The sequence below is a fragment of the Lotus japonicus genome, chromosome 2 (genome assembly GCF_012489685.1).
Source record: "Lotus japonicus ecotype B-129 chromosome 2, LjGifu_v1.2".
NCBI classification, from domain to species: domain Eukaryota; kingdom Viridiplantae; phylum Streptophyta; class Magnoliopsida; order Fabales; family Fabaceae; genus Lotus; species Lotus japonicus.
In genome coordinates, this window is record NC_080042.1 from 52469156 (window position 1) to 52539558 (window position 70403).

Below are 70403 nucleotides of genomic sequence, written 5' to 3' on the forward strand. Positions count from 1 at the left end.
TACAATCGGATCGTCCAAATGCGGCTTTACTCCAAAGAAGTCATCGGATGAAAATGTAATGTCTGGGTGTGAAAAGCCGAAAGGAACCTCCGTGACTGCGTTCACCGCCCTGGCATGGCGCTTTCGAGCTGCACTAGTGACTCCTCCTCCTCCAAACCCTCCAGCAATCGTATTCACTCATTTAGGTATCAAAGCATTACCGCCCTGTGTTCTAATAGGTTTTCCTGCCGCTATCAGCTTTCTCACCTCGCGCTGCAACGTGCGGCATTCCTCCATGACGTGGCCTATGGCCTGGTGATAAGCGCACCATTCACCTCCGGGTTTGCCGCTCATCTGCGTCGCTCGCGGTTCCCGGAGACTCTCTGCTTCGTACAATTTGTCCAAGCACGCCAGCTTTCCTTTTGGAGACGAATTCCTCTACTCTTCGAGGACTTCCAATAGCTTTTTCTTTGCATTGTCCAAGGCTCCGCTGCTGCATTCGCCCTTTGGACCTCCGTGTCCTGCTGCTTTAGGCGACTATGGACGTCACGAATCAGCCACCTCCAATCTTTGCGAGCATCCACCGGCTGAGATGATGGCGGCCCTTCTCCTGAAGGTTCCATCAAGGAGACTGAGGACTCTACTTCTTCACCGCGCCGCCTTCCATACGCGCGGCGCGAATCACGCACGTGTTTTATCCTTCTTTTGCTTCGCCGACCTTGCTCTTCCATCAAGTGTCGCTAGCGAATCAATAATTTAACCGAAAATCAAGAAACCAAAAAGGAATTGCACGGAAAATCGAACTTCTCTCAGCCAAATCACAATCCACGTAGTCCGGGAATCGAAATCTACCGATCCCCACAGACGGCGCCAAATGTTCCATCCATGAACATTAAGATGAGGTATAGTACCTAGAGTGTAAAGAACGTGATGTGAGATTCCTAGAGAGAATGAGAGTGTAACCGCTTTAGAGAGAGAAAGTAACTGAATTTCAATCTTGCTATTTCTCAAATGAGCTCAGAGTCCTTTACAATTGGTATTCATCCCCTATTTATAGATGTGGAGTTCGGCTTGGCGCATTTAACCCTTCCTAATGGGCCGGTTGGGCCTCCTCCCTAGAGGCCCAAGTCCCTGGTCCGCTCTTCTCCCTAAGCTGGCGGTCTTGGGCGAGGGACCCTGGAGTCTCGCCCAGTCCACATATAGCCAGCCCAGCGGCTGAGATAAAAAGAAAACAAGATTTGGGGAAAAAATCTCTGCTTGAATATACAATTTGTTTCTCTCATCATCAGGACATCACGAGCAAAGAGAGAATGGAGAGAAAGGGTGGTAGTTAATGAGTTGGTGGTGGTGAAGAGCCGCAGATAGAGGCGATGATGACAGAAACAGGAACGTGCAGCTACCGGTGTGAGATCTGAAAGAGAGTTGTGCGCAAAAAGTGAATCCACAAAACAGGGGAATGAACGTGATGATGGAAAGTCGTGAAAAGGGAGAGGTAGAATAAGTTACTTTTAAGTAAAAAGCTCATATTTCTAACTTATTTTATAAAAGAACTTTTCTTTATTTTACACTATAAAAAATAAGTTACTTAAACTTTTAGATCTTTTTTAAAATTATGTTTGGCCCAACTTTAACTTAAAATTAACTTAAAAGTAAAAAAGAAGTTGGACCAAACACTACCTAAGAATGTAAGAACAATCATAATAAAGATGTAGATATTTAAAGAGCACAAATTCAAACACTCAATTTTAGTGTTTTGTAAGCATACACTTCATTAACTAATATAAAGATTTTGAAAAACATAGAAGTTAATAAGCCAAAAGCTTTAAGTAATTTTGCATATGTGAGGTATAACTGAATTTTGTTTTTGAAGATGTATACTCGTGTTGCATAAAGGGTAATGCTTTTGTGTTTTAGATATGTAACAATACATAAATATGTAATTATTGTTTAAATTATTAAAAATACACTTAAGTTATAGAAAAAATGAATTATTATTATTTTTTAACTCCTACAAATTTTCAATTTACATATAAAATGTTCTTCCCTGTGAGATCTCGTAACTCTAATTTGTTAGCACTAATAAATTTAGGTCATAATTTTATAGTACATATGTATTAATATTTTTTATTCCTCGTACTTTTCTTACTATCCAATTATTATAGTTATAAACATATATAAATATACACTCTTAAAATTTTGAAAACAATACTAAAATTAATTATATTAAATTTTTCTATTAAAATAATATCAATTAATTAGTTTAGAATATAATGATTGTATAAAAAAGTATAATGATACTTTTTATATAAAATAAAATCTCACGTAGGTAGCATTATAGTAGTTTAAAATTAAAACATATCAATTGAAAATTATATGCAAATACAAACAATAACCGCTTTTAGGTTTCAGAAAGATAAGCAGTAGAAAATTGTATGCATCTCCAGAACAAATATTTCTAGTGTTTTTACGGTAAAATTTGCTCTTGTGTTTGAGGCATGAATCAATACCTTGGTTTATTTCTAGCTTTTTGCCCCGTAGGAGCTTTTTCTGTTAATTTTACATGAATTTTCATGTAACATGTTCATCCCCGTGGGAACTCTTAACCCTATAGTTTAACTTAAACAAAAATACACTATATATGTATTAATGTTTTCTAATCTCCGCACGACACATTTTAATCATCAAATTATCATGCTTTTATATTTATTTCTTTTTAAAACTTTCAAAAAGTTATGAAAAAAGTAATGACATCATATTGATTTTTTATTTACCACTCATAGGAATTAGATTTCGACCTACAAGTTCAAACAATCACTTTTTATCTATGTGTTGCACGAAGAACTTTCTCTTGTGCTTAAGACATGTTCAATACATTACTTTAGCAATATTTTCAGATACTAAAGGACATACTTAATGAGATATATAATGCTACATAATGTGTTTCTCTAATTTGATTTCCTTCTATTTATAACTCATCTCGTCCTAGTACTAAGTAACTACTATAATAACATCTAACTAACTTAGCAGTCCCTGATTAATTTCCCCTTCTGTTACATCTTACATGAGTTTGAAAATTTAAGTAAACACACTTCTCTTAGGTGATAAATGGAAACAATATAGAAACAACCGTAGTCCGCAGTTAATGAGAAAATCTGCCGAATTCACCTAGCAACCATCAAATCTCTGCGTGTCCATGGTAGCTCTGTGGACCCTCAACACCAGATCAGCTCCCCTTCCAGGAATTAATATTTAATAAAAATTAGACAAATTAAGAAAAAATCAAGAAATAAACAACCTAAATCCTAATCAAATCTAAAATTTAAAAAGGTATTAATTAAATATAGATAAAAACTATCAAAATCTAGCAAATCACAATAAAACTTATAAAATCATAAATTAAATAAAAATCCAAAAATTCAATAAAGACACCATAAAAATTAATTAATAACCTCAAAATAAATAAAAAATAAAATAAAAGACCCAAGATATAATCAAGAAATAAACAACTTAAATCCTAATCAAATCTAAAATTTAAAAAGATACTAACTAAAGATAGATAAAAACTACCAAAATCTAGCAAATCACAATAAAAACTCATAAAATCCTGAATTAAATAAAAATCCGAAAATTCAATAAAAATACGATAAAAACTAATTAATACTCTCAAAATAAAATAAAATAGCCAAGAAATAATCAAGAAATAAACAACTTAAATCCTAATCAAATCTAAAATTTAAAAAGGTCAACATGTGCTTGGATAACTTGTTGTATTTTTCTTCATATTTTTGGTCAACATGTGATTTTTTTATAAATGCCTTAAATTTAAATTTAGTTACCTATTAAAAAAATTAATTCAAACGGCTTTTTGTGTTTTCCAATATATAAATTTTTTTAAAAAAATATACACTAACTATTTAGAATTATTCAATTTGTATATATTTTATTAAAAACAACATTCAATATGCTATAACTAATAAAATAGGGTCATGAATAACAAAGTGAAGTATGCAACTTTAAATTGCACTACGGCAGAGAACTATATCACTGTTGATTAAACAACAAAACTACATGCATATGTATACAGTAACAAACACTGAAGTTGTTAAATTCTAGAGTGCAGTCCACAATATAGAGAAGGTAAATCCAAGAAAAGAAAGATGAGCAATAACAATGATCACAATTCAAAAAACATATCAAAAACATAAAACACAAAACGATTTTTATTTCTATGTTAGCTTACCCTTCAATCAATTTATTCCTCATTCACGGTCTCTAAAACAGACAGCTTAAAGGTCATCCTTGAGAAGGACTTGTGCGAACATAGCAATTTTAAAAATTCTCACATCGAACCTGAATCAAAACACGTTTACTCTTTGTCAGTCAGGAAAAAGTTAAGTAAAAGTCAATCATTCAATCAAGAAGGCAGTCTCCATAGATTAAAGGTAGCATAAAGCAGCAGAAATATAACAAAATATTGTCTATGAAAAGGGAACAAAGCAAGTTGTACGAATAGAGAAGATGAGGAAGAAGAAAGTTCTAAAAATGCAGAGAAACCAAAGACATATAAGGACTCTGTTGAATATCTGTTAAGATTTAGTTTATTATTAATCTAACAAAGAGATAAAAAGAAACTAAATCTATCTAAACATATCTCTATTTAACTATTTAAGTAGATACTAATCTAAAATAGAGAAACAAATCTAAACTATATCTCAATGAGATAAGACTAATAATAAACTAATCTAACAAATAACAATAAAAACAAAACAAAATCTTTAAAAAATATATTTTTATGTAGATACTAACCTAAAATATAGAAACAAATCTAAACTATATCTCAATGAGATAAGACTAATAATAAACTAATCTAACAAATAACAATAAAAACAAAACAAAATCCTTAAAAAATATTTTTTTTATGTATGATTTTTTTCACGGATTTGTTTTTCTTTTATTTATTATAAAAATGTACATATATGCTTTTTTTTAATAATTTTAATATCAAATGAGAATTAATCTGTGAGTAACACCTCATAAAATTGGTCTGAGAATTAATCTGAGAGCGACACATCATTAAATTGGCCTGAGAATTAATCTGAGAGCGACACCTCATCGAATTAGCCTGATGGGAGTTCTTCTTTTCTAATATACTAGTGTTTTTACCCGTGCGATGCACGGGGAATATGTATGTCGTATTTTATACGTAAATCAATACTTTGATTTTTTTAAATATAATAAATAAAGATGAAATATAAGAGTATGAAATGCGAAGTAAACGATTGATTAACTAATAAAAAGATTGGTTAACGAAATCTCAAATTCTACAAAACATATAAGGGGACAGATTTGTCGTATTTGATACATCAATGAATACGTTTTTTTTATACGTGAGTCAATACGTTGATTATTTAAAATATATTAAACAACGGATGAAATTGAAGAGTCTGATACGCTGAGCATAGTGACAGAAAAGTCTTAAATTGAATCACTTGTTTGAAATTCATGCGGTTGAATAACTAATAAACAAAGATGAAATAGAAGTGTCTGAAATGCGAAGCAAACGACTGATTAACTAATAAGAAGATTGGTTAACAAAACCTTAAATTCTCCAAAACATATAAGGGGACAGTTTTACGGTTTCTAATAAACAGTAGCTGAGTTACTCCGCAGTGAGCGCTATGCGCGTCAATTTCCGCTCACACGTTCTCAAAAACTTCTTTCTAGACAACATTGCACGTGGAAACACATGCCTTTTCTAGACTTCACCCTTGAGAGAGCGACATACATCTGTCCATGGGTAAACACAGGCCTCGGAAGGTACAAACCGACATGAGAAAGGGACTGGCCCTAACTCTTGTTTATAGTCATTGCGAAGCGTAAAGTCACCAGGAATTTCCTTTGAGAGAATTTAAAAGGAAGTCCAGAGTCAGAAGGCGTTAAGGTTATCCTTGAATTAAATGGTTCAGTTTTTAATGAAAACTTCTATTTATTAAAAAACGCCTATGTGCCTATAAAAACATGCATGTGTAACTCATTACATGGATTTAATGGAGAAACATAAACTTCGTTTCGCTTTTAGGTACATCGTTTCATTTATGTCATTTGAGATTATTATATGCGTTTCTAAAAAGACTTTTATATTGTGAAGGAAAATGGTAGGGGACACAATAGATTTATGGCTTAAATGCACTTTTGGACCCCCAAATTTACATTTTTTGCTATTGTTGACTCTGATCTTATTTTTCTATGAACCGAGACCCGCTCCAGGCAAAAAGATCAACCATCTTCTGCATGCAAATTGCCTTTACACGGCGAATTGATTGTTAGAGTTGATATTAATCAGAAGTATAACAAAATGTGATGGGTAGAGAGAAATACGTGTGATATAGGGTAAATTATATAAGTTGTTTGTATGAGAAGTGTGATAGTAGAGAAAGAATAACGTAGACTCTCCCTCTCCCTTCTAAACCTTCTGCACTATGCGAAGCAACATCATTATGCAGAGAAATTCAAAAGGAAACTACAAATGAATAAGTTGAATTATTGAACATGTTAATGTCGATTTATTTTATTCTCTTTAAGTTGACTTATCAGGGTTAGATTTTTTAATGTCATCATTATTTGATTATGATTGGGATTTCTTTCAAAAAAATTAAATTTGTTTATAAGCAATTTTGACTTAGAAAATCAACATAGTAGTAAATTTCGTCGTGCAACGCACAGACAAAAATTCTAGATATCACAATTTTCATGCTTTGACTTCAAATATTGTTTTCAGTTGTGTAAATCAAAGATTTTTTAAAGTCATCATGCTTATTTGATTATGATTGGGATTTCTTAAAAAAAAAATTGTTTATAAGCAAATTTGACTTAGAAAATTAACATAGTATAGTAAATTTCATTGTTCAATGCACATACAAAAATTCTAGATGTCACAATTTTTATGCTCTAACCAATGCCCAAATGTTGTATATACTGATACATGTCTCAACTTTTTTTTTCCAAAATATTCCCACAACCGACAATTATGAGACTAATTTTTCTGAGACTTAGAGATCACATTAAATGGGTAAGTCTCACCCAACAAATCTTTATTCATACACACTTTCCAAAGATCAAACCCTACACTTAATACTTAAGGAGTTCAGCTAATACTTAAAAGAGTTCAGTTATCAACCTCGTTAGGTTACATGCCTTAACTTTGGATCATAATTGACACACTTCAGTTTAAGTTATGCAAATTTTATAAACAATACATTAGGAGAAATCATTGTAATTTCTTTTTTCAAGAGTAGGACAGAAAGAAACAAAAGTAGAGAAACATATTTGGCCAAACCATCACGCCAATTGAACAGGAAAAGCATTAAATTTCAGCCCCTGATTTTTTCTTTCTTCAGATTATTCTTAAGTAAATCGTATAAAGTCAGTAACAGATCAAACTGAAAACATCACTAAATTATCCGTTTGAGGCATCCTTGATTCTGTCCTACATCTAACAACATTCAGTGCCCAAAAATGATGGGTGAGAAAGAAGAAATGAGAAGGAAATTCTCATCTTCAAAGATCAAATTATATCTGGCGTTTGAATTTGTTGGAATAATCATCTATGCTGATTCTACTTTGAGGACTATCTTCATGAACTCGTATACAAAGTAACTAATGGCAGCTGATGGTAACACTTGAAAAACACAAAAATGAAAACACCATATTTCATGAATCAAGTGATAAATGATTAGTACTGCCTAATTACTTGTCATAGGTGGGCTAAGATCATAACTAATTCTCAACTTGGTCGAACAAAAAGAATAGAAAAATTGTACAGAATCATCCCTTGGGGTGTGGGATGCTTTGAAAAAAATAAACAAATCTCAAAAATGCATGCGGTGACGGATTAAAACGGGAGAATGAATATCACTTACTCTTAGATAAAGACAGTGCACCCTTTTTCTTTTTAGCTGGATTGTTTAAGCAGTTTTGGGTGCTACTGCACTTTGGACAGAACCAATCCTCCTCAGGAACTTCTGGCAATGGAGGATCGCAGCAATCAGTAAGAGTACCAATTCCACAGCCAAGGGAGCCACTTTCATCACCACAAATTCCCATTACATCTCCTCTATCCCTGGATCCACATACTTGGAAAAGTATATCACCAGCTCTGAAAATCATAAATGGAAATTAAACACACAACTAATGAAAAACTCCGTCCACACCAATTCACCAGGAATATAAAATAAAGGGGTAAATAGCCAAGTTCGTCCCTGAATGTGTCCACCGACTTCAACTTCGTCCCTAAACTTTAAAAATGACGCCCGTAGTCCCTGAATGTGTCAAATCTCCTTCATCAGCAGTCCTTGACGTTAAAAAAAGTTCACACCGTTAACGAAAGTGTGATATGGTTATTTTTTTCCACTTGGAAATTCCATGTAGGAAAGAGATTTGACTGAAACATTAAATCTTCAATTTAGTCCCTGTGTTAAAAAAAAATTCTTTCTCTCCTCATCTTCCTCTACCTCTCCCCACCACCATCACCCTCTCTTCCTCCCACCATCCTCCCCAACCGTCCACCCACTCCACCACCACCACTCTAAAATCCCAACTCGAAAACCATAAAACAAAAAACCCCAAATTTTCAAAGATGTGAAAGCAAAAAAAAGTTGTGTTCGGAGTATTGAATGAATGTGCAAGCGGGTGGGTGTGTGGATTGAAGCAACGTAACTGCCAAAGAGAAGGGACGAAGGGAGAGAGGTGAAGGAGGGAGCAGGTTAACCTGCCAAAGATGATGGAGATTAAGATTGCTAGGTTTGCATCAGGGTCATGGAGATGAAGAAGGTGAAGATTGTGTTAATTTAAGAGGGACTAAATTGACGTTAATTTTTTTCCAAGCTCTTCAACTACTCTCACCTTCCACACTGCATCCCACTTCTCTCATTGGAAGAAGTTTCAGATCTGTGCAAAAGCTCCAAACTTTCACCTTTTTTTGTTGAACACTGGCCAAATATGGACATAAAGCTCCAAGCTTTCACCTTTTTCTCTTCTTCCATTGGGATGTTGTGTTCCATGGTGCTGGTGGTAGCTCAATCTTGGTGGGTTAGGGTTGGGGGTCGCTGGATCTGGGTGGGGTTAGGGTGCCTCGATCTGGGTTGTGAGAAAGAGAGAGGAAAAAAATGATCTTTTGTTGGGATTGATTTTCTAGGGTAATATTTCTTGATAAACAATTAGAAAAAATTCAATTACCGATCAATTTTTCTTTGGAATTGGTGGTCTTTTGATGGGATTGATTTTCTAGGGTAATATTTATTGGCTTTGAGAAAGTTTGAATTTCTGGGGTAATATTATATAGGTTGGTGCATGTTTGCTGGGTAGTTGAAAGCTTCTGAAATCAATGAATGATGAAGAATTTCTACTGAAGGTTCTGGGTTTTGTGGTTGAATTTGAAAGTTATGGGTTCCGAGAGTTTACAAATGAATTTGAGTTTGGATTTAAGTTTTGATTTGAATGAGAAGAAGTTTTTTTTAACAGTAATATAAATTAGAAGAAGTTGAAGATAATGAAAATGGCATGAATAAATTTGCAAGTGAAAAATATTTGTAAGATGAAGATGAAGGTTATGAAGATTGAAAAGCGACTAGTTTGCTACATTTAGGGACTAATTTGATGTCTCAACGTTCCAGTTCCACGTAACTAGGAAAGAAAATTCAAAAAAAAAAAAACTCATTAACGTCCGTTACATTTTTTAACGTCAGGGACTGCTGATGAGGGAGATTTGGCACATTCAGGGATCACATGCGTCATTTTTAAAGTTTAAGGACGAAGTTGAAGTCGGTGGACACATTCAGGGACGAACTTGACTATTTACCCTAAAATAAAGATCCAAGATAATAAAAAACCATTGAGTCCAATAAAATGTATGAGTTTAATCAGGTGCTCCGAGAGTGTCTTTGGTACACAGTGCATGGCACATTTTAACAAAGATTAAACAAAAAATAGTCCAAATTGCATCTGGATACAGAACTGATGTTTTCAGGTATGAAAGTTCAGCCATGTGAGGTGTCATAAAATGAGTGAAATGAACTAAACACTTTGCTTGAAACATCCTCATTGCCATCATATATTTCCACTGAACCTAAAATGAAATGCCAAATTCTAGAATTCCAATGACAAATGGAATGAAAGGAAATTTTAAAAGTCCAAATAATATCAATTCAACAACTAAAGTATAGAATGTAATCAAAGAAAACTATATGTAAGTCTACAATTTTTACACCCAAGTTACAGGAATACAGGAAACAAATCATATCTCCATAAATCTAGTTCTGCCTATTCCATATTTGACTAAGAGTGGCTCTTGTAGAACACGAATAATGGTATCAAATCAAACCTGCACATGTCAGTAAGGATGTCTATAAATCTCCTATTCCCGAACTCAGTTCAAAGAAATTGTAGCTAATAAATAGTGAGAATTGATGTTTAACTATATAAATAGGATACAGGTTGAGTTGAGCATAAATTACATAATTATAGAGGATAAATAAATTGTCAATAATCACAATGGAACAATATGCCATAAAGTTTAGAAAATGCAAACAGCCCTTCAGATTACAATAGTCCTTGCAATAACAATATGAAAACAAATAACAACCTTTGACCAGATACATTTAGCAAAACTGATGAGAATAGAAAGTGAGAGAATAAAGGTTGTACCTCCAGCTGCAATGGAAGTCTGGTACTGAATTACTGATGCAGGAAAATGAAAACTCTTCACCTGCAGAGTCGTTGGAGGGAAAAATGTGCAGGCACAACCCATCACATTTGTCAAGAGTAGCTGTGAATAAGTGAAACGAACTAAAAAAAAAACAGACCCAAATGTTAAAATCAAAATCCCATGCATATGTAGAAAGATATATAGAAGAATGATAAGAACCATTCATGGACACCTACGGAATGCACTGGCTCTTGACAGCCCAAATATAGGATAATGGGATGATTGACGAATATTCCAAAATATGAGCAATGTGGAGTAGGAAATATAACAATTAGAAAACTGATTGAGGATCTTTACCTGCAGATGCCACATTCATCACAGTGGTATTGGTATTTTGAAATCTGAAAGATTGAACAAAAGATTATAATTTAGAGAGAGAGAGAGAGAGAGTACTCACCACTAACTGCCAATGGAGCTATTACAGAATGAGGGATGGTGTGAGCTTTGAGCTTTCTCATCCCCAAGGTGCAGGTAAGCCACAGAATCCTAGGAGCACATATATAATAACAAAAATTTGACTATGATGGAATATAGAAATTATGCATAGCTTCATGACAGAGATATCATATAAGTAATTCACTTTATAAAGAAGAAACTGTAGAAAAATGTAAAGGTGATATCATTAAGAATACACATATAGAGATTATGTAGAAAGATATATAGAAGAATGATAAAAACCATTCATAGACACCTACGGAATGCACTGACTCTTGACAGCCAAAATATAGGATAATGGGATGATTGAGGAATATTCCAAAATATGTCACTCTCATAAATCATAATTGATTTTGACTTCGAAATCAATTGTAAGCGAATTTTCAAACAACCACGAAGAAGGAAACATAACTCAATTTCTATCTCGCGAGAGAACTTACATCATCATCAAATAATTTGCATGTAGCACAAAAGTACTTGCCCATGGATACTCCACTGTTTATGCAGTATTGCTGAACCTGCAGGTAGCATGAGAAACAATCAACACATCAGAAAATGCAAGTAATATATTACCATTTTTATAAATCAGCAATAAAATGTCACATAATGATTATATGGTTAAGTTTTAAGAAAGCAGAAACACATGACATAATCGCTGTCTCTGCTGCTGCTACTGTCATGGTCATGGCCATGCTCGTGTTTCTTCTTCTTCTTCATGTCGTGCAACCTGCATATAGCAAAGGAAGCTTGTAAGTATTTCCTGTAGTCAGCTCAAAGAATTAGAAAGAAAGGAAGAGAGAATCATGGGAAAACTAACAAAACACAGTGCATACAGAAGGGCGGGATGATGGAACTCTTTGTCATATAGAAACACAGAAGTAAATGGCTTAGAAAGCTGCCCAATCGCCACAAAAGCACCAGCTGCAATCAGACCCATAGCAGCAGAAGAATATCACAGGAGAGAACATAAATAATGCACTGAATAATGCAGGAATGTATGTTACAATGCAAGTTATCATGATTAAAGAGACAGTGAAAATAATGAATTTTTTAACATAATGGTAAGGTGCATTAGCTTATCAACTTGTGATTCAGCATAACTTACAGAATACAGTTCCTGCTGTTGATTGCAGATACTTGGCTGAAAACTGTTAAAATCCATTATTTTGCTAATATGGATTAGTTTCTAAGGAAGTCATGTTATTTGTTTATTGAAATCTTCCAAGATAGATAACTAAGGGTGACATTTAAACTTTAAAGTAAGTTAAAGAGCAACAAAAAACAGCATTTCTTAAGTTTTAGAAGAGGAAATGCACCTCAACCAGTGTTGCTTCCTTCCTCGGCAAAGAACCAACGATAGAAGGGGACAGACCAACATCCTTTGCTCCAGCAATCAGTGCCATTTCCGTCCATCCCAATTTTAACTGGAAAAAATTCACAATTTGAGAATCACCCATTATTAAGAACGCAAAACCCAATCCAAAGAAAGAAAGAAAGAAAAAAACAGTAAAAAGAGGAAGAGAGTGAGTGTACGAACAACGTGGGTGACCGAGGCGGAAAGCAGGCGAGCTTGGCGTTAGTAGCGGCGGCGATGGTGAGGAGATCCAATTGAAATCGCAAGTCTGAAGGAAAGGGGCAGATGGTGATGTCGTTGGATGGAATTTTTTCCTTACCTACATACGCTCAACAGTTGGAACCAAAATCTTCGTCCTTGGAGCGGCGGAAATCGCAGGTGATGTGACCATCGTGATGAAGAATCATGGAGGGTGGCGTTTTGTGAGGAAGAGTTTAGGTTTAGCACGTGTGAAATATGAGGAGATATAAGGTAAGGAGAAATCAGGGCACATGGGGTAAGTAGGGCCAAGGAGGATGAGCCTTGCTTTGACACGTGTAAAAAATCAAGTGAGAATTAATCTGGGAGCGACACGTCATTAACTTGGCCTGTGGGAGCGACACGTCATGCTAGAAGTTGTTCTTTTCTAATATATATTTATTTATTTATATTGATATTGATATTGATGAATATGAATATATGATTTCTTTTTTAATGCAAGTGTTAAGTTTAGAAGAAAGAAAAAAAAAACTTCATTTTCTTGAGTTATCACCTTTCTTTCCCTCTTACCTCCCATTCAATATTTTTACATAACTGAGGGGTTTTAGTTCGGGGTGAGAAATAATGATGGATTATGTGCAATTTTAATATCATATAAACTCACTACTACAGAAAAGGCTTTTCGCCACGGTTCCGCACGCCCTTTCGCCACGGTTTAACCGTGGCGATAGCGTGCGTGGCAATTGCTCAATTGCCACGGTTCACCCTTGAACCGTGGCTATTGATTCGCCTATTACCACAGTTCGTAAAGGGTAACCGTGGCAATAGAGTCCACATATTGCCACGGTTACGCCCTTAACCGTGGCCACATATTGCCACGGTTAAGTAACCGTGGTAATAGAGGCATATTGCCAAAGACAACTACCCAATTGCAGCTAATTGCAGCCACCAAATTTCATAAAAAGTAACTGAGAGTCTGAGACTAATTGCAGCCACCAAATTTCAAATAAAGTAACCTCAATAATGTAGCAGCTAAAGGAAATGAAAAATAATATACTAGTAACAAAATTGAATAGAAAAAATGTCCTCTACTTCACTAATTACGTCTATTTACATATCATTCGAAGACTTTGCTACCTTTCTATGAACAGAAAAAGCAAACATAAGCTTACATAGCTGATCAAAGACCCAAAAGGAGAGTTGCCATGCTTGATTAATCAAAGAGGAAGGAAAACTCAAAAAAAGTATGAAACCACATTGATTCTTCTCAATATCTGATGATCTGCATACACGGTAAAAAAATATTAGAACTTTACATTTTAGGATAAAATAGAGAGAGAGAGAATAGCATAGGATAAACTCACCACCATTAAATAGGCCCTAGAAGTCCTTCAAAATAATCATCCCCTAATCTCTGCAACTTCTTTTTGTTTGAATCACTTTGTTTTTAAGATCATGTGCCTCTACCTGAAGTCACCATCCATATATGAAAACCATGAACACCCAAGCTAGATAGATAGGTTTATGTTCTGACAAAATCAAAGAAAACACAGATAACAAACCTTGGAGAAAAATCCATTAAAACTAGAACATGTGCCATTTAGACAAATCTATAATATCTAGAACCAGACTCACAATATCATGCTTTAATGAGAAACCAAGCTCTGTGCTTCCTTCACTGGCTTCCTTTACCAATGCATGCTTCTAAATAGTGGTTGCAGTTGTGTCCATTGCATCTTCAATTCACAAAATGAAAACATAAATAATCCCCAAGTATATAAACAACTAAGAGAGAAGATAGCAAAACCATCTTTAATAACTTCTGTATAACTACTATACGTGGATTTATAAACAATGCAAAGGCAAAGATAAAGGGCTTGGGTGCATGTAGCAGCCCCTCTTTCATGCATAACAATCACCAATGCCATGCAGGGGAACTCTAATCCCCCAAAAGAAACAAAGGAAACGAAAAGAACTTGGCCCTTTCACAAAAAACAGGTCTGGGAGAACCTATTCAACTCGCGAAACATGTTTTACAGAAGTAGATCATTTACCACTCAACTTGCGAAACATGCATTATGAAATTCCATAGAATATAATGACAGAAAAAGGCAATTTTGCCAAGACTATTATTCCTGCACCTGATCCTAGCAGAAGTTCAGAGACTCCTTCCATATGAGCTCCTTTATATCTTCTTCGTCAAGAGTTGCCTGCTCGAAATCAAAAATTAAAGGAGATGGGCAACTGGGTTCCTCGTTGATCTCATGAAGACTTGCCTTATAAGGGTGATTCAGTAACCTTGGATGAAATCAGCTTCTGAAAATATAGAAACTAAATTGATCAAAGTGATGAAAACTGAAAACCCAGATGAGAAAAATAAGAGGCATGCGTTAGAACTCACAAAGAATAGGAAAAAGAGTAATTTACAAATCAGGAAAATGAAAAGCTAATCTATTAAAAAAAAAGGAATGACACAATGCCACCATTTCTAAACATATGAAATGCAGCATGCACTTTATGACGATTGAAATAAAACGAATTTCACTTTAATGAAGCAATGGCAGAATATTCTCTAAAGTGGCTTTCCTTCTGAAGTATTTATTTATGGATGAATAAAAACATACCAGAAAGATTACACTGTTTCTTGGTGAGCGAGTCTTCAGACAACCCTGTGTTAACATGGCCAATCCTCTCACCAAGTGCAAGAAGTTCCTAGTCAAACCCATCATCAAAGTAATTTAAGATGTTTCAAAGTACATAACAACAATAATTGTAGCACTACAAACGATTGTAAGATGAATAATAACCTCATAGCTCATGTTATCTACGCCCATCCTCATGTCTCTGTGATGGTCAAGAATATTCCTAGAACCATACAGCGATGCTCGCTCAAACGAAGTAGAAGAAGTTAAACTTTTTGTTGCTTATTTTCTCAAAGCGTCCATGGACCTGTGCTTTCTATTCTTACACTTGCACGCATAATAGGTGTAGAATAGAAACTCACAAACCAAATACAAAATGAAATCAGATGTCATTTAAGAACCTCAATAAAAGAGCATGCTACAAATAGAGAAGGGAGAGATAATGGCTCACCTTATTCACCGTCCATTGCCATGCTCTGAATGAAAAAATGATAAATGATGAAATCAAACTCTGAATTCATAACATAAATCAAAACGAAGGAGAAAATCAAATGGCACAGTATGTAAGCTCCAAGAAATAAAGTCACGAACAAACTAAAATTGAAATTACAATGTGAACTAACCTTTTGACCATTGAGTGAGAGCGTGACGACGAGGTGGTGGCTGGCCATGGCCATGACGGAGAAGGGTGATGCGAGGGTGTTAGGCGGAGCTTCTCGCAACTCGCGCGCAAACACACAGAAAAATTAAATGTTTTTCCATCTGAAATTTCAACTTAAGATCACAAAATTCATAAAATTGAAACACACAGAAATCAGAATCAACCTGGTCACTAACTCTACTTGATTCCAATCACAAAAAAAATAGATATTACTAACTAAGTATATCACAAATCACAAGCCTTACAAAAACCCTATATTCCACTGTAAATGATTATCATGATTGAAATGCAAAATTCGTAGAGGTTATTAGGCAAAGAGAGAAAAGAAGGACCTCATAGTCATTTCTGTGAGCACCAGGGACGTCAAGAGCTTCAACATCGAAGGAATCAACTCGAGGACCAGTGCGAATGAGTCTCTGCTCGGTGGTGCCATCATCCTCCTCGTCGGAATCAAGCAGCTGCACAGGAGCACCGTTTCGTCGGCCTCTCAATCTCAAATCAGCGTCAAAGTCCTCAATATCCGACGCATCCTCATCTTCTTCCTGGTAAACCCACCTTGATTCCGTGGAGTCCATCGAGTACCCGCGCTCGCCATTGATCTCACCTCTCTCCTCATCCATCAAATCTGGATTGATTCGATTCTACACGGACAGGAACCGAGAACAGGGGGACGTGAGAGGAAAGGACTTCGATGGAAGGGAAGGAGGAACCAGATCCGCGAGTGGATGAGAAGATCCCGTCAAAATACTCCTTTCATCTTTCAGGAACAAGCGGCGCCGGTGGGAGAGAGGGAACGGGTCGATGGAGAGTGGGAGGGAAGGACAGGGAAACGAGAGAGGGACGTGAACAGATCGGAGCTTCGTTGGGACATGTCGATGGAGTGTGGAGAGTGGGATAGAGCGTGGGAGGGAGAGGGTTTGCACAGCTTTAGGGTTTTCTTCTGAAAAAAGTTGGAGAGTGTGTCTATTGTCACGGTCCCTAGAAAAAAATAATAAAATATTGTACTCTATTGCCACGGTTCCGCTTATAACCGTGACAATTGAGCTTTTGCCACGGTTTCGCCTATAACCGTGGCAATTGGGGCGTGGCAAAATGTCATTTCTGTAGTAGTGACTACTAGAAGCAACATATTTTCACCCGAGAGAGAATTTCCCCATAATGGTAGTGTTTGATTCAGTTTTTTTTTTCTTAAAAATTCCTTAAAAGTAAAAGCATGGTCAAACACATTTGAGAATAAGCTCTTTAAAAAATAAGTAACTTATTTTTGTTGAAGAAAAATATGATAAGTAACATTTTAGAAAAAATATCAAGAGGAGTTTTTTTTAACAAAAGTAACTTACTTTTTATGGAGGTTAAAGTGTTATGCTTTTATTTACACGACCTCTCTATCATCTCCACTGCCGCCACCACCTTCATCATTACCGTCATGGCCGCCGCCACCAGCGTCTCCTTCATCAATAATTCAATACCTTCATCTTCCATCACCACCTCTACTATTAATAAGACCGCCGCACTCCACCACCACCACCCACACTGTCATCACCACCGCCACTATCACCACCTCCGAAGTCATCATCACCACCACCACCACTACTGTCACCGTCGTCGCCACCACTGTTGTCACTGCTTCCTTCATCGCCACCTTCACCCTCCACCACCACCACTTGTACCAATAATAAGATCACCGCCATCGCCGCCACCACCAGCACCACCACCACATTCACCGTCACCGCCACTACCACTGTTACCACTATCGCCGCCACCATCATCGCCACCTTCACCCTCCTACCACCACCACTTCTACCATTAATAATGAAATTTTGGTTCACGCACAAGACATATGTTATACCAAATGTCTAAGACATCTTGCACAACGTACGACAGATAAATCACAAGTTCAACACATTATTAAACCAGCAAAATAATAAAGAAGAATACAAAGAATTGGTAACCCAGTTCGGTGCAACATCACCTTTATTTGAGGGCTTCAGCCCGAGAAAGATAATCCACTATTATAGAGAATCAAGTACAAAAAGATCTTAATGTAACAACCCCCTATTCACAGTCTTTCTACCTATTCCTACCCGTGGTTTATTACTTAGGTCTCCCCCTAAGTATGAGAACCCCCTCTCACTTTCTCACACACAATCACTGCCACAGTTATTGAAACAATAAACAACAATATAAGATGAAGAGATTACAACTCAACTAAACAAACCAACTCTATGCCATATAATCATCAATGGAGGCAGTAGAGTGGTGTACAAATAACACAACAAGGACTCACAACTAAAAATTCTAAAAATACCACCAAACGGTGTTCAACTCACACTTAGCAACTAGGGTTAAGCCTCCTTAAACAGTCGTTCTTCAGCAGACCTTGATCTTCAATGGGCTTGCACGAAAATAGAGTCCACAAAACAGATCTGGAACAAATCTTTTAAACCAGTAGCAAATCTTATCAAATAAGATTTGAATACAAGAAGATATAATCTTCTACAATTTAAACCAAATCAAATATTCTTCAACGGATTTGATTAAACTATAATATATTCAATATAACACACAGAAGCTTCTTCAACAACCCTAACTTGTTGACCACACAAACAATCCAAAGCTTCCCTTTTTAAATCAATCAACACACAGCAGATCCGCAGGGACAAATGTCACAGACACGATGTTACAACATCTTGTCTCACATCTTGTCACAGACAAGTATACCTTAACTAAAATGCAAACAATCATGAAAAAATGAACAACAAATAAGACCACCACCAACCTCATCGCCACCACCACTGCCACCATCACCACTATCACCGCCACTGTCATCGTCACTGACACTACCACCACAGTTACCACTATAGCCGCCACCACTTTCGCCACCTTCACCCTCCTACCACCACCACCTTTACAATTAATAAGACCACAACCAACCTCATCGTCACCACCACCACCACTATCACCGACACCGTCGTCGTCACCGCCACCACCGCCGTTATCGTCGCCGCCACCGCCTCCTTTATCGCCACTATCACCCTCCACCACCGCCTCTACCATTAATAGACCATCGCCCTCCACCACCACCATCACTGTCACTATCGTTGTCACAGCCACCGTCACCACTGCAACTGACGCGGCTCCACTTCAACCTCCTTCATCGCCACCTTCACCTTCCTCCCTCCACCAATACCGTTACCTCCACCTCTACCATTAATAAGGCCACCGCCCTCCACCACCACTGTCATGACCTCCACCATTGCCACCATCATCATTGTCATCGTCACCACCATAACCGCCACCACCCATGTCACCAGGTAAACATCGCCACAACTGTCATCGCATTAGATTATACCAACAACCACCACCTCTACTGCCTAAACCTTCTACCATAGTGTCATGTGACCACTCATTGTCGTGAATTTACAAACTAGCAAATAACCTTTAAATAAAAGGTAACTTTTGAGCTATAAAAAATAAAAACTGACATACAGCTTTTACCTTTTTCTTAAAACTCTTATTTTGAACATAAACTTAAAAGTAGCTTTTAAGACAAAAAGAAGCTAGATAAAAAACGGTACCGAAGACTTATGGAGATAGCAAGGCCAATTGCCCAGTTTTGGCATAAAATCAATATATGGTTGGCCATTTAACATAAGCGAGAAAAATACACTGGTATTACATTTAAGGCTTAAATATGTTTTTGGTCCCTCTAAAATTAAGGTCTTTAGATTTATGCCCCTCAAATATTTTTTGTTGGTATACACCCCTAAATGCAAAATAATACTGAGGTTTCAGTCCCTACCATCACCTTACGTCGTTTAGAGTGACCTAAAATAAAGAACCCTGATTTTAAGACATGATAAAAATTGAGTTTCTGTTCTCTCTAAAATCATGATTCTTTGGTTTAGGTCCCTCTAAAATCATGATTCCTTGGTTTAGATTCTCCTAAAATATGTCAAGTCAGCGTCCGTTAGGTAAAGGTAACGGCAGAGGCTAATCCCTCCATATTATTTTTAAAATAAGGGTATATACCAACAAAAAAATATTTAGCAGGGCCTGAACCAAAAGACCCTAATTTTAGAGGGACCAAAAACATATTTGAGCCTACATTTAATTATCAGTGTAATTCAGTGACCAATGAAACTCATATCCCTCTGGTCAAAGAAAGGTTATTTAATGCCGCGGATTGCCTTATTTGCCTAGGATCTGATCGTCAGTGTGTCTATCTTCACCTGGAGGACCCTCCTCCTGAACTTAGTCTCATTTTAGCTAAAGATTTGTTAGCTTTGTAGCCTTTATTTTTTCCTTTTAATTTTCCGATGTACAAAAAAAAATTATTCAATTCTATTGGTATGTTTTTTACATGTTCAACATTAAGGTCAGATAATGAAGGCACTTTAATGCCAAAGTAGTAATGATGAGCCTATTATTATGAATTCTAGGTAAATTCTGTGGTACCCTGAATTTTTTTTAGGTGTGGTACCCGCATTAAGTAATTTAATAGACTATTATCATGTTATTCAAGGTAAATACTACATTTTTAGATTTTACTTCACTTAACAATTAACTTTATCTCATGAAATTTATTTTTTAATGAAAAATGGACGAGTGGTGGAAACGAATGATGGAGATGCGCGTAAAATGATCATGGTTGATGGATGAACAAAGCTCAGAAAACACAAATCACATATCTCACGTCCATAAGAATGGAACACAAAATTACTACGATAGAAAAAAAAAACAAAATTTTAATTGATATATGAGTCTTTATTATTGAACTAACTCATTTTGGGTATCACACCTTAATCTAGCTTAAGGTACCCCAACGAGTTATGATATATACACACTTCTCCACTCCTTTTCCACCTTCATTTTCTATTATTTCTCTTTTCTCTATCAATTTCATCTATTTTTTTCTCTCCCTTCTTCATATCTCTTTAATTTCTTCCTCCACCTCCCCACACCTCAAAAATGAGGTGTGAAGATATAATTATTCTTACCCCAACAAGCACATTATAAATTTTATCATACTAGCTAGTAAAACAATTCAAAATTGGGCATTAGTTTTAACACCCCCTCAATTAATCCCCCACCTTCCTTTATGCACCAAAATATCTGAAATACCCTTTAAAATTTAATTTCATTCCAAACATATCCCTTTTCCTATCTTATCACTACCATCATTTTTGTTTATCACATCACCTTTCACTTTTACTCTCATCTCATAGTTTTCTTCGTTGCCACTTTTCACACTTAATATATGTGAAAATATTTCATACATTGTAAGTGTGAACCGATGTATGTTCGTTCTCTCTTCACCTTCTTCCTTTCGTTTTAAGTATTTCACACTCAGTGAGTGGAAAACATTTTCACATTCTTAACAGTTGGTTCCTTCACACTCTTGAGGGTGAAATTTGAAAATATTTCACACTCTTGAGTGTGAAATGAAAATATAAAAAAATCAATTTTTTTTAAAAAATAAAATTATTAACAGTTCAATAACTCACACTCTTGAGTGTGATATTTGAAAATGTTTCACACATTTGAGTGTGAAATTTAATTATTAAAAACTAAATATTTAAAATTTAATATAAAATTCTTAACACTTGGTTCTTTCACACTCTTGAGTGTGAAATTTGAAAAGATTTCACACTCTTGAGTGTGAAATGAAAATTATAACAAAAAAAATTAAAAAATTATTAACAGTTGAATAACTCACACTCTTGAGTGTGAAATTTGAAAATGTTTCACACACTTGAGTGTGAAATCTAATTCTAAAGAAACGAAAAATTTAAAATTGAAAATAAAATCCATTCAGACTACTGATCTTGAGTGCGAAACTGAATTGTGTTTCACACCCTTGAGTGTGAAACACAATTGTGCGAATTGAGTATGTTTATTCTCTCTTCACCTTCTTCCTTTCGTTTCAAGCGTTTCACACTTAGTAAGTGTGAAATATTTTCACACACATTGAGTGTGAAAATGTTTCACACTTAGTATGTGTGAAAATACTATCACACTTTGACTATCTCTTTATAAGAGAGGGTATTAAGGGAATTTAGAAAATAAAAGAGGGTGTAAGATTAATAAGGGGTGTTAAAACTAATGCCCTTCAAAATTTAAGTTATATTCTATAAGATATTGTAGAATGTGTTTAATCGACTAAAACACACGTTAAGAAATTAATATAACCACGTGGCGACACAAGTTCTGTTTTGTCTGAATGGTCTCTATAACTTTCTACCTGATTCGGTGGACAATTGGCACAGTCGATACTACACAGAACACGAAAAGAAGAACAACACAACACCCAGTCACTCACTAGAGGCACCGGGCACGTGTTCTTTGTTTTCCGGTCATCGGAGACTCGCCGGAGGAATGGAGGACCCAAACTCCGATGAGGGTCTGCCACCAGGTTGGCAAGTTGAAGTGAAGGTGAGAAAGAATGGCAAGAGATCAGACAAGGTAATTGAGGTTTGAGTGACCTACTAATTAATGATCTTGCTTTTCTTCTAAGCTTGCAGATTTCCAAATGTGAGAAGGGATAGTTTGTTTTTATTTATTTGTTTTCTTGGGGATGTTACTTAATTGGCATTTGAGATATGATCTATGCTTTGCATGTTCTCTGTTTCAAGCAAATCTTTGTTATTCATTGAGGATTTCTTATTGACATGGGGTTTGGGATGTGCTATAAGTTTGTGATTATAAGTGGGTTAAGAGAAGATGAATCTTTATTTTCAGGTCTTCATTTCTCAGATTAGTTGAGGATCTCTTCATCTCTTCAATAGGATTATAAGTGGGTTAAGTGTAGTGTTAAAATATTTTGCATGCTTTTGAATAATGTAGCATGTTTTTATGGCAATGGAACTGGCTGAAAGTAGAATGAAGCTAGGGACTATACATATGATATGAGTATGACAATGTGTTGGTGCTACTTCAAGCAGCAATATGAGAGAACATGTTTTATCTATTAAGAATTAAGAGTTAGTAGAATTGTGGATGGTGTAATTCTTAATGCCTCTAAACGGATTAGATTTGGATTTGAATTTCCTGCTGTCAAAATTCCCTGAAGTCACTAAAGTAATAGAGTAATGGCGGACCTCTCAAATTTAAAGAGATCAGTTTTATGTGTATACTTATCCTTTTAAATCCCAGCCATCATCTTGATCTAACGGATACCAAACTACAACTGCGGTGACTTTAGGAAATTTTGTCTGCAGGAACCCGGATCCATTAAATTTACTTAAAAATGAAAATATTCATCTTCCCGTTTTCGCATCTTTTACGTGCTATTGCTAATGATTGTTTGTATGTTCAAGGTTTTATCTTTCTTTGACTTCTATCATTTCTTGGCAATAATTTATGTTTGACTGAACCACTTGGACATATAGTCATAGAAACACTTTGTCTAAGATAGTTCAGCTCAAATCTTATTCCTATTGCAGTACTACATTTCCCCCTCAAGTGGACTAAAGTTCAATTCCAAGGCAGAGGTACTTCGTCATCTTGAGAGCGCGAACAAAGTCAGCATCCAGAGAATCTCAGAGAATGTCTGTAAACAAAATTTTCTTTTGATGCATTATTTTACATTAAATATCTATCTAGTTCTATTAACTTATGTGGGACAAACTTTGGTTATTCAAGCAATCTAGGTTGTAGTTGAGAAACGTCCTGCAGAAGGATTACCACCAGGATGGATAAAAAAGACCAGAATCACAAATAAAGGAGATAAAATAAGAAGAGATCCGGTAAGCAATGCATCAGCACTGTCTCTTAAATACATTCATTAAGGAAGAGCTAATTTAGAGTTTAAAAGTGTTTTCCATTATGTTGTCATAGTTTCTGTAAATGAGCGTTTTCTATATTTGTATTCTAGTTTACATGCTTCTGGTTCAGATTACTAGATCATTTAGGCCCATAAAAGTAGGAGGATGCAGATCTTTTATTAAAACTGTTAATGTTTTTCAATTTATCATCTGCCCAAATACTGTAAGAACTACGAATAATTCACCATTCTAAATTATGTTTCGATGCAGTTCTACATTGATCCTGTAAGTGGATACACGTTTCGCTCCATAAAAGATGTTGATCGCTACCTGGCATCTGGAAAGATAGGAAGGAATGCATTCAAGTCAAAAGACAACGACAAAGCTATTATGGTGTTAAAAGATGAAAAATTCTCTGCAAGGATGCCCAAGAAAGAGAACATCAATTTGCCTCGCCGTTCGTCCAAGCGGCTTGCTGGAATTAAGGCTGATCCTATTCTGGAACATAAAACAAGAAATCAGGTGCATAGATCTCCAGTTAAACAACCTGGTGAGGAAGAAACCACCACAGATGGAGATAAATCCACTAACAGCTTTCCTAATTGTCTGGAAAAACGGTTTAAGTCACTCGAGGAAGTCTCAGAAATCAAGTGCAAATCCGACAACACCGAAAATACAATTGAGTTACTGAAGCTGACTACTCCAGAAAAGCATCCTGTTAAGAAGGCAAAACAGTTTAAGTCACTCGAGGAAGGGTCAGAAATCAAGTACAAGTCCGACAACACCGATAATACAATTGAGTTACCGAAGTTGACTACTCCTGAAAAGCATCGTGTTAAGAAGGCAGAACAGTTTAAGTCACTTGAGGAAGGGTCAGAAATCAAGTGCAAATCCGACAACACCGATGATACAATTGAGTTACCAAAGTTGACTACTCCAGAAAAGCATCCTGTTAAGAATCTTGAAGTGCATAGAAGTGACAAGGATCAAGAATGCTTATCTATTTTGAGTGTCCCTGAAAATGGAGATAAGGTTGATGCAAAGTTAGGTTCCAACCCTGACTTTCCCCTCAAAGAAATATTATCAGACCCATGTATTGCATTTGCAATACAAACTCTCACTGGAACAACATGTGAAGCCTTCAAAGACCCTCTAATTTCTTCAGAATTGAAAAAAAGCCAGCACTCTGAAACTTCTGGAGCTTCTGCTGAAAGGCATGGTAAGAAAATCAATGTGCCGGGGGAGGTTTCGCCGAAACTTCCATCTCCAGAAGGCTTTGCTGTTACACAAGAACATGCTGGCGTTGCCAAAAATGATCATAAGACCAAAGAAAATGCAGGGTCAGCTTGTGAAAAGACACTTGATACTTCATTGATGGATCCATGTATCGAATTTGCAATCAAAACTCTCACTGCAACCATCCCAGTAGACTGTGATCAAAATCCTAAGAACTACATTCAACAGCAACTCAGCTCATCAAATACACAGAAGCCAAAGTTTAAACAGTCTTTTGTGGATCCAACACTGCAGCACACCAGAAATATTGTCATAGGAAATTCTGCTGGAGCCAGACACACCCGCTTTCGTAAAAACAGAAGGAATGTTTGCTAGAACCAACTCAACTAACATAAGATTGTACAGTTAGGAAGCTTTGTAAATAGGTATCCCCATGAAGCCTTTAGCCAACTTCCTTTTGTTGGTCTTTTGGTATGTGATCCTGTAATATGGTCCTGTGTTTTGTTGTAAAATATGTTTCACAGGCCATCAGCTAGTTTGCAATCTTCATGTACCTGTAAGCTAGACTGCAGAACTGATGTCTAATCTTAAGGTAGACTTGTGTAAAATCTTTCCTATTTTCATTCTTGCTGGTTGTGACATAGAGCCCGTTTGGTTTACCAATCGAAAATATATGAAAAGGGGAAAATTACAAATCTTGATGCACTTTTTGTTGAAATAATTGCTACTTCAAAAAAAATGACTCTTCTTTCTTGTGGTAAACCACACAAAATGGGCTCATAGTGATAGGGGAAAAAGTTCTATAACATTTAAATTATATTTCTCAACATATTTGCATAATTTAGGAAAAATAATAATTAAGAGATTCCAAGAGTGTGAGAAAACATTTATATTCGTATTAATAATTATGAAAAATACTACACTGTCATTGTTTTACTTTTGGTGTTTGAAAATATTTATACAAGAACTAGTAAACAAATAAGAACATCAAAAGCATTAATTTTTATACAAGTTATAAGAATAAAAACTAAATTAAAAACGATTTTATATTTTTATAATTATTCATAAAAATTAATACAAGAAAATAGTTTTCAATTAAATTAAGACTCACATATGTCAGGAGAGGTCTATCAATTTGATGTGATCTAAAGTCTTGAGGGAATTAGTTTCATCGCTCCACCTGTGGAGATATGTTGGCGCAACTTACAAAATTACTCATTTAATGTAATTTTAGAGTCTAGAGAGGTTTAGTCTTATGGCTGACGGTACTTATAAAAAAGTAAAAAAAAATATATATTCCATTTATAACGAATTATTATTCTTATAATTTATTTTTGCAATTTCTTTAGTACCCTTTTAAAATAGAAACCCTTTACTTTGATTTGCTTTGGTTTTTTTTGTTACATCGGATAGATAAATCGCACCCGCCAGGAATCGATCCCTGGACCTTCCTTATCCAACCCATGTGTCTCTCCCTCGACTCTTACTACTTGACCTATCCTATGAGGACATTTGCCCTGGTTTTATTTGTAGTAACTTTTTAAAAGTTGCAACTTATTATTCTTTAATTATCTAAATAATGCAATGCCCTATTATTTTTCCACAATAAGAAGAAGAAGAAAAAAGTACCAATTGGGCGGGAAAAGCAACACAATTTGCCGCCATAACAGACCCTCATCAAAAGCAGAAACTTGTATCTTTGAATCTTCCTTCCTAAGCAGTTGAGAGAGAGAGAGAGAGAGAGAGAGAAATGGAGATTCGTATTCGATGCAATTGCGGTGAAGGAAGCTGCGTGGAATGGGGTATTGTTGAACTTCAAGGCGTGGTCGAACCACAACCCGAATTCCAGGATTCCCTTCCCAATCTTGAGATTGGCACTCTCTGTCGCCCTTCTTCTCAGGTTCTATACCCTCCCTAAACCCTAATTTCATTGCCTCAGATTTCGATTAATAAATGTTTTTTATCACTAATATTTCATGTATGATTTGACAAGATTGTGCATTAGTTTTACAATGTCTTCTTTTCTTAGATTTATTGGGTTGCATAAGATCAAATGCTAGACTGTAAATAATGAGTCTTGTGTAACAAATATGAGAAATTTAGAATGAATGAGTGATGCAGCATAAGATAGAATCAAGAATAAGTGCATTTTAGTGAGGGAATTGAGTGCCACATATTGTGGAAACTTAAAAAGTAGAAACAGAATTGCTCTATAATGTGAAAGATTCCAGCACATGGTAATAGTAATATGTGATAAAGCATTGTATTGTGGCTTACCTTTGGATCACTCGCTGCGTGCCAGAGAACTTTTGTTCACTTTTTCTGTATGAATCACTTCGTACCTAGTAGTTGTTGTCCTCTCGTGCAAAAAATGGTCAGTAAAATCTCAGTTGGTGGGCAACCCTTCTCGGGGAAATCCCCTGGCCCTCCTACACAGGACTGGCTCCTACCCAGGTTTGGCCCGGTAGTCTGGAGGTGCTTTCTCTCCGTTCTACCATTTTTGTAACCAAAAGAATATTAATGAATTTAAAGGTCAAGGATGTAAATCAATTGCCCACAATCAAAATTATGTTTCATGATTGCATTACGTTCGCAATTGTACCTGTACCATTTATTCATGTGGCATTTATCCAACAATTTAAAATTTTGGGATGATTGGTTGTTTGACATCTTGTCCCCTTTTTAGAGGGACAAATTCCGTTTGTAAAACTGTGATAGTCTCTCCTAATATACGACTTTTTTCAGAGTTTGAGCTCGTGTCCTAGGGAGGTCTTACTTTTCTTTATACCACTAGACCAACACTTTGACCTTGATGGTTGATAACTAGATTTTGAATATAAAAAAATGTTTTATCGTAGTGTTCTTGATTATTTAAGCAAAGCTTTATCAACTGATGGTTGGTTCAAGTGATATAAACTTGATTTCCCCATAAGCCAAGTCTTAGGTTCGAGACTCGAATATTTTTTTTTTGGTTACAGTAGGAAAGAAAACAGCAAACAAAACAAAAGAAACTAGCTAAGAACGTCCTGACATAGCAGGGATATCACTGTTGGTGGTGGTTGAGACCAGAGCTTCCAATCCCAATTCTCATTAACAGCGAGCTTGGCGAGGGCATCAGCAACTTGGTTCCGTTCCCGGGGTACATAATTAACAGACACTCTCCATTCCTTGTTAAGCAATGCTCGAATAGCAATAATCTCATCTTTGTGCCAATAAGTGTCCACGTCCTTATTGCTTGTAATGATTTCCTGAGCTTCCAGGCAATCTGTGTAGCAAGTAACAGATTTAATTCCCATCTCCCAAACATGCATCAGACCCTTCTTCATTGCCAAGAGTTCCGACTTGAGAGCATCACCGCCACCTAAACTTGCTGCGAAACCACAAAATTTGATTGTCTCTTGTGGAGGACTCGTCTTAGATAAAAAAAAATGCAAAATTTTAAGTATTACAAAGATATAGTTGCCACTTTCCAAATTTAATGAAGTTAAACCTTCAACTTAATTAAATGGTTGGTTAAGATAACTCAATTTTTAAAACGTTGATCAGGTAGGAGATTCATTTTCTTAACTTACTTTTTGTTAAACTAATAGTTCCTGTGCATGCTTTTGTTGTTCAGGAAGTCTACACTTTAACTATTGGGTACCATGAACTGGCAGGGTCAAAGGTTCCCTTGAAGAAGCCGTTGGTGGTGCTCAAGAAAGTGAAGCATCCGGAAGGAGAAAGTGGCGGTCATGTGGAGCTGCAAGTTGTTGGAATCATTCGACATCGGATTCTCTTCAAAACAAGACCAAAGGCCATCATTTCTAGTAAGTTCTAGCCGCTCTTTCATTTCACCAAACCCCTGTTTCAATGTGCTTTTCGTTTTGTAGAGAACAGTTGGTAAGCAACATAGCACTCTTTTTTAAATTTGTCAACATATCTATCTTTTTTGGGTGTCCCATATTATTTTATCATAGATGTTCTTAGGAACAATTAGGTATAATACAATATCACTCAAGTGTGTCAATATAGGTTGAGTAGGTTTATAATTATCTGTCACTTTAATACTTATTTAACCCTTGATATAAAATGAAAAGTGGGAGGCAATGGTCACCCACATAATGGGTATCACACAAATTTGATGGTATTATTTAAAAGAGTGTTATCTTTGCACACCTAGGAATTTCTTCCGTTGGTTTAGGGTTCAAGAGAAATGTTATTCCTACATCTGAGTCTTAGACCTTTTGCTACTTTTACCACTTTTGAAAAGAGAAAGGGAGGGGATGGATGGGACTGTTTTAGAATTTTCTTTTCAATAATATGAGTGAAGGAAAGATTGGTAGGTTTAAGTCTTTAAGTCATTGAACAAATTCAGGAACCAATTCATTAATAAGTTGATGTTCCCTCTCTTCAAAGTTAGTATAAAACGTACCACCAAACTTGTTAGATCAACTGACACGGGTTATTCTAGTTTAAGTGGAGATCTCGGGTTCGAATCCCTCTGATTGCCTCAGTGGAAGATTGTTTTAAAGAAAAAAGTTGGTATAAATGTTATCTTCTAGTTTTTTATTATCACTTCATTAAAAGATCATGATTTAACTATTTAAAATGTGAAACTTTCTTAGTAATGTGTTACCAAATGATGGCATGGAAGTGCACAAATATTTAGTTGAATATTAAACTCATGGTAGATCTGATTTGTATCACTGTTGTTCTTCCCCATCATCAACACCTGGTGGTTTCAATTTAGTTTAGTAAGATGTGGTCTAAACTAAATATAATTGGATTCCGTCCCTTTGGCCCTCTTTCCCTGTGTCCTTATGTCAATGAAAAAAAGATTCTGCTACTGCATTCTGTTCCTATCTTAGGGTGGGTCTCACATTGTTTTTGCTGTACAGCTTATATTCCAACTACAAGTGCAGTTCCTATCATTTGCGTTCCTGCTTCCATCTACTTGGAAACCTCACCCTTTCTCCTCCTTATCCTCTTAAAAAGTGTTTGCATCCTTTGCATGTACATAGTGGGTTTTCTCTCTACTTCAAAAAACTCTCAAAGTGTCTCTTTACATGTTTGTTTATTAGTACTTGTACTAGTTTTTAAATTAGATGCTTAATCTTCGGAGCCTTGTCATCTAGTATCCCAATTTTCAATATAACTAAGTGGGGGTGTGGGGCATAAAACTCTGAAGTTTTCATCACGAAAGATCACATTTTTCCAATTAACTATAGAAAGCAACAAACCTAATCCATGTTTTGTTTTATCTAACCGGTAAAGTAATAATAAGATGCCCCATTCAAATATCTAAAGTCCAATCTCAGTAGCATTCTATTTCTTTCTTATAACGTTGCTAAATTATTGCTTCATGTCTAGAATTTAGCTGTACTTGATTAGAAGATTGTTTTGTTCACTCTAAAACATTGTCCCATACGCAATAGCTTACACCTCACCACACAGGTGGAGAAAGAAGAAATTAGCAGATTCTTGGAGTAAAGCGATTGATGCTTCTGACATTTCTTTCAAGTTTCAAGCCCTTTTAGCTAACACATACTTCCATTATCTCTTTTATCAGTTACTTTACTCTATTTTGTTTCATACGCTAGAACAAGCATTTCTTAATTATTTTACAAGAATTGGAAACATGCTACTAATTAGTTGCCATCTATCTTGCTGCATAATGCTGGGATCAGTTTAACACACAAGTGTGTGGCCTGGATGTGATGAGAAGGATCGACATTCATGAATAATTAACATAGGGACAGAAACCCTCTGTCCTCGTTGGTGTCCATTTCCCTGTCCCACGAATCACATTGTACCACGTTAAAAAAAAATACATGACTTCGCCATTTACATGCTTACATGAGCAGTTTTTAAATGATATGATACAGTGTGATTGGTGGGACAAGAAAGGGAACACAATCGCGGACAGAGGATCTTAATTCTTAACATAGATGGTCTAGATGCTTTGATTGTTTGCAAACAAAACAATAGTTTTGTCCATTACACTTTTGTGTTTGTCACCATTTGCCATGCCTTATATTCATTTTATGAAATTGGAGGCTAATACTAATGTTATCTTTCGATGTTTCCCCTTGCTTTTCTAGGGCCACAGATAACATCCAGGGAAAAACAAACACCTATCATCTTAGGTTCATCACCTTCAAATCAGGCTGCTTGAAATTCATTGTCATTGTCATTCAATGAGAAAATCAAGTTCGACCAGAAAGCTGGGGAAGTTGGAGGAGGGACACATAATCCCCTTTTCATGCTTTCAGACAAAAATTAGACAATGTCCATGTGTCATTCATCCATATATGTAATCTTAGCAACCCCATGATTTGTGATAATGGCAAAAGTAGCTGTGATTCATCAATACAAGACGTTTGATGGGTCATTATCTTAATCTTTGTTTTGGTGTAAATAAATATGCAAATAACATCTATTTACCTTAAGCTTATCAGAATTTCTTTTGGTCTCGAATAAGGAAAATTATGTGGGAATCAGCATGCTGAAACACTTTGCTATTCTTGTGCTTGATTCTCCTTATTAGTGGGGTTGAATTTCTTGTTAATGATTACAAAAATATTCGTGTACATAGAATAAATAAATAATTTAACATAATATTTATCAGTGTACCACAAATTTTTTAGAAGACAGTTGACACTTGTAATTTGTGCGGAAACTGTTGTTAATCGCAAATGAGTTTTTTTTTAATATACTCTGCAATTTGTGCGGAAACGGTTGTTAATCGCATGTGTCCGAGTGTGTTGTGAAAATTGATGGTACATGATGAATCCGCACGCCGGACACTTGTTATATGTGGTGGTTTCAGACGGCCACAATTGAATTTATTTTTTAATAAATTTTGCAATTTGTGCGAAAACTACTATCAATTGCAGGAGTCTGAGTGTGTGCGGTGAAAATTGATGGTACATGAATCCATGTTGGAATGATTAGGGGGTGTGGTTTTAGCTCAAGTTGATTCAACAAGAAAATATCTGGCGAGAAGTAACAACTTTAGTATCAGATGAAGCTTATCTTTGGAAGATATCTAAATATTTTAAAACAATCATGTGCTCATTTCACTTTTTATCATCATGCAATTGGCTGCTTTAAACTTTAGTTATGTAATTTATCTTTTGAACTTCATTATGACACTTTATATCATTCAGAAATTAAAAACAATCCTATCCCTAAATCGTGAGCGCTTACAAGAATTCATAATTGAATTGGCTTGTTTTCTCTTTGACAATGAAAGACACTATACGTACCTTTTCGAACTGTTTTTAATTTGTAACTAACAAATCAACAAAAGGAGATATTTGTGAAATTAAATTTGGAAATACTAAAAGATATGAATGATTGCACCAAACTTATTTATTAGATTGATACAAAAGCATTTAATACAATGGAAACATGTTTTCATTATTAAATTTAAAACAGTTCAATCATTATAGGAAAGCATTCATAACATTGGAATTCTTTTAATACTTTTCTTCTTTTAAAAGAAGTAAAAATTATGTTTTCTACTTTCATTTTATTTAAAAACGAAAGAGAAGTAAAAATATTGTAGAATGAAAAAAAAAAAAAAGAGTTCTGCAAAAATTGAAAAATAAATGGTTAAAAAGCATAATTGTAGTGTAATGTTACTGTTAAACATTTTTACACTGAGATCAAATAAAACTATTTAAGCAATTACATTTCTTTTCAATTTTAATTTAAAAAAATTGATGTGACGAAAATTAATTGAATGTTTGTATAAAGAAAATTACACATCAGTGCTGCATCAACATTTTTCTCTAAAATGTATTTGTTCATTTTCAATTTTCATGATAGCTTGTTCCTCCGTGCCATGAATCATTTGACAAGAAAAAAATTAGCAGAATAAGGATGTGTTTGCATAGTTTAATCTCAATTCACATTGGGTCTCCTTTGACGTTTTTAATATTGGAGGAAAGCTAAATTAGGACTATGAAAAACTTTTTTTTTTCTAATAGACAAATGTTAGTTATTAGTAATGTTAGTAAATTGGTCATTTTCAGGATTCAAACCCTAGACCCTTCATCATTCATCCCACCTAACCCTTATATCTTTAACTCTTACAACTTGAGCTATCCTTCGGTGACTGAACGATGAGAAACATACACTCATTGTAATTATTCAACAATTTATGAATTCTATAAACTATACCCTAAATTTGTGAATTTCTTTTTTTTTTTAACACGGAGGGGCAATTTGTGAATCTTTTATGAGATTAGTTTTTTTTTTTAATCTTTTATGAGATTAGTTGATAAGGTAAAATAATTCTCATAATTAAAAGTAGGTGTCTTCTAAATAAATAAAAATAAAGAAAGAACCACTTGCCACAATCTCATCTCAAACAGTTTACTTCCAAGAAAGAAAAAAAAGAAATAAGAAAACAGAAACGAGTTGACTCGTAAGCAACTCTGTCTCTTATACAGAAAAGGCAGCGAGTTGGCTCAATCATGGAGAACTTTACTCTTCTTCTTCTTCCATCTCAATCTTCTTCTTCTTCATTTTTCTCACACCAAAATCTCAAACCTTTGAAGTATTCCATAAAGACCCATTTATGTAAGCAACCCAAAGAAGCTTTTCCTCTTGACAAAGATGCTGGGAGAAGGGGTAATGCAGAGTGCACAGTAGGTGTTCGACGAAATTCCTCAACCACGGCGCGACGCAACAAATGGCGGCGTGCAAATCACCCACCGCTCCATCCTCTCTTCGCCATTGACACTCTTCCCAACATTGCTCCCTTCATTGTTGTTGATGTTGATATTGCTGTTGTAGCAGCTAGCTGAACGCTGAAACCTTTTGTCATGGTTCACCAGAATGTACCTCCTCACATCCTCTGGTAACCTCAGTGTGTATCTCTCTACACACTTCACTGGCTCAACTTGCAAATGACCCGTTGAATTTGACCTCAAAAGTTTCGGTTTTGACGCAACCCCATCATCACTATTACCCTCCTCAGTTGCTTTCATGTTATGAACAACTGGAACTGGTTTTGGGTTTGGATTTGGCTCCACTTGGTGCCCTTCATCTCCATGAGTTTCAGCTCTGTTTTCTGCAGCTTCGGCACCCATTTGATCATTGCTCAAATGGGTTGGCACAGTTATGGCAACTTGGCAAGCATCTTGGTTAAGATTTGCACGGCAAACAGGGCATGTCACATGAGAAGCTAGCCATGAATCAATGCATTGAGGGTGGAAAACATGGCTGCATTTGGGCAGCAACCTGAGCGTGTCATCGTCTTTGAAATCCGTCAAGCAGACCGCGCATTCGAGCGATCCTTTACCGGTTTTGAGGTCCTTGATGGTGTAGTAGAATATGGTTGGGAACGTGCTGAGGAGGTCCTTGTTGATGCCTTGTGAACAGGAACATGACCTGTTAGCTAGTGCGTTGGTTTGAGCCATGAGGAATCGTGACTCGGCGCAATTGCGGAAGTAGATTGCAATGATTCCCATGAAGAGAAGGGCGCAGAGGATGGCTCCTACTGTGATTGCAATAGAAGGCTCCCAGTTATGTTCAGTGATGTATGTGGGTACTGGCTCCATGGATGCTTGTGCATCAACATGGTGTAGGAATAGGAGGATTTGAAGGTATGGGAAGGAAGTGAAGAAGAAGTAATTGGGTTGAAACTCAAACATTTGGACTTGGTGCTTTAGTGATGTGAGATGAGTGTTTTAGAGAGGGGTGGTTGATTGATTGTTATAAGGGAGTGCAAGCAATGTGGGAAATTCCATTGATGGTTTTGTAGTGAGGAGAAAGGGATGCTGATTTGTTGTCATTGTGGCTTGGAGAATAAGGCTCTCGTTTAGTGGAGGCAGGGTGAACAATAAACCGAACACTTCTTTTATATTCTTTATTAAGCATTGATTTTTTTAGGCTCTTATTTTGGATTTTGGAGGGCATTAATGCGAATTGAGACACTTATCCTGGAGATTTAAAAATGAGGGGATACTTTGGACATTTCTTAATATCTTTCTAGGCATTCCTTAAAGTAGTATGGTAGTTGTTATCATCACCCCTCACATCTAGTTTCATCTCTTTAAAAGTGCGAAAATACTAAAATGTCATTAATGAAAAAACGAAAATACTAAAATGTCATTAATGAAGGAAAAAAACATAACAATTCACCCCCATCCTCACATCCTCTCTTTTTTCTTCCCTCACCAACACCACTCATCTTCATCTCATCTTCATACTCATCTTCATACTCACTAGTGTTCTTTACCCGTGCGTTGCACGGCGATTAAATTTATTGTAAAGATGAATCAGTAGTAATGTGTTTTAACTTAGTTTAGGCTCTTTTCAATAAGTATAAAAGATATGGAACTGAACATATGTTACAAACATGTAGATGAATATAGCACAGTAAATAGATTAATTTGATGAGGTTGTAGATACCTGACTATGTCAACACTTGAATAGTAATAAAAAACTTTTTAAGTAATGCATTACATTGAAATTAAAATAAGATAAACATAACAATGACAACAACATGAACCCTTATTCAAAATTGTAGTCCATGATTAATGATATAAACTTCATAATCAAGCTTGTTGTCAATAAGCATATTTGAGCTATAGAACCTAGAAAGGAAAAAAAAATTATAAGTGTAATAATCAGTAACCAATACAAATATAAACAATGTATAATTTCAAGTTGCTTGATATATTTTTATGCTGCCAACAATAAAGAGAATAACCATATCAGTTTTCCTATTTCTAAAATTTAAATTCAAATTAATTGTAAGATAAATCAGCACTTACATGTCAAATATTATCGAAGACTTCTTGATACACTACGTTGCGTGTAGTGTTAGATACAACTCCTTCGTCATCAATGATGAGCATCTTCAACATTTTTCTAGATTTAACTCTAGAAAGTGCAACATATAGCTGCCCGTGAGTAAAGACAGGCCTTGGCAAATACAGTCCAACATGAGATAAAGATTGTCCCTGACTTTTATTTATAGTCATCACAAAACATAAAGTAACAGAGAATTGTCTGCGCTGGAATTTGAATGGAATGTCAGAATTAGATGGAGTTAAGCTCATCCTTGGAATAAATGTTGTTTCACCCATCTTGTTTCCATTTAAAACAGTAGCAACAGTTATATATTTAGTCAATGCGTTGACTATCATTCGAGTGCCATTACACAACCCTGCAGCTTGGTCTATGTTTCGAATGAGCATGATAGGGACACCAACTTTCAATTTAATTGCATGGTTTGGTATTTCAGAGCATTTGAAATCATTTAAGAATTCAGATGTAAATCATTCCGCATTGTCACCTGAATCTTCGTCTGACTTGCACGGAGTATCACAGCTCAAATATTCTGTTTCATCACCAGGAATCATTGCTAACATAAAGTTGTTGATTTCCTCTAAACTTTCAAGTGTTGGTGCAAGGAACGCTCTTTCTTGAAAGAATAAACTTTTTTGCAAATTATGTGCAAGTTTCGGATATGCAAAATTAACTAATTCAAGCAACGGTTCCTTACACTGTTCAATAAGAAGATCTGGAGGAATCTCAATAAGTGTTTCTTCCTCATCAATCGTTTTAACTGTACTATCTCCCACTTGAAGCAACCAATCTGCAAACTCTTTTATTTATGCTGCTGAAGAAGTTGATGTAGCATTTTGCAATCTCATATTAACAGTCAACTTCATTACCTTGCAATGCTTCCACAGATATGAAGAATTGATAGCTGAACCGACAATTTCAGAATGGCTTCCTTTGGAAATAACTGGAAGTATTTGGCGAAAGTCGCCTCCCAGTACCACAACTTTACCTCCGAATGGAATGTCATAACCATGGGTAGACTGAGTCTTCATAATGTCATTTAGAGATCTGTCTAAAGCTTCAAAGCAATGTTTGTTTAACATAGGTGCCTCATCCCAAATAATTAGGCTTGCTTTTTTCAATAATTCAGCTTTTGGGGAACCTTGACGAAGATTACAGGTTGATATCTCATTTATTGAAATAGGAATAGAAAATCTTGAATGAACAGTTCTATCTCCAGGTAACAATAGCGATGCAATTCCGCTAGATGCGACATTTAAGACGATAAGGCCCCTTGAACGCAAAGCAACATATAATATATTCCAAACAATTTTTTTTCCAGTTCCTCCAAAACCATATAGAAAAAAGAATCAACTGTTATCAGACAAAACAACGTCCAAAACATTCTTATAAAAAATCTCTTGCTCTGAAGTAAGAGAACTGACCAATTCATCATGAATCTTTACCATTTCAGCCCTATTATAATTCAACTCATCTGCAACGAATCTATCTTCAAAATTATGAATTTCTGAAAATTTAGGGTATGGTAAACATGGAAATTCCTTGAGTGACCTTTCATTGCCTTGCAATATTTTTTCAATCTCAATCATACATAAGTTTTTGTAATTCTTCATCCTCTCTACGAAGATCTGAAGGAAATTAAATGAAATAAGGAAAATAAATTAAATAAGAAAATTAAATTAAATGAGAAATATTGAGTTTTAATTTTTCCATTTTGAGAAAGAAAATGCATTTACACAACTTAAATTTTTCCTTCTAATAAGACACGCCATATTTTGATAATGTCAAATTTGGAATATTTTTAAAAAAATTGTATTATTTTTAACGTGATACTCAGATATAAAACTTAAAAAAAAAAACTTGACACATTTATTTAGACAATAGAAGCTCTGATATAGATTTTTTCTGATTTTTTTTTTAACCTGCAACAAATAACAGTGAGATTTGTAGGCGAATCTTTGTTTTTTTATATTGGGAAAACTAATTATAGGTTAATTTGAGTATAAGAACAAAACATCTCTATAAAAATTAGAAAATAGATATGGTATATAATTATGATATAGTAGCTGTCCAATCTCTTAGGTTGTGGCGTACTTTTTAAAATACGGTAAATACTGTTGGGTTCAATTAACATATGGAAATAAATAGTAATAGCCATGGACAATTATACATGTGAAAAAATAAACGCATACTAATTCATAAGGGAGAAAAAGTAAATATTACTAATTGTGTCCAAAAAATTAATTTGATGAAATACCTGGAATGTTGAGTGCTTTTCTCCTGTCATATAAAATCTCATCACTTAAAAGAGTCCAAGACTTTCTCCAAACTTCTTGTGGCTTGGAAATCAAGTTTGTCATCAGCATTCTAGTAAATAATTTCCTTAGCTGAGATCCGGAACCAAGTTTACTTGCAATTGAAATTCCATCAACATACTCCCGGTCATCCTCCATTAATCTCATCGCTTCGCATGCATCGCAGAATGTGGGATAAACAACACCCTTAACAGTTCTTATGCTTTTAAAACTGTCACAATCTTTTTGCCTAGTTAATAAAACCCGCATGTAGTAATTTTCTCCCATTCCAGGAGCAATAAATTGCAATCGACCAAGAGAAATGCCTCTTTTCCTAGGAACCCATATTGTTGATTTTTTGTTTTACACAAACTTGGAATCAAATTCTGCATATGTGAGATTTCAGCTCAATGTTCTGTATAAAAATTAATTAATATGGACCAAATTTGAAGGCTGCACGTGAATTACTCATCAGAAATTCCTATTATAGGAAAATAGGATATACAATTAACATGGTCTTAATACAGTTAAATAGGAAATTAATTAATATGTTAAAATCGTCGTGCAACCTTGATGGTAAATAACACTAAGTTCATTAGGTTTGACTTGTTTTGCAAACAGCATTAACATGGTGTTAATGCTTGAATGAAATTCAACCGTGACTTCCTTAACAAAATTAACACCATTTTAATTCTTGACTTTTTTAAGCAAAATTAACACTATTTTTTTGCAATTTGAGTTAAACCTTTTTAATGAATGACCTGACTTTTTTCCTTAATTAAACACCAATTTTCGTGGTTTCTATATTTTATAAAAAAATCTGAATTAATACACTTTTTTTTCAAATTCTGATCTTTGCTTGATTTATTTCAAATTAAAAAAAACGGAAAAATTGTTAAAAATAGAGCTAATTGAATTAATTCCTCCATTTCTTTTAAAAATCCATAACCGCAAAATTGTTGGAGATTTTAAATAAGGAATGTTTTAAAAACCTATAACGGAATTTTTTGCTCCTAATAAATGGTTTATACAAAAAAAATATCCGTTTTAAAAACATAATGAAAATTCAGTTTCAAAAACTTGAATGGCTTTGAATAATGGACCTCCATAAAAAAACTGAAATCAAAATGGGCTTATACTATATTGGTCCAAAACAATAAGACGGTGACACTTGTCAAGTAAAGAGGGGAGGTGGGTGAGAGTCATTCTTGGAGTGCCAAATCATGGAGGTGAGACTCACAACCTTCCTCTTTTCTAAAGTATATCGATTTCCAAACTCAATCTCCATCTTCTCCTCTCTCCTTTTCCTGTTGTCGCCATCGTTCATTAACATTTGTTTGTCGTTGTCGCCGACCCCATTTTTGGTCGTCGTCGTTACAGTTGTCGTTTCTAGATTTATTTTTTCTACAACTAAACACACTTTAAAGTGCGTCGCCTATACACTTTAGAGTGCGTGACTCATTTGAGCATAATTGATATCAGATGATTTTTAAAAATTATGAGACCAGAACGGTAAATCAAGATAGAATATTTGGAGATTTTTTGTGGAATAATTTTTTTTTGAAATTTAAAATAAAATAGTAGATGAAGGAGATTGGGCTCGAGACACAACTCTTTGCAAAGCTACAAGCGTTCAATTACTTTATTTTTCTCTTTAACTTTGTAATTCACTTCGTTTTGATCCGAGACTACAAAAAAATCAATTATTTGGATCAAAACGTTGAAATTTGCAATTCTCGCACTTTAAAGTGCTAGAAATGCACTTTAAAGTGTGAGCGAAACAAAATTTAAGGGTGTTTTTCAATTTTACGAATATAAGGTGTAAATAGATGTTGGAGGGTGGGAATAACAAGGATTTGAGTAGCAACCTTGATGATAGGCAGAACAAATATAGATGCAACTTCATAGGAACCGCACACACTTAAACTGCAAAATAATGAGCGAAGATGTTAGAACACAAAAATAATGGAAGGTTGAATGGAAACTAACAAACAAAAAACTAGGAGAAATGGCCAAAACGTATGAGAAAAGGGAGGAAAAAGAAAAACGAGCAGTGAAGAAAACAACGTGTGAATGTGTATTTATAAGTTACTGATAACATTTCATGTAGATAAATTCTTCAGAAACACCGGAGAAAAAATTACCGGTCATCGATAATTTGATAGTCTCATTAATGTAATTGTAGATAGCTTACCAATGGGCAACATGATCGCTATTTAGACAGTGTGGGCATTGACCATGTTACCGAAGACTAAGTTCGTCGGTAACTCTGTAGTAATTTTAAATTACAGGCGGACACAGCCCCTAGTAACTTCTTCCTTTAAAAAAATTTAAATTAGCGACAACCAAGGCTCTCAGTTATTCAATTTTCATTTTTTTTTTTTGAAAAGAAAGTGTTATAAAAAACTAGTCCAACAACAAGAGTAATTGTGAATTTTCTTGCATTGATTATTTTATAACAATTTATAGTATTCATTGGGGCGAAGAAGATATCATCATTTGAAAGAAAAAAAAGTATTATATCAATTTCATCACTTATTTTACTTTTATTTTTCATGAATAGGAAAAATTAATTAAAATGCTTAAAGTTTATGCAATTTGTTGTGGACTATTTTTTGAACTAGTACACTGTAAATCATATTTTTACTATCATGAAAGTCAAAGTTTATATTTAGTATATGCTATGTATAATGTTATTAGCATATTCTTAAAAATATTTGTGATCAATTAGTCCTTTTATCAGCGAATTTGTGTATAAAGGCATCAAATACATCATTATAAGGTGTCTTATCTTTGGGCACTACGCGATCACACATATGAACGATTTGAGTCTTTAAAAATGTTGCTTGGTAGGAAGGATGAGCCGAAGAAGACAACGAAGTCTTAACCATCTTGTTAGGATCCAAGGTCAATTGCATCTCAAATATTGTTATGAAAATACGAAGTCTTTTGTAGTGATCAAGCGCAACCCACATAGCACAAACTCGATTATTTGGTAGCGTGGTGAAGAAATTCCTTCCTGAAAATAAATGCACACGTTGTTCCTTTTCCATAGGATGATATTGCTCTGCAAAAACATCACCAAGACGTTGATAATGCAAGAGAGAACCTGTTGATGAATTCATGAGGATAGCATAGCCTTTTTCTATCCCAACTCGAGAAAGAACGATTTCCATTCCACTATTATGAAGTGTTGGAAAAAACGATGTTACATTGATTCCATTTATAGGAAGTGCTAACTTAGCTTGCTCAAACGACTGAAGCACACATCTTTGCAATGGTTTCCACTCTTCCATAATTGTATCATAGGAATAAGCTCCGGATTCAGACACAACAATAAACTTGTGACCCAGAACAAAATGGCCGATTGTTTTACCTTTAGGTTCTGGCAAATAAGAAGGAGGGTCCGTTAGCATTCTCCAATATTCTGAATCTGGAATATAAGCCTCAAATTTTTTAGGTACTTTACAGTCAGTATCATTGAAATAAGACCTTCCACCTAGCACATAAATTTTGTCTCCAATTTTTGCTACCATTTGAGAGCATTTCCCATAGTTTAGGTCCATATTGGCAGCACGGTCTAGGCCCAATGTATTGTTGTCATTCCTCTTTAAACAAAAGGCTTGATGAGAAGGCCCAATGTAAGTTTCCTCGTTGTTTTGAACGTGGTTTCTAGAGGAATTAGTTCCACGTTGTAACATTTCACCACCAATCAAATACACATTGTTACCCATTTTGATATGCTTTAACCCCACAATAACCCTGTGATTCCAATCGATGTTCAATAGCTTTTTCTTGTAGACAGAAGCCTCCTCCACATGTGGCCATGAGGGCTCACTTAGTAGTTGATTGAAGTCAATGGAAATTATCTCTTCTCCCAATACAAGGAAAAGAAATTCCTCAACTTCTGTGAGTTTTCTTCTTTTCAAACTTGTGGAGCTCGAGACAACCTTCTCTTTCCCTTTCTTCGACCCTGACGACCCAAAACCAAAGAAAGTCATTGTCTTGGAGCTTAAGAAATAAGAACTACTAGTTTGGCATGTTTCATAACAAAATGACATGGATTGTAGTGCTTATTAGGAGGTTTTATAATGCCTATGATAACATTTACGCGTGGAAAACTAATTATTAATGCAAATAATGGTATAATAAGTTTAAATCACTCCAGTCTAACAGTGCATGTTTATTTATAATGCTATTTAATTTCAAGGAATTAAAACCAATTACTACGGACTTATTATTACAAACTTTTTGAACTACTGAATTGTCATTTTATTAACTAAACTTGAGATCAAGCATCTTAAGGAATTTTAAAAAAAACACACACACACCTTAAAGGAAAAGATACAGCAATAAAGGTTTACAATTCACCCATAAGGCCATAAGGGTTCAAATTAAGCTCTACTTGTCCACTATAACCATATTTGACTAGGTAATCTATTTTATTTTTCTCTTTAAGACTACGGACTATCATAGTACATTTTATTTTACTTATTATTACAACATATGAAATAATCATTTTTATAAATATTATATTCTTAAAATAAATTAAAGTTTAACAATAAAATATAACACAAATTTCCTTTGTGAATAGAAAAGAAATGTATATGGTACCTTTTAACCTGCCAATAGTGTGGACAAGTAAACAAACTCAAATACCCAAGACAAGTAAGACCGGTGATGACTCTAAGCTAATTTTTTCTTTTTCTTTTTTCGAAACTACTCTAAGCTAAAATTGTCTTCTTTTAAATTGTATAATGATCAACACCTAGAATAAGAGATTTAGTTACATTCCTATATTATACCGGATATTTTGTTTTCTTATTTTTGGAGTAAAACTTTATTACAAATTTTTTATACAACAAATCTACAAATTTGGTTGACCTTGTTTCTTATTATTAACTAGAACTTGACTCATGCAATGCAATGCATGAGCAAGTTTAAGTCAACATAACTTTAATATTGCCGCAGATATTCCACCTAATACAGCAACATAATTGCAATAGTAAAAGTGAATAACAACAAGGTAATAATGGTGTTTAAACATTTGCATTATTCTCTCCTTTGGTCAAATAGCAACTACAGAGTCATCTCCACAGATTGCTCCTATCCGCTGCTACTGATATTTGACTTGGTGATTCAATATTCAAATTGGTCATCAATTATATTCATTGTAATTTAATACTAAAGATTCATTTACTCATGTATATAATATACACGTAGCATATGAATGAAAGTAAGCCATTTGATCATATTTTGCATTCTATATGGTATTCAGAGCCATCCTTGCTTAACAACATTTTTTTCCTCTCATCTTTTATCATGGCTTCATCATCTGAAACTCCTTCCATTAGTACCAATCCTCCCTCAGGAGAAAACAGAAGCACTACTCTTGTCTCTCTAAATGCAGGGACTCAAATTTCCCCAAAACTTTCTGGTTCCAACTATCCTGTATGGAGGGTTCAATTCAATGCTCTCCTTGTTGGCTATGACCTTATGGGCTACATCAACGGCAGTCTTCCCTGCCCTCCCAAATTTACTGATGCAGCTAAAACCAAAATCGATCCTGCATACACTCACTGGATGCGCCAAGATCAACTGATTGTTCTTGCCATTGTCAGTTCTGTTGCTGACACTGTAATCACCATGCTTGGTGGTGTTGAAACCTCCAAAGACGCATGGGATGTTCTTAAAACCATGTATGCAAATCGTTCTAGCAGTCGCATCCTTTCACTCAAGGAAAAACTGTCTCATTTGTCCAAAGGTGATCTCTCTGTTGTTGACTACATGAATCAAATTAAGGCTCTTGTTGACGAGCTTGCCATCATCCATCAACCTCTTGACAACACTGACTTAGTCCTCTACACTCTCAATGGACTTGGAACTGAATTTCGTGAGGTTGCAGCAGCTATACGCGCTCGTGACACACCAATCCAATTCGAGGAGCTGCATGAAAAGCTGGTAGACTTTGAAGTTTACATGAAGCGTCAAGAGCCCCTCCAGCAGCCCTCCGTTCCAACTGCACATGCCGCTCAGCGTCATAAATATCCACCTGCAAAACCAAAGACACCACATGGGAACTCCTATAACAAATCACGCTCCGGTTCCCCACCCTCTGGTCGGAAAGTTATTTGCCAATACTGTGAGAAGCTTGGCCACACAACCAAAGTTTGCTACAAACTACATGGTTATCCTCCTCGTGGTCAAAATCCCACTGCCATGATTGCCCGAAATGCACCACCTTCTCAAAATAACACTTGGCTTCTTGACTCTGGCGCCACTCATCATGTGACCAATGAACTACAAAATCTCTCAGTTCATGCACCATACTCTGGCTCAGATCGATTGGTGGTTGGTGATGGTTCAGGTTTGTCTATTAGCCACACTGGTAAACTTGCCATTCCTACCCATTCTCATCCTCTTCGCCTTGATGATACACTATGTGTCCCTGCTGTTAGTCAAAATTTGCTCTCTGTTTCTAAACTTTGTACCACTAACAATGTCTCTGTTGAATTTTTTCCGGATCATTTTCAGGTGAAGGATTTGAATACAGCAATGGTTCTCTTGCGAGGAACCCGCACCCATGATCTTTACACTTGTTCCTTGCCACACCCACGTGTCTTCCATTCCGCTGTATCTTCCTCCATTCCATGACATCACATCCTTGGTCATCCTTCTACACGCATCTTGCACCATTTGAATAATTATTAGAGTACAATAGTAATAGCTTGTGTAAGAAGCTTTGCTTATAGTATAAATATAGTAGTTAAGTCATAGTTGTATTTACCATTCAACAATACAATAACAGATTCAGATTCAGTTCTTCTATTTCTCTCTCTCTCTCTCTCTCTCTCTCTCTCTCTCTCTCTCTCTCTCTACCATTCTGGTTTTCTGTTATGGTATCCAGAGCCTAACCGTTTCCCGCGGACCATGGAAGAAGTTACGCCGCCTCCACCACCGCCGCCGGCGTCTCCGCTGCCACCGCACCGCTTCAAGCTGCCATCTCTGTCAACGTATACAATTTCTGAGAAACTCTCTGATCGTAATTTCTTGTTGTGGAAACAGCAAGTGGAACCGATCATCAAGGCTCACAATCTTCATGTTCTGGTTCAAGATCTAGAAATTCCTCCTCGGTTTGTGACGGAACGCGATCGCGTCGCTGGAACTCTCAATCCCGCATACTCTGTTTGGGAATCGAAGGATCAATACTTGCTTTCATGGCTTCAGTCGTCACTTTCTACTCCAGTTCTCTTTCGCATGATTGGATGTGCTCATTCGTTTCAACTCTGGGAGAAGATTCATTCCTTTTTCCACAATCAAACTCGTGCGAAATCAACGCAGTTGCGCACAGAGTTGCGAAGTGCGACTTTGGGTAATCGCACAATTTCTGAGTTTCTGCTCCAAATCAAGAGTATCATTGACTCTTTGTTTACGATTGGAGATCCAATCTCGCCTCGCGAGCATTTGGATGTTATTCTTCAAGGACTGCCTTCGGATTACGAGGATCTCATCACTCTCATCAGCACTCGCTTTGAAGAGCACTCGATCGATGAACTCGAGGCTCTGTTGCTCGCGAAGGAGGCGCTACTTGGCAAGTATCGTACACCTTCTACTACTGGTGAGATCTCTGTGAATGTTGCACTCTCCAATCCTCAACCTTCTCCGTCTTCTTCTGCTGTTTCGACACAGAGTGCTTCGCACACCACTTCTCAGGGTGAATCTCAGGACTCTGATCCTATGGACTCGTATGATTCTTCTGGACATGGTCGTGGATCCTCTCGAGGATGAGGAGCACGAGGTCGTGGTCGTGGTCGCAGCTCTATTCAGTGTCAACTTTGCTACAAATTTGGTCATGATGTCTGGCAGTGCTACCACAGGTTCAATCCTAATTTTGTGCCTCAGAAACCGCCACAAAATTCGCCACAGAATTCACAGTGGAATTCTTGTCCTCAATGGCACTCTAACTCACAGTGGTCTTCTACACCTCAGTGGAATTCACAATGGAGTGCTCCTGTGTCCTCACCTTGGCAACATTCATCATCTCAGTGGCCTCCACGCTATCCTCCAACTCCCTCTGGCTATGCTCCTATGGCTTCTTCTCCAGGAGTACCATATCGAGGCCCTGCTCCTTCTCCTATGGGTTCTGCTCAGGCACATGTTGCTTTTCAGACATCCACTTCTACACCACAAGCAACATCTCCTGCTCAACCCTGGTATCCTGACTCAGGGGCTTCCCACCATGTTACTTCAGAATCTCAGAATGTTCACCAGTTCACACCTTTTGCAGGGCAGGATCAGTTGTTTGTTGGGAATGGTCAAGGGCTGCCTATCAGTGGTATTGGTTCCTCTACTCTATCTTCTGGTCTTGTTCTTAATAATCTTTTGCATGTCCCTTCTATTACCAAAAACTTAGTCAGTGTTAGCAAATTTGCAAGGGATAATGGGGTGTTCTTTGAATTTCATCCTTACTATTGTTGTGTTAAATCACAGGCCTCTAGCAAAGTCCTTCTGCAAGGTTCTGTTGGAGCTGATGGTCTTTACAAGTTTCATGAATTCAAGCTGAGTCATCTTCCAGTTAGCTTGTCTGCTCCAGTTCAACATCCAGTGTCTGTTCATACTAGTGTTTCATCTAGTGGTCATGCTCCTGTTGAGCAACCCAGTGTTGTTTCTTCTGTTTGTACTGCCAATTTGTGGCACTTTAGATTAGGCCATCCTAGTCTAAATGTTCTTAGGAAAGCTCTACAATTCTGTAAAATTCCAGTTTCAAATAAAATGGATGTTGATTTTTGCAAAGCTTGTGTTATGGGCAAGTCTCATAGACTGCCATCTTCTTTGTCTACTACTGAATATACTTCTCCACTGGAATTGGTGTATAGTGACTTGTGGGGGCCCTCACCCTCTCCTTCTTCATCTGGTTATCTTTACTACATTACTTTCATAGATGCCTATTCTAGATATACCTGGATTTATCTTTTGAAAGCCAAATCGGAGGCTATTTCTGCTTTTCACCAGTTTAAAGCTTCTTCTGAATTGCAATTAAATGCTAAAATTAAAGCTTTGCAAACTGATTGGGGGGGTGAGTTTAGAGTTTTTCCTAACTTCCTCAAGGACTTTGGTATTCATCATAGGCTGATATGCCCTCACACTCATCATCAAAATGGTGTTGTGGAGAGGAAGCATAGACACATTGTTGATTTGGGGTTATCATTACTTGCTCATGCCTCTATTCCTCTTACTTACTGGGATTTTGCTTTTTCTACAGCAGTGTATCTCATTAATCGATTACCTACTTCTTCTCTTCAGTTTGATATCCCTCTTTACAAGCTCTTCAAGCAAATTCCAGATTATACCTTTCTAAAGGTATTTGGTTGCTCTTGTTTTCCTTTGATGAGGCCTTATAATTCTCATAAACTTGACTTTAGGTCTCAAGAGTGTGTATTTCTTGGGTATTCCCCTTCTTATCGTGGCTACAAATGCCTAGCTTCTAGTGGTCGCATTTATATTTCTAAGGATGTTATTTTTGATGAAAATACTTTTCCCTATCCTAAGCTTTTTGCTCAGAATTCCAATTCTCCATCCTTATCTCCTGCTGTGGTTTTACCTAGCTTACCTTCTGTTGAACATTTTTCACAGCCAGCCATTGCTCAACCTTCTTCCTCACTTCCATCACCATCTTTGCCTTCTCCTATAGCTTCATCTGACCAAAATCCAAGTTCAACTTCACCAGCTTCAGCCCCTGCTACGTCTGAAGCTTCTGCTGAAATTCCCTCACAAGTCACCATACCTACTTCCTCTGGTCAAGTTTCTGCTCCTTCTTCTAGTGGTAATGTCCATCCTATGATAACTAGGTCTAAGAATGGTATTGTCCAGCCAAGAGTTCAACCTACTCTGTTAACTGTCCAGCTTGAACCTACCACTATTAAGCAAGCTCTTGCTCATCCACAATGGTTACAGGCTATGCAAGCTGAGTTTGATGCTTTGCAAAAGAATAAAACATGGTCTCTTGTTCCTTTACCTCCTGGTAGGGAAGCCATTGGCTGTAAATGGGTGTTTAGAGTTAAGCATAATCCAGATGGCACTTTGAATAAGTATAAGGCTCGGTTGGTGGCTAAAGGCTTCCACCAACAGCCAGGATTTGACTATACAGAGACTTTCAGTCCTGTTATTAAACCAGTGACAACTAGAGTGATTCTCACTCTTGCCTTGACAAATCATTGGACCATCCAACAGTTGGATGTGAACAATGCTTTTTTGAATGGTGATTTGGCTGAAGAAGTGTACATGCAGCAACCACAAGGTTTTGAACATGATAAGAAGTTAGTTTGTAGGCTGCACAAAGCTCTTTATGGACTTAAGCAGGCCCCTCGAGCTTGGTTTGAGAAGCTCACTTCTGCTTTGGTTCAATTTGGATTTGTTGCCAGCAAATGTGATCCCTCTTTGTTTGTTCTCTCCATAAAGCCTTTGGTCATTTATGTTTTGATCTATGTTGATGATATAATTATCACTGGCAATGATTCTGCTCAGGTCCAGACCCTTATTACTCAATTAGATGCTAAATTTTCTCTTAAACAGCTGGGTTCTCTTGATTACTTTCTTGGTATTGAGGTGAAACCTCAACCAGATGGTGCCTTACTTCTGAATCAAGCCAAGTATGTTTCTGATTTGTTGGAGAGGACCAAGATGTCAGGTGCTTGCCCTATTGCTACTCCTATGATTGGTGGTCAGAAATTGAGCAAACATGAAGGAGATCCAGTGGCTGATCCTTCCTTCTACAGGTCTGTAGTTGGTGCCTTACAGTATGCTACTGTCACTAGACCTGATCTTAGTTATGCAGTGAACAAGGTCTGTCAGTTCATGTCTCAGCCTCTTGAGCCTCACTGGAAAGCAGTAAAACGGATACTTAGGTATCTCAAGGGTACCATGCACCATGGTCTTCTGCTTAGACCAGCTCAATCCTCTTCTCCACTGCAAATTCTCTCCTACTGTGATGCAGATTGGGGCTCAGATCCCGATGATAGGAGGTCAACTTCTGGTGCTTGCTTGTTTCTTGGTCCTAATCTAGTTTCTTGGTGGTCTAAGAAACAAACTGTTGTGGCTAGGTCCTCTACAGAGGCAGAATACAGAAGTTTAGCTGCTGCTACTTCAGAGCTTTTTTGGCTTCAAACACTGCTCAAAGAGCTTCACATTGCTCATTCTATACCTACTGTGTTCTGTGATAATCTCAGCACTGTTTCTCTCTCTCACAATCCTGTCTTACATGCCAGAACTAAGCACATGGAGTTAGATTTGTTCTTTGTAAGAGAAAAAGTGCTCAATAAGCAACTTGTTGTTAATCATGTTCCAGCTCAGTACCAAGTTGCAGATGCTCTTACAAAAGCATTAGCTCCCACTAGGTTTCTTGAGCTCAAAGACAAGCTCAATGTTAGGGATTCCTTTGCAAGGAACCCACATTGAGCTTGCGGGGGAGTATTAGAGTACAATAGTAATAGCTTGTGTAAGAAGCTTTGCTTCTAGTATAAATATAGTAGTTAAGTCATAGTTGTATTTACCATTCAACAATACAATAACAGATTCAGATTCAGTTCTTCTATTTCTCTCTCTCTCTCTCTCTCTCTCTCTCTCTCTCTCTCTCCCTCTCTCTCTCTCTCTACCATTCTGGTTTTCTGTTAATAATAGACATCAACTAAGAATAAAGCCTTGTGAGCTAGAAGTTTGTTCCTCTTGCAAGTGTGGAAAGAGTCACAAACAATCATTTTCAGATCGCAACCTTCAGAGTTCTCAACCACTTCAGCTTGTTTATTCTGATGTTTGGGGTCCTGCACCATGTAAATCCTATGATGGATTCTCTTATTATGTTATTTTTGTTGATCATTTCACCAAATATGTTTGGCTCTATCCTTTGAAACTTAAATCTGATGTCTATTCCATCTTTGTTCAATTCAAAAGCATTATTGAAAAATTTTTCAATTTGCCATTAATTGCTTTATACTCTGATAATGGAGGAGAATTCATCAAGCTCAGACATTTCCTTACCTCCCATGGAATCTCGCATTTTACAACCCCACCACACACTCCTGAACTAAATGGCACTGCTGAACGGCGACATCGCCACATTGTTGAAACTGGTAGAACCTTACTTCACCACTCTCACTTACCTTCACAATTCTGGCTTCCAGCTTTCCAAACAGCAGTGTATTTAATCAACAGGCTCCCAACACATATCCTCAACATGCACACACCATATGAAATGCTCTTCCGTTCCTCACCTAATTACCATCATCTCCATGCCTTTGGTTGTCTTTGTTTCCCATGGTTAAAACCATACACTACAAACAAACTTCAACCTAGGTCCCAACCTTGCATTCTGCCTTGAACCCAAAACCAATAAAACCTATGTGTCTCGCCATGTTGTCTTTGTAGAACATGAGTTCCCTTACCCAACTTTAGTCACCCGCCCTCCATCTCTCCCCCCCGCTCCCAATGTCATATCTGCCCCTCACTTCACCATTCCCTTTACTCAACCAAACACTTCGGCTCATTCCTCGTCAAACTCCACTCCATCTTCAACCCAAAATGCCTCTATTCCCACTAATACTAACCCACCATCTGACACCATTGCTGCGCTTCAACCTTCATCAGATAATGCATCAGGTAATTCATCTTCCTCCTCTTCCCCATCTCCACCTTCTCCACCTGTACGCCTGCATTCTATGACTACCAGGTCTCGTAACAACATTTTTAAACCAAAGAAATTGTTCACTGTTACTAAGCACCCCTTGCAGGACAATCATGAACCATCAAGTGTGACTGAAGCGATGAAATACGCTAATTGGCGTGCTGCCATGTCTGAGGAGTTTGATGCCCTTCTTCGCAATGGCACTTGGCATCTCGAACCAGCCCCTAAAAATAAAAATATTGTTAAGTGCAAGTGCAAGTGGCTTTTTCGAGTCAAAAGGCATCCTGATGGCAGTGTTTCTCGCTACAAAGCCCGACTTGTTGCAAAAGGCTTTACTCAAACCCTAGGAATTGATTTCAAAGAGACTTTTACGCCTGTCATCAAGCCACAAACCATCAAAGTGATTCTTACTCTTGCGTTGGGACACTCATGGCCGCTTCACCAACTTGATGTCAATAATGCATTTCTCCAAGGTAGCTTATCAGAAGTTGTTTATATGCAGCAACCTCCAGGCTTCGTGGATTCCCAACACCCTACTCATGTTTGCAAACTTCATAAGGCCATTTATGGTCTTCGACAGGCCCCAAGAGCTTCGCATGATGCCTTGAAAAATTACATTCTACAATATGGTTTTTGCATGAGTCTTATTGATCCATCACTATTTATCTACTCACGAGATGGCATTCTTGCTTATTTTCTCATTTATGTTGATGACATTCTTGTGACAGGTAATTCACCTTCATTTATGTCAAAGTTTATTCAGGATCTATCTAACAGGTTCTCCCTCAAGAATCTTGGCTACCCACACTTCTTCCTTGGTGTTGAGTTTGTCCCTACACCCACGGGTTTGCTTCTCTCCCAACATGGTTACATTCGTGATATATTGGAGAAACATAACATGACGGGGGCGAAACCATGCTCTACCCCTCTATGCACAAGTACTAAACTTTGCCTTCATGATGGTTCTGCTGCCACTGATGCTTCTACCTTTCGAAGCATTATAGGGGGTCTTCAATATGTTACACTCACAAGACCTGATGTTGCATTTGCTGTCAATAAACTCTCCCAGTTCATGCACAAGCCAACAGAAATTCACTTGCAACAGCTCAAGCGTGTCCTTTGTTACCTTAAAGGCACTATTAACTTTGGCTTACGGTTGCAAAAACCAACACACTTCTCCTTAGAAGCTTATAGTGATGCCGATTGGGCAGGAAACTCTGATGATTACACCTCAACCTCAGCCTACATTATATTCTTTGGTGGCAATCCAGTTTCATGGACTTCGAAACGCCAACGTACGGTTGCTCGTTCCTCCACTGAGGCTGAATACAGGTTTGTAGCACATACTGCTTCTGAAGTCAAGTGGCTGTCCAACTTGTTGCATGAAATAGGTGTTCCAGTGACCCAAACTCCACGCATCTTATGTGACAACATTGACACTACTTACTTATGCGCCAATCCTGTCTTCCACTCCCGAATGAAGCACCTAGCCCTTGACTATCACTTTGTTAGAGAACTGGTGCAACAACAACGCCTTCAAGTGTCTCACATATCAACTCGTGATCAGACGGCTGATATCCTTACCAAGGCGCTTTCAGCATCCAAGTTCAACTACTTCAGGTCCAAGATGCAAGTCACTGATGGTGACATGCTCTTGCGGGGGCGTAATACAGCAACATAATTGCAATAGTAAAAGTGAATAACAACAAGGCAATAATGGTGTTTAAACATTTGCATTATTCTCTCCTTTGGTCAAATAGCAACTGAAGAGTCATCTCCACAGATTGCTCCTATCCGCTGCTACTGATATTTGACTTGGTGATTCAATATTCAAATTGGTCATCAATTATATTCATTGTAATTTAATACTAAAGATTCCTTTACTCATGTATATAATATACACGTAGCATATGAATGAAAGTAAGCCATTTGATCATATTTTGCATTCTATACCACCTTGTGGTATATTAGAGTCGATAGACCCGCATGCCTAAAGGTTGCTCTTCTGCCTGACCCTTAAGTGACATAAGGGCGGTAGAACATTGTTATTGAGTATGTTTTAACATTTTAAAATAATGTTTAATTTACTTTAAGTTCTAGAAAAGAAATAGTAAGTCATAGCATATATTTCAATAAATATATTAAGAAAATATTTTAAATTTATTTCAGTGATTACACGTCCTTTGAAATGTATTAACATTAATATTTTTTGTTTGTAAAATTTATATCCAGTGTTACATACGATAAGTATAAAATTATCAACAGGTTAATGAAGAAGTAACTTAAATTCCCCCTTATGTTTAAAAAAAATTTAATTCCACCTTATGTTTCAGGTTCATATTGTATTGTGTTCTGTTCTTGTCTGAAGTTTCTTTTGACTCAGACTTTTAATATTAATAATATTCATTTCTTTTTCAAAAAAAAAATATTTTTTTAATTAAAATTAAAAATGAGAGTTATTATTTATTTTATGCATGATGTGATTGGTTGTCTATTTTACACGGTGCATATTCATAAACTCCTTTTAGAACGAAATTATTAAAATATATTCAAAAGTATTAGAAAATGTAACTTTTCTTCGAATAGTCAGCACTTTTTGGTTTTTTTTACACTAGTGCAATTCAAAATTGTAATGACCAAAGTGGTGCATGAATTTTTCTCCCGCTTGAAGGTGAATCGTAGTTGTTTTTTTTTGAATCGTAGTTGTTGCCTACGACTCTTGAGTGTAATATTATTATTTAAAATCCCAACTTGCAACTTGCAAGTCTTATATATGTACTACCTTCACCCACTTCTCCACCCCTACCCCACCACCACCCTTCTCTGCGACCAAAAACGACGTCGTAGCTCGCCGAACGCTTCATCAAGCTCCCACCTCTGTCCTCCACAACCTGGTTTTCCACTTCCACACTCTTCTCCGCTTCATCAACCAAAGAGTGACCCGTTGAGTGTGATCTCACAAAAGCACCCACCTTTGACGACCCATTACCCTCCTCAACACACCCATCAAAATTCCCGCACCCCCCACCACGGTTCTCACCTTCCCCTTCTCTCACAGAACTTTCATCAAACACCTGCAACGCACCACCGTTTCCGCCACCGATTTCCACCGTCACATCGCCACGCGCCGGCGCCGTCCCCGCCATCCTCGCGCGGCAAACAGGGCAGGTCACGTGCGAAGCCAGCCACATGTCGATGCAGCCGGGGTGGAACACGTGCCCGCACTTGGGCAGGACGCGAAGCGCGTCGGGACCCTCGAACTCGCCCAGGCACACCGCACACTCCGCCGCCACAGGGCGGCGGTTTCCAGCTTTGGCGGCGGAGTAGGACACGATTGGGCACGTGGCGAGCACTTCCGGCTCAACGCCTTTGTTTCTGAGCTCAAAGACGTACCGTTCGGAACAGTGGCGAACGTAGAAGGAGTAGAAGGCAGTTATGAAGACGGAGAAGACGAAGAACACGAAAAGCATGATAAGCGTTGAGTTATTGGCATGTTCGTTCGAAGCGCGTGGTGGAGCCACCACAGGTGGTTGAGGATCTGGTCGAGCGTGTGTGGCGTGGAAAAGTGCCACGAGGAAGAAGAACAGTGTCAGGTGGGTGTACTGTTTGGTCTGCGAAATCATCATTGGAAAACGTTGTTTTTGTTTTAATTTTAATGGTGTGGTTGGTTTTTGTGTTTGATATTTATGGGTAGTGATTGTGTTGAGTGTTGTGAAAAAAGGGAAATGAAGTGGGAGTGGTGGACTGGTGGGTGTGTCTGGTTTTGTGGAGGATTAGGAAACGGTTTGAGGAGGTGCCGTCATGGTTTCCTGGATAAGAAGCAAAAACAGGTGGAGAAACCAGAATTAAGCAGAACGTGGTTTTGTGAGGGAGGTGCTGTTTTGTGGGTTCTTTTTGTTAGTTGCCAGATCCTATCCTATCCATTTGGGTGATGAGAAAGGGAAAAATACAAAAGAGGGTACTGTGGCCTAAAGTTATGAGTTGCCATAATATACTTATGAGTTGCCATAATATAATTATGGCTTGCCTTAAGTTTCCACATGCGTTAGCACACAAGATCCAACATATATCAAGATAATCATGCAATCCAATGATATTGACCATTTTTCCCGAATGTAATATGGATTGAGGCATGTGCTCATAATTAATTTAATCCAACAAAAACTGAAAAAACGAACCATAAAACTTGAAAATCAATCAAATCGAACAAATTGAAGTTTTATGATCCTGAAACTTCCCCTCAGCTCTCCTGAGGTATTATTATGAGATTTCCATGTAATTATTTTAATAAATAAATATATATAGATATATACACGTTCAAAAGAAATGCATATATATATCTATGAAAAGTGGATAAATATAGTATTCATTATTGACTTTATATTTTTAAGATTTATATACTACAATCTTAAACGATAAATTAAAAAGTTAACTAAAACCAAAAAATTCAATCTATTCCAAACGGCTATAGATTGGATCAAATCAATTCGGATTTGAATCTAAGGACAAATTCATTGGATGATGAAATAATAAAATTAATGAGTTTAGATCAAATGATTTTTCCTTCAAAATTGAACTAATCCAATCAGCGAATACCCTTACTAAATGGGAAGGTACTGCTCTCATGATACTTGTATTTTTGTACCGTGCTCTTATAGATGCTAACACGAACTTCCCCATGCTGCTCCGTGTTAGTTCCCTTGTGTGACTCTTTTATTAAAATCCATCTCTATATATTGCCTTTTTTAGGTAAATATTAATTGGTGGAAGCTTGCAACCCAAATCAAAAGGTTCCCTTGGTCCATGAAGATGTGAATGTAGGAGTTCATAAAAAAATTTAAATCACAAAGTATTCAATTTCTGTCACTCAAGCTTATAAAGTTTCACAATATGAAGAACTCGTAGTATATTAAAGAAGTGTTTGCGATTCTAGCTCAACAGCATTAGTACAAATTTGAAACACAAGCTCAAATTGTTTGTGCGACAATGTCTGTACACAACTTTACTAGAAGGAATGTTGAGATGGATGTTGATTTTAGTCTTTATGAAGATGAAATAATCCTTGACATGAATGAAATAATTATCATCATAAGATTAAAATATCCACAGTTTAAGCATATCTCCACGAAGATGGATCATATTCGAAACCCTACTAAGACCAAGTTATAATTTGTACTTTTTATTTTTCTACTTTGTAGTATATGATCTTCCACAACAACTCGCAGATTCAAGTCTATAAAGTTAAAAAAATATATAAATGCAAATCTATTGATTTTTTATTTGTTAATGTTGTGTGTATATATTACTTATGATACATCCACATTATAACATATTTTGTTAATTACACATGCACAATTTTACTATAAAACTATCCAAATAACATTATCCTAAATATCAATCACTTCCATAAATGTATCCAAATGAATCAATTCACTTTCAAATCACTTCTACCATAATCAATTCTACCAAAATTAATTCTACTTTAAGTTAATTTTGACAATGTTGATCTACTTTAAGTTAATTTTGACAATGTTGATCCAAGTCACGCTCAAGGATTATATCCTTAAAAACTACGGTGTGCAAATTCCTGTTGATTTTATTTTTGTTATTAGCCAATCTATAAAATTTAAAAAGGAATAGCTACTTTAGGAGGTAAAAAAAGGCTTGATTAATATTGGTTTAATCAATATTTAAATAATACATGCAAATGAAACCCTTTTTACTTCTCCAAATCTGCCATGTCTTATGGCAATACATTCTGGCTAGGAAATATTATCTACCTGTAGTAACATGTGAATATGTGATCAATGCTTTTTCAGCAAATTATAGTGTGGGGCTCAATGACATCCCCCTTATTCTTTGTTCTCAGTATCAGTTTAATGACATTCACCACAGCATGATCTGAGTCTAACTTTTAATGTAACAGAAAGTAGTATTAGGGTTTAAAATTAGAGTCAATGGACCTGTTGTGTTTGGGCCTAGGTTTGGTTTTATCTGCTGGAGAGAGATAATCTCATCTCAGAACTCTGATGACCTGTCCAAAAGTAAGTTATCAGTTATAACATGGTATCAAAATCACAGCCAAACTGCAGAGAACTGTTGGTCAAATTCAGAATTCAAAATAACCAGAAAGTATGAGAAACTAGGATAATCATCTTCCGCGGTTAGAAACAACAAAGTTAGTTTTTGAACACCAATCCATTCAGCACCCTCAAATATGAAAACACATCAAATTTGTCATATTACTTCTGGATGAATTCTGTAAAAGGTAATCCTAAAAACAAACTTTTGTTGTTTTCACCATTTCTTTCAGAAAATCTTGTTAATAGGAATCAAAGTGACATTTTTGTAAAGTGAAAAACAAAGAAACAATAACCTTTAAAAGTCTAAATTAAAATTCATCCATTACCAATTGGTCATAATTGAATCCTAAGCCTATCCTAGTACATGTGATTTTCCTTCATTACAAACTTCTAAAAACAAATTACAAGTTAAAAATCCATGAAACTATAAGGATTTTATTATCTCATCTTAAATCTATATCTTAACTAAATGCTTCCCAAAAAGATCATATCTAGATCTGCTGTGAAGCTAACCATAAAATATTTAGGAACAACTTTTCAATCCTGCATGGAGGACTGAATAATCAGTACTCCCTCTTCATAAACTACATTCAATTGAAAGTTTCTCTCCATTTAATATTTGAAAAAAAGGAAAACTAACCATACATGGAACATGTGTCATCGTTTAGAGGAGTACTAGTACTGGGGGATTGTAAATTTGTCTAAAATTTAGTTGTGTTACTTGTGTAATTGAGCATATTAATGACGAAGTATCATTCTTAGCCTAAATCACAGTAAAAACAATTGATCCACTTTCATGACGTGGAACTTGACAAATGATGATTCAGCATACAACACCAGCAAGCAAAGACACTTTAGATTCTTTAGCCGGTTAAGTGGTCATTCTTCTTCAGCATATTTGTTATTCGAGTGTGACCTAAATTATGATGATTATAACAGAAATAAAAAATTTCAAAGACAGTTCAAATTGATTGCCACTAAAGAATATTTTTGCAATTTAAAAAGCACCCAAATAAATACTTTTTTTCTTGATGAACCCTCAACTCAATTGTAAGTAGAAGATCTTACTTACCATCTTTTTCCACATTTAAATAGTTCCTCTATTGTTAATTTTTTACCTCTAATTAGCCAATTCTAACGTCAAGAGCAACATTTCCCTCATCCACACATAAACTAGCACTAGTTGAAACAATATAGAAACTTGCTGTTTGCTAGTCATAAGCCAAACAGTAAAGATATTTGAGACATTAAAAGGGTAAACCATGTGTACGCTGCTTCATGTTCCCCACAGGTGATGTATAATAAAATCTTTAAGAGGCATAACAAGGTGCTCATAATATAGCATCCTAAAATTTAGAGCATACGGGAGGAAGGGAAACAAAAAAATGAAGCAAAAACTAAAAAAGTTTAAAATCTCTAGTTCTCTACCTGAAGAGTTTAGCCTGCATATCACTCAGCAATCTATAATATCAACTTCGACCAGTGGAGAGTTTCGAACCAAGCACTCCACTATCCTGCTTACTTCCTCATCAGATATATAGGAAGAAGATTTCATTTTCAATTTCAATGACTTCAATCTAACAAAGCAAGGAAGTTGGCTCATCGTTGAACCAGAAGAAGAGAGAACCTACACAATGAGAGTGAATTAGAAATATTTTGGAGGATAATCTGAATATTAAGATTAAGCATTGGAATGAAATTTGACATAAGGAATCTATTACAACTTATTAGCAATATAAAAAATAAGAAGGAGAAAACATACGAAAGAAACTTACATTTAGTACCTTAAGGGTACTTGAAGAGAGTACCATTATCTTCACATAGCTAGCAAGCACTTCCAGCCAACTAATCAGGGCTAAATGTGTCCTCTCAGAATTAGTATGAAAATGGGCTTCAACGTCAATATTTACTTGTTCGAGATAAGAAAGATCGCACGCGGACACTTGGTGAATAGGATAACGCGTGATGGAGAGAGAACTAAGGTTTGGAGTAGAAAGCACGATTTTGTAGTCCACTTCTTGAATGGTACTAGCTATGGTCAAACTTGAAAGATTAGAATTAGATATGCAGAGGAATTTAGCATCACGATGTAGGTTACATTGGTCAAGAACCAAAGTGTTCAACATGGGACAAGTTGAAAAGGGATCAGCGCAGCCACTGTCATCAGCAGTAAAAGTAACATACTCAAGATGCAAGCTATGTAATGCTGGCAACTGCAGTGAATTTGGAAGTTCTGTCATCGAAGGGATAGCCCAAATGGAAAGCTTAAGATATGTCAATGTCCGACACGAAAAGATGCAAGGGTGCAGCTTAAAACCAAGTTTTAAATACAAATTAAATTCTATTGTCAAGCTCTGGACATCATGTGACACAGCATAGCTCATGACCCTGTTGAGGAGTTCCGGCTCAACGCAACCTTTGCGCCTCAAATCAAGATTATGCAGGGAAACTGAGTCGTTCCGGTGAGACAGAACGCAAGACAGAAACTCGCTGAAACGGGGCGCGGTGGCGAAGTCGGAGGAATTCAATGCAAGAGTAGTGACACCTTTCCAGAGATCCTTCCATCTTGTGGACAATACACAAGTCTGAACAGCTTGTTTTGTGCTCATAAATTTCAAAACATGAAGCAAAACTAAGTCAGGCAAGTCACTGAGTCTGTCTCTTTCCTCTTTTCCATCTCTCTCACCCTCCATCCTTCACTTCAACTTCCCCAATTTTCTTTTTCCTACACTCACTCCTGAGCTGTAAAATTGACAAATATATCATAAATTCTGTTTACATTACAATACTGAAAGAAAAAAATTAGAAAAGGAAAAAAAAAAAGATCAAATGGTTGTAGTAGCTAATAAAATACAAAAATAAAAAATTTACAATCCCCTAAAATTTGTATTTCCAATAAAATGCACAAAAATTTAGGGTATGCATTTTCTCCTCAATTGGTGATGGTGTTCAGCAGTGGAAAACAGAAGGTACAAAACAAAGCAATACAAAGATCAAGAATGGTCAAAGGCATAGATTCCTAAAGTTATTGATGAAGTTTTGTTAAGAAGGAAGAATTGAACAGTGCAGATACCTCTTTGAGCTGGTTGAGGATGTGATGAATTCAACTGAGTTGCAGATCCAAATCAATTCCTCCAGAAACTAGCCAGAATCACTTGAGGCTTTCCGTCAAATCCTGAAAATGTGAATCGGTGGAAGAAAAACGGAAGCCAAGTTCACATATGACAATCGGTGTTGAAACGGGATTTGGGTTTGGCACCCCACCTATTGGGTTTGGCACCCCATGTATTCAATACGGAAATTTAATTTCCGTTTTCAAAACGGAATTTAAAATTCCGATTTGTTTTTTATATGCAATGAACGGTTGAAAATGTGCCACATATGCTAAAATACATAACGGTTTTTTAATTTCCGTTTTTTTCGTATTAAAATCGGAATTTAAATTCCCGTTTTTAATAAAGTGGGGTGCGAAACCCAATAGGTGGGGTGCCAAACCAAATTCCCTGTTGAAACGTGCAAACAGGAACTTTAGCCTGTGGACTCATTTAGCCCCTTTAAATAAAAAGACTCATTTACCCTTTATAAAAGAGTCAATCTTTTAAAGGAAATGAGTGTTTTTCTCTTTGAAAAAAGGAAAAGAAGTTTCTTTTTTTTTAAGAAGAAGGAAGTGTCTTTAGAAAGGAGATTATATTTTTGTTTGTTTGAAAAAGAGCTAAAATTGCATTAAACGGAAGGTAGAGAAGCTTTAACATTAGAGTTAATAAGTGAAGTAGCATCTGGCGAAACATCCTCTACCCTACTGAATTTGGGTAGATAGAGGCGTTCTTAGCCATGAAATTCACTACATGATTACCACTCCTATGTACAAACGTCAAAGAAATGAAATCAAAACCAAATGATAAACGACGATAATCCTTGACCATCGTGGCCAAATAAGAGTCCCCTGGATCCTACGTTTTCCAACTTTGAAACAAAGAAGATAATCAATTTTCATACAAATCGGTCGGAAACCCAACTCTACCGCCAAGAATAATGCACAACGAAGCCCCATCCCTTCTGCCATGGGAGACACCGCATGCACTGGGAAAGAAGACGCAACAACAGAAACTTGTCTATCACTATCTAGAGCCACCATGCTCACTCCCACAACATTGCCCTCCATCCAAGAAGCATCCATGTTCACTTCAATATGCACCGTTTTAGTGATGTAATTTTGAAACTATAAATGTTTTATTCTAAAGCGAATTTCAACAACATTTTTTTTAAAGAAAAAAATTGATTCTTATGATTCAGGTGGTACCCTCCCCTCCGTTAATTTGATAAGAACCGATGAAAATATAATTACCTTTTTTTTAACCAAACACGAATCAAATTATCTTAATTAAGGTCTCTAAAGTATAATCACTTTTTCTTTTACATCGAAAAGATATAACCACTTTTTTAAGACAACTACTTTCAAAAAAAAAAAATACTTTCAAAGACAACTAAAATTATTAATTTTTAATCTGAAACAAAACCATTGTTATTTACTTTAAAATTGTTTGAGAAAAACCAATGTGCTTTTGTAATTTGGGAAAACAAAAGGGGCACTATTAGAAATAGGAAATGTTGAAGGGAGAAGAGAAGAGTCTTCACTTTTCATATTCCCTTTAGCAACTGCTTGCAGCTTCGCACTGCAATCGCTTCTGTTTTGGAGGTAAAATCTCCGACCCTCACTTTCTCATTACATGCTCCCCAACTTTCTCTCGCAGTGTTTGTTTCCCGAGAAAATAGAATTCAGTTTTTGTTTATCGGTTGGTGGCTAGGGTAGATAGACTTCAATGCTCTCAACTTGATTGTTCTCATTCAAAGTTCCCAAACGAGCGTTTTAGGTTTTGGTTTTTTTCCGAATTGAGGATCCAATTGGTTGCAAATTATGAACTGTTTCGACTATTAAGTGTCACGATTTTCAATTTGTGATTTTTCATGTTCATTAGAGTCAATGTTTTTGGATTTGTCGTTAGTTGGTGTTGTTCAATGTACTTGAATGGTTTTAGCTTCTTTGTTCTTCGTCTCACGTGGGTTTCTGCTGCATAATGAAGTTGCTTTATGTTGATTTATAGTGGTATTTGTTTTTCCCTGCTGGATTTGGTGATATTATGTAAGCTTGGTTTCAATGGACTTGTGTATTGTATAACCCCAAGCTTGGTGATATGAAAGGTTTTCAATTGTCTTTCACCTACTTGAATTGAAAGCATATGTTAGAAATCGTTTTGGATCTGCAATTTAATAATCATAGTTGCAGAATAATTATGTGTCCATTCTGGAGTTTTGGGTTCATTTGGATTACGTAGAATTTTATGCTTATAACGAGTGTTCGAATGACCAAAGGAGCATGTTCCTTTACTTATTATGGGTGTCGAGTTAGACCATAAAATCATTGGAAGTTGGAATGAGGATGCAGTATTACTTGTTTGCAGTAGGGGCTTTAAACAGATGTCTCACAACTATATTGCTTAGAGTACAGTTTCACTTTGATACCAAACCATGCAATCTTTTTCTTACTTCTTATTTATGTTGCAATCGATCAGCTTTGTATGTAAATCAAATGTTTCACTCTAATTATGAATATTAGTTTAGAAGTTAAGCTTTTTTGTTTAGATTCTTTAATGGGGTATGTTTTTCCTTTGCTTCTTCATCAAATTCTTAGTTCACATTTTATCTCTCAATTTATCATGTCTCTAGCTTGTTTACAATGGTATATCTGCTTAGTTTTTATACTCTTATCTGTTTATCCTTTGATTTTCTCTTTATATATTTGTGTCCTTGAAGCTTTAGGACTTACTGCATATGCCTCTTATGTTTTTTTCAGTTGATCAAGCCACTTGAGGATCGCCTTGCACAATTGAGGTGTTTGAAGAGCTCATCCATCTTCCAAAATGAAGTAATGCACGAAAAAATCTTACTTTTATGAGTTTTGTTATATTATCTTTGGGAGTTTATGTTGAATGGTCAGGCATATAAAATATTGTGATTGTGTATTCTAATGATATAAACTGAGGAACTTATTCGTCCAGGATAGTGTTTATCTAAGATGCAACCATGAAAATTTTAAAGGATAATTGTACCTCCCTCCCTACAATTTAAAAAATTCATGCTTTATGGTGAATATGGATTCCTGGAAAAAGATAATATATACTTAAAAAAATATTGATATTACGCTATACATAGTAAGAGACTGAAAGTTCTCCTATTTTGGTGCTTTCTAGTTTTTTTTTTTGCTTGAAACATAAAGAAGCCTAGATATATTTAAGGCAACAAATCAGAATGCAAGAAGGGTTTGTTATATTAGGCTGTAGCGGGTTTTGTGGGAAGTTGTCCGTTTCCTTGGGTTTGGTTATACTAGGGAGATACATCTTGAGGCTTCCGTGATTTCTGAGGGGTATACAACTCTTTGGGTTCTTAGTTATATAGGCTAACTAAGAGTGATAGACCGAGGTTTGATAATAGTTCAAAAATCTTTCCTGGTCTTCAGTTTTAGCACAAATAATAGAAAACGAAAGGGTGGGGATTGAAATCATCTTTGGCTGATTGTGAAGCTTTGAATGATAGCTGTTAGGGAGATTCAGAATTGCTCTGGATTTCTCCAATGCTATTCAGGTTTTAGAGTTGGTAAGAAGCCACTTTGGATATCAAAAGTATGTAGTATGGTTATCAGTTGTATTGTGATTCCCATTGGGGTTTGTGCAAATAATTTTCAAATATTGTAGGAGAAAAAGTGTTTTTCTGAGAAAAGTTTCTTACACTCAGGAATCAGGATGATTAATGATCATACCATTTTGATGTTTGCTATATTTTTGTTATTAAGACCAAAATGGCTTTAGGTGGACCTTAACCACATCATTGAATAATATGGTCATGGTAGATGCAACTCCTTCCTCATTCTTTTTGTAAAGGATAATTTAACGGTGGAGGAAAAGATCTGTTATTGAATAATATGGTCATGGTAGATGCAACTCCTTCCTCATTCTTTTTGTAAAGGAATAATTTAACGGTGGAGGAAAAGATCTGTTATGTTTCATTTCATCTTGAGTTTAACTTTTTAAGCATCAATATGACGAGAGCACTTGATTCTATCAGATTGGATTCATAGTAGGACAGTTGGTTCTTGGTAGAGACTGGACAATGGTTAGCAGAAAGGTTTACAGAAGAATGTAAGGCATTTATAGTCTGAATTTACTAGAAGAGTAGGTAGACTCAAATAATGAAGGAAATAAATGCAATTTAAAGAGTTGCCCATTTTACATTGTTCTGAAATTCAACTTCATTAGTCGAGAGCACTTGATTCTATCAGATTGGATTCATAGTAGGACAGTTGGTTCTTGGTAGAGACTGGACAATGGTTAGCAGAAAGGTTTACAGAAGAATGTAAGGCATTTATAGTCTGAATTTACTAGAAGAGTAGGTAGACTCAAATAATGAAGGAAATAAATGCAATTTAAAGAGTTGCCCATTTTACATTGTTCTGAAATTCAACTTCATTATAAAGAGTGAATTAATGGAAACACCCTCTTTAGTCAAAGTGTTAACCATTTGATCATAGAAATTTGTACTAAAGGCTTAAGCTATTGGCTGGAGGCTAGCGTTTGAGAAGCTATATTTCTGTAATAGAAACTAATACCAAATGAATGATGTGAAATTGAGAGCCTCTGAAGGGAATGACATGCAATGGAACATAGGGCCTCTCACTACCATAAGCTTCTGAAATGATCATAAGTGCTACCATAAAAATACTTATGATTGTCTTCCCCAAAGTTAATCCAGTAGATGAATCAGTAAGCTCAACTGTGTTATCCATATCTGTATCAGTGTTGTCAAATATCCGACATGGCACCATCATGGAGGAATCTCATGGCGGGTTTCTGGCTTTCCGCCAAGGCCAATGTCCTGCCATAATCCACCATATTTCGCTATATTCCGCCATCTTCCATCATTATTTGTCAAATATGGCGGGTTGTTCATTCTCCGCCTTATTCTGCCATTGACAACATTGATCTGTATAGCCTTTTACCTGTTTTCTGCCTACAACAAAGCTCTGATTAACCAAATGATTGACTCCCTTTCAGCCCAAAGAAAATTCCGCGATAGGCTTGAAGTTTGTTCACTTGCTCAACAGGAAGCCTATACAAAGGCAGAAGTAAAGGAGATGATTGATACACATTTTTGTATCAAACTGAAGTCAAATAAAAAAAAGGAAGGGGTATTCAAATTTTTTGTTCATGTCTTAGAAACCTTCCGGATCAGATTTAAAATTTTAATGAACATTCATTGCCTTTCTAACAGAATAAATATTGATTGAAAGATGAAAATGGTTAAGGGAACTTCCACTCTTTATCTACTGGCAGAATAAATATTTTATAAGCAGTCTCATGATCTTTTTGTTTGTATAATGTCCTACTTTTAAGCTGACCACACTACCCATTCTTAATATTATGAATCTTGGATTTGCTATCACATTGTAGGGGACGTGTAAAGTGGGATGAGGATAACATTGGAGAAATTGAGGCAAACAAACCTGTGAGGCAGAAAATTACTGAGCCTAAGACTCCATATCATCCAATGATTGATGACGACAGTATGTAAAGAAGATAACTTAAATTCATGTTTCCATTAATTAAATATACATATATGGCTATAACTGTTTACACAAAACTTTCCTTTCATGACTAAATTCTAAAATATATAGGTCTTGACATGGTTTTGTTCCTAAATGTAAAAACAACATATTAGCCTAACTCTGTTGGTAGAATTGCATTGGAGATGTGTATTTGAAGTTTTATTCTTAGGCCTACTTTTTTGCTAGGTTTAGAGAACATTGTATGTGAAGCGACTCTTATTCTGACATAACCTATTTTTTTAGATTCTGGATCCCCTGTGCGAGGAAGTTTTGATGCATGTATTGATGATGAAAATCAGACAAGGCATGCTGAAGCAATATGGACTGCTCTGAATGACGTAGCATCCAGTAGTAAAAAAGACACTGGACAATCTGGTGGTTGGACATCATCCGAGGATGAGCCAGATGCAATGGAACAAGATGATGATGGTATAATACTAATTATTTGATCTTCATCTGGTGTGTGTGACAAAGATCATTGTCGTTTAGTGTTTTTATCACGATGGTTACTCTTAATGCATGTTTGTGCTTCTTCAAGAGAATTTCAGTTTTAATGACTTATTTCTGATCCAAATAATTGAAATCTTTGAATAATTATAAATATTACCTTGGGATAAATTGATTTTAACATGAATGAATTATAGTGTGGGAAAGTCAGGCTATAGTATATACTTCTGATCTGTCAGCAACATGTAATGTGGGATTCCTGCATAGATACTTATAGAATCAAGAGTTCCGAAATAAGTATGAATAAATATGGCTCACCTTGCGCACGTTTTTAAGTTTGAAGTCTTTTAGTATCGGAAACAAGAATGGGAGTTGCTTGTTGCTGCTGTGAGATTTCCTAATATTTCTGAACCAATAATTTTATGTACGTGAACATCATAGTTATATAAGATGGGTTAACTGTATTCTTCTATGGAAGACAGAAATTTTTGTATAGTAACAAGTATTTCACTATTTCAGTTTTTTATCTTATGCCTATCATAGTATCATTCACACTGTTCGATCTGTAAGGTTGATAAGTGCTTATTTTTGTGTGGGACTGGGAAAAATGTCAGACTTGGAGGCTGCTCCTATAATATCCAATCATTACACTGTTTTGAATTTCAGTTAACTCTGATAATGAACTGGGATCTATTTTCAATTAGATAGGGGAAACAAGTTTTTGGAATATTGTCTTTTCTTGCTCTCATGAAGGGAGGTTCTTTCATTTTGTGGAGCAAGAAACTTTTTTTCTTGCCATTTCATGACATGCCTGTTTACAGGGATATCATGATAGAGTCTAGATTAATTTATTGAATTTATTTGTTTATTGTATTGATAAATTACTTATTCTTCTACTTACCTAACTTGTATATTCCTGGGTTGGTATACTGTTAGATTCTGAATCAGATAGGAACTTAGCTTTCAAAGAGCACAGAAAGGCCCACTATGATGAATTTCTTAAAGTCAAAGAGCATCGACAAAAGGCTTCTCTTGAGGACGAAAGTGATGAGGATGGTGATGCTGAACCTAGTAAGGGGGAGAAGAAATGTGAATCATCTTCGCTGAGTGATAGTGTGAAAGAGATGGACATTGAGGGTAAAAAGTCTTCCGCGCCTCCAGCTAATGGTTCTTAGGCAGTGATCAACTAATAAAACCCACTTTCATTTCATTACTCTTGTTTTGTGGTTTCGTAAAAACTAAATGATTCACTGGATTCTTGTATCATTTGTGTGTAAATAGATATGTTCGGTTCTTTTCTGCCATCTCTGATTATGTTAACTGACAAATTGGATTCTGCTTTGCATTATTGGGATTTTGCTGCTGGTTTTTATAAGTAATTAAGGTTGGATTGTTAAAGGTGAGTTATTCCAAACTGCATTTGTTTTCCATGTGTGGGATGTTTTTTCTTTTTCTGGTCGAATTTTGTGTGGGAGATTTATACCCGAATTTTCAGATTTATCAGATTCGAATCAATCAATGATGTTACCAGAGCTCACTTACAGCAGAGGGAAACAAGCTTTTTATTTTCTTCCGTTAATTAGGTTGTTCTAGTAAAAAAGTGCAGCATTATTTACCTTTTTTTTGTTGCCAAAAAAGCATTATTTACCTTTGACTTGGAAGTTTGAATATTATTATTTATTTCCTTCTTTTGGTCCGTATGTCTAGATTTGTTTTTCTGTGGGTTATGTTATGCGTTTACGCTAGTGTGTGTGCCTGTGCGATGCATACATAGTTATTTCGCGTGAATGAATGTTTTGCTACAGAAAAAACTGCTAATGAATATTTAGAATTATCTAAATCTAATCTAAATCTAAATAGTATATAAAAGAGAACCTAAAAGATGGCAAGTTTTGACACTTGGCATCCATTGAGAGATGTTTCAACTATATTTCTAGGATTAAAAAGAAATTAGTATTACTACTTTAGGAAACTTCAAAGTGGCACTTTTGATAATTGGAATTAAGTTGAGGGTAGCCAGGTAATAAGCCATCTTATTTATTTATATTTTAAATTATTTTAATCAGTTTAATGCCTCCTATTAATGACTTTAAACTATTATTTTGACTAAAAAAACTCACCTCAATAATGCCCAATCAAATTTAATCGTGATTAAGTCCCATTTGAAAAGTTCAAAAAAAAAAAGTCTCAATTGAATTGTACTTATGTTTTCTACCCAATTCAATGTATATGGAAAATTGAAATGAAACTAGCCAATCAATTTTAGATGTTATTATATCCATTTTGAATTCTAGATATCTGATAATTAAAAAAAAAATTGCCTCCTATACTAACTCAATATGTTATTCTTCTTCCTCAGTCGTCTAAAACGCATCAAGGTTTGATTTTTAATATTTTTCCTACTATTTCATTCCTCTTTTATTCTTCTTCTCTGTTGTTCATCTTCCTCATTCTTTTTTCCTAATTGATGCATATATTGATTTCTCTTTCATTTTACTGTATTTTGGTTGAGTCTTTTGATAGCATATTTACCTTTCTCATCACAATTTTTTTTCAAATTGTAGTTTGGTTGGACATTTATTATTGAATCTACATGCTATTTTGGAGACTGGTGTTTGTAACTTCTTATTAACGGTGTTGTTTGTAGCTTCATTCTTCGTGAATGTTGAATAAAATGAGAACGGAAAGGAGTGGTCCAGTACAGTGTTTTGGATAATTTTGAAGTTTTTCCAAATGTTTGGGTGTTTGGCTCTTTGTGGCCTTTACTCTTTCTCGTGAGTTTCAAATTGTTCGACATTTCCCATAATCAAGGATGGTTCATTGCAGGTTTGAATTTTAGATTTTGATGGCCAAGTTTTTTTTTTATCAATTTGTTTTTCTTTATAGATTTAAATTTGTGATAAGAACAAATTTTAGAGATTTTTGTTATCTTAAACTGATTATGTCATTTACAAAAAAAAACTGATTATGTTATTTTACTCTCTTAATTTTTAACTCAACAACGTTTTTTTCTCCCTCATCACTCTTGAACTTTTATTTTTTCTACATTTCCTCCTTTCCTCCTTTCCTCCTCTTTTTCTGTTGTTCTTCGTCCTCATTCTTTTACCTTCTATTTCCTGATTTCTTCTTTTTTATTTGAGATTTTGAAGACTTCAACTTTGAGCTTATTTGTTTTCTATTTATTGATAATGCTTTACTCTTACTCTCACTGTTTTGTGTTAAAATGCATCTTCAAATGCAAAGATACAAATGTGATGTTTATGGGAACACGTCTTTGCATATTGTGGGCTAACTTAGGGTTTTTAATAGCTAGCTTAAGTATCTCTTTGGCAGCCATTGATAAATTTTGATTCTCTATTTTGGTTATGATTTAATCAATGTATTTGGAATATGCTTATGTAGTGTTTATTTCATTATACTTTCATCTCTATTTTTACATATTAAGTCTATAAACCCTGAGATTGCTGATGTGTTTTTAGTTTTTAATGGATGATTTGGAACCGGACCCTTTGAGAATATTGAATGACAGAGAATGGGAGATGAAGTTTGTGTTTTGTGCGTCAGGCAACAAGGCTTGGATGAATTGAAAGCTCTTTTGATGGTTGATTCACGAATTTTAGAGGAGGTTTTTTGAACAACTATGACATTTGTTGTTATATCCTCTGCTATATATGTTATTATCTTGTGGTGTCATGACATTTATTAAATTTTGGCTTTGGGTAAGGTGATTTAGTTTAAAAAGTGATGGGCTTTGGAACACTATTTGTGTGCTACTAAAGTTTTGTACTGTACTTGGTATAAGATCTATCCATCTTATATATTAATCATGTTTTAGGTGTATGGTTAACATCAGTCTTGGTATTTTTACTGGATATGTATGTGGGTGCATATATGCAAGCATGTATTTTTTTCTTTATGTGGGTGATGTTTGGAAGATCCTAGATTTATTCAAGGATATTTGTCCTATCCGTAGTGATTAATTAGCAGTGTGTTCTCATGGATATTCAATTTTTAACGAGAATTATAATAAATGAATATATGTAGCTTATATTTATTTATGTTTAAGTTACATATTAAAAAGCTCATACAGGAATAAACATTTTGCATTAAAATACTTTCAAGTTTAAACTAATAGAATCCATTTGTAAAATCAAGTGCTAGATACTTTTTTTTCAAAGAAATCAATTTCACCAAAGAAATATAAAAAAATCGAAAGTACTTCCAATCTTTATGGTTTAAATTTACAAATAATCAAGATAGCAAATCTTTGATATAATTAATACTATTAGAGATGTTAACCGTTTTCTTTCCAAGTATTTGAACTTCGAAAATAACAACTAACTATTATGTGTATCTCTTACTTAAAAATTCTTTGGTGAAAAATTGTTTTTAAAAAGTACTCCCTCTG

General features: G+C 35.9%; 8 protein-coding genes and 1 long non-coding RNA gene across 29 annotated transcripts; 3 read left to right on the top strand and 6 right to left on the bottom strand.

The window, feature by feature from the left end:
- Positions 1–4303: 4303 nt before the first annotated feature.
- Positions 4304–12976, bottom strand: LOC130738287 (E3 ubiquitin-protein ligase SRFP1-like). 17 transcript variants are annotated; one of them, XM_057590259.1, is made up of 10 exons: positions 12714–12976; positions 12493–12600; positions 12282–12324; positions 12010–12097; positions 11825–11903; positions 11617–11694; positions 11139–11227; positions 11039–11082; positions 10681–10741; positions 7659–8134 (listed from the first exon to the last, which is right to left on the bottom strand). In XM_057590259.1, exons 2-7 carry the CDS (start codon positions 12577–12579, stop codon positions 11141–11143), a joined length of 462 nt encoding a protein of 153 aa, XP_057446242.1. In that variant the 5' UTR covers positions 12580–12600; positions 12714–12976; the 3' UTR covers positions 7659–8134; positions 10681–10741; positions 11039–11082; positions 11139–11140. The 17 variants fall into 17 exon arrangements, with proteins under 17 accessions (XP_057446231.1, XP_057446245.1, XP_057446230.1 ...); XM_057590252.1 differs by lacking the exons at positions 7659–8134; positions 11039–11082 and adding exons at positions 10059–10357; positions 10918–11038 and having other exon boundaries at positions 10681–10821; XM_057590254.1 differs by lacking the exon at positions 7659–8134 and adding an exon at positions 10059–10357 and having other exon boundaries at positions 10681–10821.
- A 1116-nt stretch (positions 12977–14092) lies between these two features.
- LOC130738290 (uncharacterized) lies at positions 14093–15987 on the bottom strand. Of its 4 annotated transcripts, XR_009019317.1 has the most exons (6): positions 15822–15987; positions 15536–15727; positions 15353–15440; positions 14870–15044; positions 14364–14464; positions 14140–14257 (listed from the first exon to the last, which is right to left on the bottom strand). It is a non-coding gene; the product is annotated as an uncharacterized LOC130738290 (long non-coding RNA). The 4 variants fall into 4 exon arrangements; XR_009019318.1 differs by having other exon boundaries at positions 14093–14195; positions 15536–15987; XR_009019319.1 differs by having other exon boundaries at positions 14118–14195; positions 14291–14464; positions 15536–15987.
- Positions 15988–16237: 250 nt separating this feature from the next.
- Positions 16238–16909, bottom strand: LOC130738289 (potassium transporter 7-like). The gene has a single exon (XM_057590264.1). It carries the CDS (start codon positions 16649–16651, stop codon positions 16307–16309), a length of 345 nt encoding a protein of 114 aa, XP_057446247.1. The 5' UTR covers positions 16652–16909; the 3' UTR covers positions 16238–16306.
- A 5365-nt stretch (positions 16910–22274) lies between these two features.
- On the top strand, positions 22275–25656 carry LOC130738292 (methyl-CpG-binding domain-containing protein 13-like). Its single transcript, XM_057590265.1, has 4 exons — positions 22275–22496; positions 23477–23581; positions 23684–23779; positions 24068–25656. Exons 1-4 carry the CDS (start codon positions 22410–22412, stop codon positions 25406–25408), a joined length of 1629 nt encoding a protein of 542 aa, XP_057446248.1. The 5' UTR covers positions 22275–22409; the 3' UTR covers positions 25409–25656.
- A 1045-nt stretch (positions 25657–26701) lies between these two features.
- On the top strand, positions 26702–31568 carry LOC130738293 (uncharacterized). Its single transcript, XM_057590266.1, has 3 exons — positions 26702–26933; positions 28650–28839; positions 31114–31568. Exons 1-3 carry the CDS (start codon positions 26784–26786, stop codon positions 31185–31187), a joined length of 414 nt encoding a protein of 137 aa, XP_057446249.1. The 5' UTR covers positions 26702–26783; the 3' UTR covers positions 31188–31568.
- A 1801-nt stretch (positions 31569–33369) lies between these two features.
- On the bottom strand, positions 33370–34931 carry LOC130738294 (E3 ubiquitin-protein ligase ATL6-like). Its single transcript, XM_057590267.1, has one exon. The coding sequence runs from the start codon at positions 34675–34677 to the stop codon at positions 33691–33693; it is 987 nt and encodes a 328-aa protein (XP_057446250.1). The 5' UTR covers positions 34678–34931; the 3' UTR covers positions 33370–33690.
- Positions 34932–53367: 18436 nt separating this feature from the next.
- On the bottom strand, positions 53368–54841 carry LOC130738295 (E3 ubiquitin-protein ligase ATL6-like). The gene has a single exon (XM_057590269.1). The coding sequence runs from the start codon at positions 54433–54435 to the stop codon at positions 53548–53550; it is 888 nt and encodes a 295-aa protein (XP_057446252.1). The 5' UTR covers positions 54436–54841; the 3' UTR covers positions 53368–53547.
- A 1779-nt stretch (positions 54842–56620) lies between these two features.
- On the bottom strand, positions 56621–60405 carry LOC130738296 (F-box/FBD/LRR-repeat protein At1g78750-like). 2 transcript variants are annotated; one of them, XM_057590271.1, is made up of 4 exons: positions 59966–60405; positions 58677–59634; positions 58321–58519; positions 56621–56843 (listed from the first exon to the last, which is right to left on the bottom strand). In XM_057590271.1, exons 2-3 carry the CDS (start codon positions 59583–59585, stop codon positions 58346–58348), a joined length of 1083 nt encoding a protein of 360 aa, XP_057446254.1. In that variant the 5' UTR covers positions 59586–59634; positions 59966–60405; the 3' UTR covers positions 56621–56843; positions 58321–58345. The 2 variants fall into 2 exon arrangements, with proteins under 2 accessions (XP_057446254.1, XP_057446253.1); XM_057590270.1 differs by having other exon boundaries at positions 58668–59634.
- Positions 60406–61459: 1054 nt separating this feature from the next.
- On the top strand, positions 61460–67393 carry LOC130738297 (protein phosphatase inhibitor 2-like). Its single transcript, XM_057590272.1, has 5 exons — positions 61460–61588; positions 62744–62815; positions 65394–65506; positions 65792–65977; positions 66932–67393. The coding sequence occupies exons 2-5, from the start codon at positions 62811–62813 to the stop codon at positions 67168–67170; spliced, it is 543 nt and encodes a 180-aa protein (XP_057446255.1). The 5' UTR covers positions 61460–61588; positions 62744–62810; the 3' UTR covers positions 67171–67393.
- The last annotated feature ends 3010 nt before the right edge of the window (positions 67394–70403 follow it).

What these genes read in the sequence shown, in the direction of transcription:
- LOC130738295 (XM_057590269.1), bottom strand. Translation starts at nt 54,435, where the DNA reads ATGATGATTTCGCAGACCAAACAGTACACCCACCTGACACTGTTCTTC.
- LOC130738294 (XM_057590267.1), bottom strand. Translation starts at nt 34,677, where the DNA reads ATGTTTGAGTTTCAACCCAATTACTTCTTCTTCACTTCCTTCCCATAC.
- LOC130738293 (XM_057590266.1), top strand. Translation starts at nt 26,784, where the DNA reads ATGGAGATTCGTATTCGATGCAATTGCGGTGAAGGAAGCTGCGTGGAA. An exon ending in TCTGTCGCCCTTCTTCTCAG is followed by an intron (nt 26,934 to 28,649) that starts GTTCTATACCCT and finishes TTTGTTGTTCAG; the next exon opens with GAAGTCTACACTTTAACTAT. An exon ending in ACCAAAGGCCATCATTTCTA is followed by an intron (nt 28,840 to 31,113) that starts GTAAGTTCTAGC and finishes TTGCTTTTCTAG; the next exon opens with GGCCACAGATAACATCCAGG.
- LOC130738289 (XM_057590264.1), bottom strand. Translation starts at nt 16,651, where the DNA reads ATGGATGAGGAGAGAGGTGAGATCAATGGCGAGCGCGGGTACTCGATG.
- LOC130738296 (XM_057590270.1), bottom strand. Translation starts at nt 59,585, where the DNA reads ATGGAGGGTGAGAGAGATGGAAAAGAGGAAAGAGACAGACTCAGTGAC. An exon ending in GTACCCTTAAGGTACTAAAT is followed by an intron (nt 58,520 to 58,667) that starts GTAAGTTTCTTT and finishes CTCATTGTGTAG; the next exon opens with GTTCTCTCTTCTTCTGGTTC.
- LOC130738292 (XM_057590265.1), top strand. Translation starts at nt 22,410, where the DNA reads ATGGAGGACCCAAACTCCGATGAGGGTCTGCCACCAGGTTGGCAAGTT. An exon ending in ATGGCAAGAGATCAGACAAG is followed by an intron (nt 22,497 to 23,476) that starts GTAATTGAGGTT and finishes TTCCTATTGCAG; the next exon opens with TACTACATTTCCCCCTCAAG. An exon ending in ATAAAATAAGAAGAGATCCG is followed by an intron (nt 23,780 to 24,067) that starts GTAAGCAATGCA and finishes GTTTCGATGCAG; the next exon opens with TTCTACATTGATCCTGTAAG.
- LOC130738297 (XM_057590272.1), top strand. An exon ending in TCCAATGATTGATGACGACA is followed by an intron (nt 65,507 to 65,791) that starts GTATGTAAAGAA and finishes CTATTTTTTTAG; the next exon opens with ATTCTGGATCCCCTGTGCGA. An exon ending in AATGGAACAAGATGATGATG is followed by an intron (nt 65,978 to 66,931) that starts GTATAATACTAA and finishes GTATACTGTTAG; the next exon opens with ATTCTGAATCAGATAGGAAC.
- LOC130738287 (XM_057590246.1), bottom strand. Translation starts at nt 10,907, where the DNA reads ATGAATGGTTCTTATCATTCTTCTATATATCTTTCTACATATGCATGG. An exon ending in GACTTCCATTGCAGCTGGAG is followed by an intron (nt 8,135 to 10,680) that starts GTACAACCTTTA and finishes TATGATTTTCAG; the next exon opens with AGCTGGTGATATACTTTTCC. An exon ending in TGCACTGTCTTTATCTAAGA is followed by an intron (nt 7,658 to 7,898) that starts GTAAGTGATATT and finishes GTGTTTTTCAAG; the next exon opens with TGTTACCATCAGCTGCCATT.